This window comes from Zingiber officinale, chromosome 9B (genome assembly GCF_018446385.1).
Source record: "Zingiber officinale cultivar Zhangliang chromosome 9B, Zo_v1.1, whole genome shotgun sequence".
NCBI classification, from domain to species: domain Eukaryota; kingdom Viridiplantae; phylum Streptophyta; class Magnoliopsida; order Zingiberales; family Zingiberaceae; genus Zingiber; species Zingiber officinale.
Genome location: NC_056003.1, coordinates 14,239,168 through 14,310,715, shown reverse-complemented (window position 1 = coordinate 14,310,715; position 71,548 = coordinate 14,239,168). Strand labels below are relative to the sequence as shown.

The 71,548-nt window shown below is 38.7% G+C and overlaps 5 protein-coding genes and 1 non-coding gene across 9 annotated transcripts; 3 read left to right on the top strand and 3 right to left on the bottom strand.

Annotated features, from left to right (window-relative positions):
* The first annotated feature begins 15,238 nt into the window (after positions 1-15,238).
* On the top strand, positions 15,239-15,312 carry TRNAN-GUU. Its single transcript has one exon. It is a non-coding gene; the product is annotated as a tRNA-Asn (tRNA).
* A 904-nt stretch (positions 15,313-16,216) lies between these two features.
* Positions 16,217-19,041, bottom strand: LOC122024780 (protein PHLOEM PROTEIN 2-LIKE A10-like). Of its 3 annotated transcripts, XR_006123508.1 has the most exons (3): positions 17,729-19,041; positions 17,131-17,169; positions 16,217-16,715 (listed from the first exon to the last, which is right to left on the bottom strand). XR_006123508.1 is itself a non-coding variant. In XM_042583483.1 (2 exons), the coding sequence occupies exon 1, from the start codon at positions 18,981-18,983 to the stop codon at positions 17,772-17,774; it is 1,212 nt and encodes a 403-aa protein (XP_042439417.1). In that variant the 5' UTR covers positions 18,984-19,041; the 3' UTR covers positions 16,217-16,715; positions 17,729-17,771. The 3 variants fall into 3 exon arrangements, 2 of the variants coding, with proteins under 2 accessions (XP_042439417.1, XP_042439416.1); XM_042583483.1 differs by lacking the exon at positions 17,131-17,169; XM_042583482.1 differs by lacking the exon at positions 16,217-16,715 and having other exon boundaries at positions 16,735-17,169.
* Positions 19,042-19,239: 198 nt separating this feature from the next.
* On the top strand, positions 19,240-24,672 carry LOC122023773 (pentatricopeptide repeat-containing protein At2g29760, chloroplastic-like). Of its 2 annotated transcripts, none has more exons than XM_042582078.1 (2): positions 19,240-22,017; positions 24,539-24,672. In XM_042582078.1, the coding sequence occupies exon 1, from the start codon at positions 19,496-19,498 to the stop codon at positions 21,572-21,574; it is 2,079 nt and encodes a 692-aa protein (XP_042438012.1). In that variant the 5' UTR covers positions 19,240-19,495; the 3' UTR covers positions 21,575-22,017; positions 24,539-24,672. The 2 variants fall into 2 exon arrangements, with proteins under 2 accessions (XP_042438012.1, XP_042438010.1); XM_042582076.1 differs by lacking the exon at positions 24,539-24,672 and adding an exon at positions 22,615-22,747.
* On the bottom strand, positions 22,215-27,233 carry LOC122023772 (protein LONGIFOLIA 2-like). Its single transcript, XM_042582075.1, has 5 exons — positions 27,080-27,233; positions 26,649-26,710; positions 24,495-26,576; positions 23,845-23,995; positions 22,215-23,298 (listed from the first exon to the last, which is right to left on the bottom strand). The coding sequence occupies exons 1-5, from the start codon at positions 27,231-27,233 to the stop codon at positions 22,538-22,540; spliced, it is 3,210 nt and encodes a 1,069-aa protein (XP_042438009.1). The 3' UTR covers positions 22,215-22,537.
* A 9,340-nt stretch (positions 27,234-36,573) lies between these two features.
* On the bottom strand, positions 36,574-42,768 carry LOC122024268 (probable tRNA (guanine(26)-N(2))-dimethyltransferase 1). Its single transcript, XM_042582848.1, has 12 exons — positions 42,468-42,768; positions 40,579-40,923; positions 40,330-40,417; positions 40,098-40,219; positions 39,161-39,300; positions 38,990-39,062; positions 38,759-38,847; positions 38,540-38,645; positions 38,220-38,432; positions 37,576-37,770; positions 37,398-37,472; positions 36,574-36,978 (listed from the first exon to the last, which is right to left on the bottom strand). Exons 1-12 carry the CDS (start codon positions 42,570-42,572, stop codon positions 36,709-36,711), a joined length of 1,821 nt encoding a protein of 606 aa, XP_042438782.1. The 5' UTR covers positions 42,573-42,768; the 3' UTR covers positions 36,574-36,708.
* Positions 42,769-53,288: 10,520 nt separating this feature from the next.
* Positions 53,289-60,948, top strand: LOC122023395 (AP-4 complex subunit mu). Its single transcript, XM_042581484.1, has 13 exons — positions 53,289-53,459; positions 53,966-54,060; positions 54,447-54,650; positions 54,822-54,938; positions 55,064-55,192; positions 56,734-56,860; positions 58,655-58,755; positions 58,857-58,961; positions 59,079-59,173; positions 59,742-59,829; positions 60,119-60,179; positions 60,263-60,336; positions 60,690-60,948. The coding sequence occupies exons 1-13, from the start codon at positions 53,402-53,404 to the stop codon at positions 60,786-60,788; spliced, it is 1,353 nt and encodes a 450-aa protein (XP_042437418.1). The 5' UTR covers positions 53,289-53,401; the 3' UTR covers positions 60,789-60,948.
* The last annotated feature ends 10,600 nt before the right edge of the window (positions 60,949-71,548 follow it).

Below are 71,548 nucleotides of genomic sequence, written 5' to 3'. Positions count from 1 at the left end.
AATATCGGGTCACTCCTTGACATATATAAACTTCCCACAAGCTATTAGGTCCAACAAACCAAGCTAGATTTCAGCCTAGTGTGAAGTTTTCCAAACCAATTAAATCCTACAGACTTGGTACTAGGGTTAGATAATACAGCATCTAATTTAATCTATTGTCATTCATCAAAACATAAGTTCGATCATTGGTATTTACTGCACCAATGGATCCGAGTCTAGGTCTATTACTTTGCTTCCACAAGGAAACAAAAGCATAGACCAAGTCTCTGTGCTTCATCTTGTTTAAAAATCTGGGCATAGAAAATAGTGTAGAGTTTTTTGTTACTAAATTTGAAGGGGTTCCTTCTCGTTGTGGAGCCAACACAATGTTCTTTCCTTTGATGCTGAGGGTGTAGGTATTCTTTCATCCATCATGGATGATGCTATAATCATATTGTCAAGGTCGTCCCAACAGTACATGACATGCGTGATACATCCATTGACACAACATCACACCATGTTCAATCGTAATACTTGCTTCTAATAGAAAAATACAAAAGAAACCACTTATCTATGATTACCTCGCTCCCTTTGCTCAGCCATGACAATTTGTAAGGTTTTGGATGACGATCTGTCTTCAACCGTAGCTTTTGAATGACTTCTTCGGATATAATGTTTTCACAGCTTTCACTATCATGATCATCTTATAAACTTTATCTGCAACTGTGCAAGTTGTGTGAAGACGCTGGTTCTCAACCAATCATCTTGTGATTCTTCCTTAGGGACTAGTAGGCTCTTGCGTACAATGAGATTCTCATGACCATTGTCATAAATAACCTCGTCTTTGATATCATCGTCATAAATCAGCTTATCAATCTATTCGAGTTTATCCTCCATGTCTTCCTCAACCAGCAGGGTATTATTTTTTCATTTAGGGATCATTTACAATATGAAGCTCGATGTCACTGTTCACCACATAGAAAGCACTTGATACGGGTCTTAGGGTTATCTTATGGCAGCGGCTGGGAAGGGTACAACTCCTAAGGGCGAACAACTCGATTGTTTTGATCACTCCTAATTGTTGGTCTTCGATTTAACTATTTTTCAACTGTCAAGGCTCATTGATAAGCATCCAAAATGGTCTAGACTGAGTGAAGGCTTAGGAAATCTTGTAAGGGTTGACGTAATTCCCCTGAATAACTTTCTATTTCTCTGTCTCGGATAGATCATTCTGAGTAATAAGCTGATAGAATTTCTTTATATAGTCATCAACGGTTCTAGCTCCTTGCCTCAATTATGGAGAGTGAGTGAAGGCTTAGGAAATCTTGTAAGGGTTGACGTAATTCCCCTAAATAACTTTCTGTTTCTCAGTCTCAGATAGATCATTCTAAGTAATAAGCTGATAGAATTTCTTTATATAGTCATCAACGGTTCTAGCTCCTTGCCTCAATGTATGAAGTTGTTGAAACAATGTTTGCGTGTGGTTGAAGGAAAGAAAATGGGTTCTCATCAGTTTCTTAATTTTTTTTTCTCAATCGATGATTTTGGATTTACCTTATCTCTTTTGTGATCATTGAAGTTTCTCCCACCATACTAAGGCTCGGCCATTTAACTTGATAATGATCAATTTTACATTAATGTGATCAAGTAATTTCTTATATTTGAAAATCCTTTCTACTTTGTTGATCAAATCAACGAAGCCTTTCACTTGTAATGTGCCAAAAAAACCAAGAAGATCAACTTAGAAATCAAAGTCCTATATCGGTCCTCTTAATTATGGTGTTTTTGGTGCATATTATGATAGTGATATGAGTTCTCAAAAGTAGACTCAAAGTTATGATCAGAGATCTCACGATCTTTAAAATCCCGCACTGACAGGCATTGGGTTAATTTCGCAACTTCCTTCTATAAATTCTCAATTATCATTATATCTTGAACGTTACGATCTCGGTGTTGGGTTTCCTCAATCGGAAACTGCCTATTGCGACCATGACCATGTCCATGATAACCCTTCATTGGATCTTAATGGACTCTGATACTAATTGACGCTGAGCAAAATATCAAGAATTCTTGGACGTGAAGTTTCAGAGGGATTAATGAGAAAACAAGAGAAAATAATAAAATGAGTAGCCAAAACTAGGCTTAAATTCTTATCAAGAAAACAAGAGCGAAAATAGAAAAAAGAGATATAGTCATAACGGATTAAAGCAAAATAAATTGATTTTGTCACGCCTCGAATGAGTCTCTGCTTGATAAATGGACAACATCTCCCCTCTTATGATAATAGATGGAACCTAGATACATAGTCACTCAAGTGTACATAAACAATAACCTCAGTCTACATGGCTAGGTATAATCACAATGGAAGATATAAGGAAACCCACATAAACCAACATAAAATGTATAAATATGAAAATGTCAACATGCACACATGTCTAACAAATAGCATACTCTATTTTAAACCAACCAAGTGGAGCAACTATGAAAGTAAAACAAAACAGGTTTTCTAAGCAAATTTCAAAGTAAATCTCGAATACCAAAAAGTCAAAATGCTAGAACAACGAAAATGAACAAGAGACAACTCAAACGACATGGGACCGACAACCATGACCTCCGAGCGACATGACTTTATTTTCCTACCTTCTAACCTAAAACATAAAAGAAAGCAAAGGGATAGTGAGTAAAAGATACTCTGTGGATATATGATAGATAGTGCATGATACTGAAAAGTAAAGGAACAATCGTAGGTATACCACTTCCCAGCGAAGGTAAGAGTAGAAACACCGACCTAGAAATCCATAACTCTATACAGCCAAACATGGCATATGCATATAACAAGTATACAGGAACTATTTGTAAGTACCCTGTAGTAGTTTTGATATGATCAACTAAGTCAAGTTAGGTCTTATTATATTTTAATGCCCTGTGTCTAAGTGTGCAAGAACTTAGGAGCACAGGAGGTTGAGCAAAAGACGCAGCTAGTGAGAAGGATAGCACGGAAGAGAGTCGATAGACTTAGTGCATTCGAGGGACGAGACGCTGTAGAAGAGTACGCTGGTGGACCAGAAGGAAGCGCAGGGCAGTTCCAAGGGATGAGAAGCCGGAGCAGAAGGTTACTCAAGAAGGTCAGAAAATGAGTTCAGGTGAGCCCTATTCCGGATGGTCGAAATCACCTAAGCGAGCAGAACTGGAACGGAAGACCTAGACCAAAAGTCAACATACAGTTGACTCTAGTCAGGGATCCATGACTAAAAGTCAACACATAGTTGACTCTGGTTCGGGCGCCCAGAACAGAAATCTTATTGTATGTCATGTTGATGTATTAATTATGACATGATTAGATTTTGCTATACGTGTGATGTGATTAGATCTTACCATATGTATGATGTGTGTTATGTCATGCGTGTGATGTATCATGTCATCATTTATATCATGCATGCGACGTGTCATGTCATCATTTATGTCATGCATGTAATGTCATATAGATAGAATTTTGCATGATGTAGATGAGACCCAAATCCCTTACTCAATATTAAAACCTACACCTTTCATTAATATGGTAAAAATCATAGTTTAAGTTCTTGTTTGAATTGTTGGCCAAAGTCAAGCTCAACTTGAAATTAAACATGTTCAAAACATAGAAATGCAATCTCATGATTAATGGGTTGGTTTTAAACTTGAAGCGTTGATTTATTATGCCAAAGCAATGATCAATGTGGATAGAGGTGAAGTTGGGTGATGTGCATTTGATGTATACTTGTTAATGTGTTAACAACCCAATGTTTATGCGAAGATCAATTAGTTACTAGCATAATGTGATAGTTGCATATAAATGATATGCAATCGGTAAATATATTATCTACCGCTATAGCTAAGAATGGCTTGTTGGCCAAAGTCAACGTTATTCTTATCTATGGTAGATATCAACCCACTTGGAGAAAACCTACCATCTCTCGAATTCAAAATAAGGGTATTTGAATTTGATAAATAAGCGGACTTTTATCTAAATTGTTTATATAAATAAAATCATATTTCTTATACATTCTTGTTTTTTATTTCTAGGTTAATCATTTAATTATGACTTCTATTAATCTGTGTTCAATTTTGGACTCTAATAAACTGACTGGGCCGAACTTCTTGGACTGGTTTCAAAATTTGAGAATTGTTCTCAAAGCTTAGAAGCTAGTTTATGTCCTTGATCAGTCTCTTCTCACCAGTCTTGATGTTAATGCAACTGTGGACCAACTGTTGGCCCTTCAGAAACATAAGGATGATTTTGTACTTGCTAGTTACATCATGCTAGCCGCTATGACTCCTGAATTACAGAAATAGCATGAGCATTTGGATGCTTATGATATTGTCTATCATCTTCATGAGCTATTTGATGAGCAAGCTAGATCTGAAAGGTTCGAGGTCTCCAAACTTCTCTTTTGCTCAAAGATGCAGGAGGTTCGTCTGTAGTATAATACATATTAAAGATGAACGGCTACATAGAGCATTTAGCATCACTTGGTTTTACGATAGATCATAAGTTAAGTATTGACTTAATTCTACATAGTTTACTGAAAAGTCATTCACAATTTGTGATGAACTATCAAATGAACAATTTGGAATCGACCATCCCCGAGATGATAAATATGCTCAAGACTGTGGAGCCTTCTGTTAAGGGTGAACATAAAACTGTGATGTTAGTAAACTCCTCCAAGAAAGGTTCTAAGAGGAAGCCAAAATACCAGGCTAAAGGAAAGAGCAAAAAGGTCAAGATAGTAGAACTGGCACAAAAGGGTCCATGTCATCATTATGGCAAGATGGGACACTCACGAAGAAATTGTAAGATCTATCTTGAGTCCGTGAAGAAGAATAAGGCATCTGATGCCCATCCTCTTCACGTATTTTCATTATTGATTATCATGTTATTTCCTCAAACATTTGGATATTGGATACTAGGTGTTGCTCACATATATGTAATGACATACATGGGCTAAGGAATAGCAGAAGACTCATCAAGGGAGAAACAAGTCTGCGAGTTGGGAATGGAGTAAAGGTTGCTACAGTCGCCATCGGAATATACTTGTTAAAGCTTTCTAGTAGACTTGTCTTAGAACTAGATAATTGTTATTTTGTTCCAACATTAATAAAGAACATTGTTTCTATTTCTTGCTTAAATAGAAAAGGTTTCCATTTAACTTTTAGTAACAATTATTGTTATATAACCTTAAATGACATTTTGTATGGCATTGAAATTTTATGTAATGTTATTTATACGTTAGATATATCTAATGGTGTACTCAATATCGAAAAGAGTAATAAACGCGCCCGAATAGATAATCAATTAACCTCTTACTCGTGGCATTATCGCCTTGGCCATATAAGCAAGAAATGCATGTCCGAATTGTAAAAGATTACAGTTCTCAAATCATTTGAATTAGATACATGTGATTCATGTTTAAAAGGCAAGATGACAAAGTTACCTTTTTCTCGAAAGGGTGAATAAGTTGATGAGTTACTTGGGCTTGTACATACCGATGTATGTGGACCAATGACAACTCATGCATTAGGAGGTTATAGCTACTTCATTACTTTCATTAATGATCACTCTCATTATGGGTATGTGTACCTAATGAAACACAAGTCTGAAGCCTTTGAAAAGTTTAGAGAATTCTGAAGTGAAGTAGAGAAACAACTTGGTAAAAATATTAAGATACTTCGATCTGATCGAGGTGGTGAATATTTAAGCCAAGAGTTTCTAGATTATCTAAGGGACAGTGATATATTGTCTCAATGGACTCCTCCTTATACGCCACAACATAATGGTGTATCAGGAAGGCGTAATTGAACCTTGTTAGATATGGTTAGATCAATGATGGATCGTGTAAATCTTCCTAAGACCTTTTGGAGTTATGCACTCATGACAATTGTTTACTTGCTAAACAGAGACCCAACAAAGGCAATCTCAACTATTCCATATGAGGTATGGACAGTAAGAAACCCCTCATATCTTATTTGAAGATATGAGGATGTCCTGCTTATGTGAAGAGGACTATATCAGACAAGTTGGACGCCAAATCTAATAAGTGTTTATTTATTGGATACCCTAAGGGAACTAAAGGTTACCAATTCTATCACCTCTTAGAACAAAAAGTGTTTGTTTCAAGACATACTACCTTCCTAGAGAAAGAATTTCTCTTACAGGAAGCAAGTGGGAGTATGGTTGAACTTGATGAAGTTCAAGAGACTCTAATAAATACTAATGAGATGCCTAGTAAAGAACCACAACTGATTATGACACAACCTCCTCGTAGATCAGGTAGGACACGCAGTATTCCTGAAAGATATGGATCTCTTGTAAGAAAATCAAATGATGTGTTACTCATTGAGGATGAGGAACCTATTGATTACAAAGAGGCTTTGAATAGTTCAAAAAAGGACAAGTGACTTACAGCCATGAAGTCAAAAATGGATTCCATGTATGAAAACCAAGTTTAGAACTTGGTGGATCCACCTAAAGGCATTACGCCTATAGGGTGCAAATGGGTTTTCAAGAAGAAAATTGACATGGATGGTAATATTATTACCTACAAGGCAAGGTTGGTGGTGAAAGACTATCGTCAAAGGTAAAGCATTGACTATGACAAAACTTTTTTACCTGTGGCCATGCTTAAATCCATTCGGATACTCCTGGCCATATCAGCTCATCATGATTATGAGATATGGTAGATGTATGTGAAAATAGTTTTCCTTAATGAAAATCTGCTCGAGGATGTGTATATGACACAGCCCGAAGGCTTTACATCTGTCAACAAGAATAAAATATGCAAGCTTCAATGGTCCATTTATGGACAAAAGCAAGCATCCAAGAGTTGGAATATCTGTTTTGATGAGGCGATCAAATAGTTTGATTTTTCACAAAATTCAGACGAACCTTGTGTGTATCAAAAGGTTAATGGGAGTATAGTCGTATTCCTAATATTATATGTTGATGACATATTGCTTATAGAAACTATGTGTCAGTTCTACAATCAGTTAAAGTTTGGTTGTCTAATATGTTTCTATGAAAGACATAGGGGAAGCAACTTACATCCTCGGAATGAAAATCTATAGATATAGATCGAAAAGGTTGCTTGGTCTTTCACAGTTAACATATATAGACAGAGTGCTAAAACGATTTAGCATATCTGAATCTAATAAAGGTTTCATACCTATGAGGCACGGAATTCAACTTTCGAAGTCTATGTGCCCACACATAGAAGATGAGAGGATTTACATGGATAAGATACCTTATGCCTCCGCAATAAGATCTATCATGTATGCTATGTTATATACAAGACCCGATATATCATATGCTCTGAGTGTTACGAGCAGATACCAGTCTGATCCAGGAATGGATCATTGGGTGGCTGTTAAGATGATCCTTAAGTACTTAAGAAGAACTAAGGATATGTTCTTAGTTTATGGAGATGGTGATATGATCATACGTGGATATACAGATGCTAGTTTCTAGACAAACAAAGATGACTCTAAGTCCCAGTCTGGATTCATATATATATTAAATGGAGGCGCAGTTAGTTGGAAAAGTTCCAAGCAAGACACTATTGCAGATTCTACTTGTGAGGCGGAATACATTGCAGCTTCGAAAGCAGTAAAGGAAGCGGTTTAGATCAAGAAGTTCATTGCTAAACTTAGAGTGGTTTCATCCATTGTCAAAGCATTACTTGTTTACTGTGACAACACTGGAGCCATTGCGTAAGCAAAGGAACTGAGGTCTCATCGGCGATCAAAACATGTGCTTCGCTGTTATCATCTGATCAGGGAGATCGTTAATAGGAAAGAAATGCAACTCGAGAAAATTTTCACTGAAAGGAATCTAGCGAATCCTTTGACAAAGGCTCTATCACAAAGCAAGTTTGAGAGCCACGTCTGTGCTTATGGTTTAGGACACCATAGTGATTGGTTTTAAGCCAAGTGGGAGTGTTAGAATTTTAGAGATGTCCTAAGGCAATCCGCCTTATGATTTTTTTCTATTTATTTGATAGGTATAGATTCACTATTTGAGTGCATATTATATATTTAATTATCTTAAACTCATTTACTAAATGTCCGTAATATAATTCACAGTATGAGAGAATTTGTAATTAGATCTCAACCTGTGATTATCTCTACATGTGCAATTATGAATATATTAAAATTTCCCTAGTCGTCGAATTGATGTATTTGGACATCATCAATTCTGTAAGACTAGCACGGGTTATACTCCTTGATTTGGCCAAACAGTTATTTTGTCTCACTGGCTGGAGACATTAGGATGTCGAGAGTTAAACGTGGATGCTAGTTATGGTAACTAGTTCATTAGAGTGACTCATTGTAATACTTCATATGGTTCTCTACATATATATAGATATGTTTGTAAGTTCTTACTGCAACCCTAGTGCAAGTTTCCTTTGACTTGAGATATACAAGTCATCTTGTCATTAAAACATATACTTTGGTATCTTAAGCAAGCATCTCATTGAGATATGGACCCGGGATGATTAGGTATAAGTTGGAGTATCCGAAAGTGCTTAGATAGCCCACAGAGAATTCACCGCTCCTTGCGAGGAGATGTATACCCTATGACCACTCGTTAGGATTATTACTCAAAGTTTTTGGCCAAAACATCACATGTTAAGAGTGTGAGACTCTTGTACACATGTATGAGTAATTTGAATCTACAGAACGAGGAAGTATTACTCGGGCTAGGTATGACGTAGTCAACCTAGTGGGGACAAGGCACATAGACCATGTCCTAAACCAAGTGAATATAAGACGAGTGGAAGGAATGAGGCACGACTCACTGTAGATGTTAAAGGATTTAGAATTAATTCTAAGATCAACTATGATTTTTTGACTAATTGGGGATCATGATATACTACTAGGTGCCACTTATGATCATTCTATAATTAAGTAGTTAATTATGGACGGTCAAGATAAATTCGAAACCTATTGGGTCACACGCATTAACGAGTCTCTAAAAGACGTAAAATAAGTTAAAGAATAGGATTCTTAGATCAAGAGATAAATGTTTGGTTGGATCATACATAAGACAAATATGAAAATATTTGTCGCAATGAAAGCGCGGATAGGCCACATCTCTTATGGAATAGTTGGACCATATTTGGTTTAATCATGAATTAGTCATAAACCAACTTGGTTTAGTTGTGAACCAAATCAATTGATTAAGTGATAATGGGTTGGATTTGGACTTTCTAATCCAACTCATTAATGAGGGTTATATATTGATATAGTTGAGAGAAGATTATACACATGAGACCATTAATTGACTTGTAAGGTATTTTGGAAAACCCTTAACCCAATTTTCTCTTCTCCTCTCTCTCTCCCCTCTCTCTTTGTCGCCGCCAACAAGGGGAAGCCCTTCCCCTTGTTGTCGTAACTATCACATGGAAGAAATATCTTCCTTGTATGCTTCTCTTTCTCTTCCTCTTAATCCCTTTTCTTCGTTCGTGGCTAGTAACTTCTGAATGAGATGCTTGTGTTCAAGGAGTTGTCTTGAGGAGCTCGGTATGGATACAAATAGAGGCGAGGTTCGACAACGTCGCTACGGTTGATATCTTTCTCGTTACAGGTCATTTGTAAGGTGCACCTATCATAAATTTACTTTTCGTAAAAATTTAAATATGCAATCATGTTTGACATGTTGTATCCTTATATGCGTATGGTGTGTGTGATATAATAATTTAGGAATTATTATTGTTTTATTTTCCGTTACGCATGTTGACGAAACGTGTTTTAGCACACACTACATCGGACATGCATATCCTAACACTAGGGTACACGCCACTAGCTATACCACTATCTAAAGGTAGTGTACGTGTATAAACAATCAACTATAGCGACTGCATAGGTGTCCAATGGAATAAACATAAGAGCAAGAAGAACAAATAGCAATATCAGGAATGAATAACACAGAGTCAAAGTAAACTACGTATATTATCATAACAATGAAATAAAAATATACAAAGGATCAAAAAGAGAACAAGAGAGAACTATCCACCTCAATAGTAGATCGTCCCAGCCATCTTCAAGTCAAATGATTTATCTCAAATTGGAATCCTATAAGTATTGAATAAAAAACAGACTAAGTCCTCAAATAATCCTACTAACCATAATTAATATAATCATCCGTTTCCCCTTTTTAGCAACCATATGGATTCTAATTCATATTATAGAAATTTCCTAATTGATTGAATAAAGTATATCAATCAACTTATTGACCTATAATTCAATTAACCAGCCCCCAAGTCATGGTGTCGTGATAGGATATTCAAGTTGTCTCCCAGGTACTCACGGTTCGAACTCCAGCTACGACGTATTTGTAGGAATTTTTCCTCCAAATGGGGGTGTAATCAAAGGATGATGGGCTTCTAGGCGGTCGTCACGTGCGCTTCCCGATTTATCCTAGTGACCGCTGGGAAACTTTTATAGGATCGGGCCGGTCACCCCAGCCTCAACGTTACCCAGCCTGGTTAATTATTTTTTATAATTCAATTAACCAAAAAAAACAAGGATGTTGGGCGTATTTGCCGCACTAAGTGTTGCGGTAGGATATGCAAGTTGTTATCTAGGCATTTATAGTTTGATCTCTAGGTATAGCGTCTTTGTAGAAATTTTTTCTCCAAATGAGATGCGCAATCAAAGGATGCTGGACTTCTAGATTGATCGTCGTGTGTGCTTCCCGATTTACTTTAGTGGCTGATGAAAAAAATTTCTACGGAGTCAAGTCATTCATAGTCAATGAGACTAGCTGAGATTATCAATATAATTTAATTAACCAACTTAAAAGTTAGTTTGACTTCAACTTAATCGTTTAATCACTAATTAATTAATTAAATGAGACTAATTAATCAATTTGTTAACCAATAAATCACATTAATTACTCATCAAACTCTAATTAATGATGGTTAATCAAGGCTTACTTAATTTTTACCTTGCAAGCAACTCCTCCAGCAGCGATGGGTTCTCAACAACGGGCGGCAGTGGGTTCTCAATGGCAAGCGGCTGGTGGTGACACTAACGACCACAGCAGAGGGAAGGGAAGGCAGTAGTGACGATGATTAAGAGGTGACAACCGACGATTTGGTCCAGGTGGGGGAAGGCGCGAGACGATGCCTAGCGTGACGGTGGGGGTCGTAGGCAGCCGGTGCAACGTGCATCGCAATCGCAAGAGGGAGACGCGAGAGAAGGAGCGGCAACAAGCCTTGAGACGACCGTGGCCTCTGAGATGGCCGATCGTGGGAAGGTGACGGTGAGATGGTGCAGCAAAGGGGCGTCACGTTACGCATGGTGTGGGCGACGTCTGTCGCAACGAAGGGTTTAGGTTGTTGATTACCTAAATCGATCTCATCCTTTTATAATTCAACAATTTCATTTAAATATGAAATCTAAAACGGACTTTCTTTATTATCCGTTTGTCCCTATAAATATATAAAAAGATTTATTTAAAACTATAAAAAATTTTAATAATTTTTATTAATTCATATAAACTTATTTCTTGATTAAAAAATTTAAATCCAAGAGCCCTAAAAAAAATCTCAAGAGCAACTTAAAAAAATGAGACTTAAGGGGGTGTTTGGTTGATGGGTTTGAGAATGAGGGAATGGAATGATAGTAAAAAATAGTGTTTGGATTGTGGGTTTGGGAATCACATTTTGGAAATGATTACCAGATTTATGGGAATCACGAAACTCATATAACTTGATAGATTTCATTTCCATTCCTATTCTCATTTCACCCTACTATCAAACTCATACCTATAGTCATTCTCATTATTTAACCAAACACCCCCTTAGTTCCCTAATATCGAGGGAGGCTAGAATTAAGGACAAGGTTAAATAGAATCAAGGGAAATGCTAACTAAAATTAATAAACGAAAAATCAATTTAAAAAAAATCTAAAGCATGCGGATCCAAAGCTCCCTCAGTAATTGTAAATCCAAAGCTCCCTCAGCCATGCTTGTAAATCCATACGACCAAGCCATGTTGCGTTCAATTAGGCGTGTGACTCCTGCATAAAGTAAAGAGAGACTGACTTTAATAATAAAGAAATGAGAGAAGAGAAGAATAACAATTAATATCTTACTCAATCATGCACATGGAAAATGAATAAAAATTTGAACTGGCATATTAACCCTAAAGGCGAAAGGAAAAAGAATCAAAATTTAGTTTGCAAGTGATCGAGCCCCGTCCATTCAAAATTTGAACTGGCATATTTAATCATTTCTCTCATTGTTTCCAACTTCGTCAGTTCGTCTACATTCCCAAGTAAATATGTTTTCCTCGCCTATTCTCCAACTTCGTACAATTGATCTCATGTGGTCATAGGACCCGTACCAACAGGAACTTCCTGCATATTTATTAATTAATTAATTTAACATATAGTCAATTAGTTTTAACCATTGCACTTTGTAGTGGATCTAAAATGGCCTTAACAACATTTTCAAAGTGAATGGTGATTGGTGAAACTCAAGATGGTTTGTTAAAATTAACAGTAGCAACCGTCAAGCAGTATTCATGATATACCTAAGAGCAAATAACAATAAATTGACCAAGAGACGAATAACTGCCATATATAGCATTCATGATATACCTAAGAGAAATAATGGACATTAAAAATCATATTAATTTCAGGAAAACTTTTAGCATCTGTATCGCATCAAGATAGAAGAATGTCGCAGAATTAAACTCTCAACATTAATACCATGAATATATATATAGTAAAGATGTTGAACAAGGTAATTAGTATTCACACCTACTTAGAGATTACAATACACTGCTTTGGTGCCGAGCCAAGCAGACAGCCGGTGGTAGCCGTACTATTCCCAAACCCAATCAGAACGTCATCGCAGTGAACACTCAAGATAGACCAACTGGTACTCGATGACCCGTATCCAAATTTAACCCAGGACAAAACCCTAACATTGAAACCTACTGCACCATCACCTCGTCCACGATCTGACTCGATCCCCCTCGCCACATCGGAATTGACGTACTCCCCGAGCGCCGCCAATCGAACTCTGAGAACGGTGGTTTCGCCCTTCCCTTGATCGAAGGGTGCGAGAGTGTTTTCGGACAAGATGTCGGAGGCATATACCACGCTGGCGGTGACTCGCTCGTAGTAGATGCGCTTCAGACGGTTGGGGCTGTGGACGGTGAGGTTGAGGTCGAAGGAAGCGGACAACTGCTGCTGTTGAGCGGAGGAGAGGTTGAAGCCAGTGACGCAAGCGGAAGAGACGGCGAACTCGGGCATGCGGGGGACGAGGAAGAGGACGGGAATGATGATGACAACGGCGAGGAAGACGACGGCGATGAAGACCGCCATGGTGAGGATCCAATAGCGGCTAAGGGAGATGCACATGGTGGTGTAGCGGGAGCGGGGAGGAGGAGGAGCGTAGGAGCCGTTCGATCCGGAGGCGGGGACGGGGCAGCCGATGACGACGGCAGTGTCGGGATAGCCGGTGACGACGGCAGTCTTGGGATTGCCGGCGGAGGAACTCATGGCAAATTAAAGCAAGTGACTCAACAAATCCGAGAGAACGCAGTTGCGAAGAAGATGGAACGAAGGAAGCGAGAAAACAACCAAATTTATAACAGAAAACAATATATAGAAATCTATTCCAATTTTGAATTAATGTATAAAAGGAAAGTTCAATCTAAATTTTTAGATTGAGTTGCAATCTAAATTTTTAAAGATAAACTTCTTAGCAAGTGGTGGCTGGTTGCGGTTAACGCTGAAAAGGAAGTTGATAGTTTAATAAAGAGGGAAAAAATAATATATTTTAATTTATAAAATAGTTTAAGGAAATAATATCACAGATTTTATTGTATAAAAAAATCATAAGGTATAAAAAAAATCATAGATTTTAATGTATAGAAATCAGAGATTTTAAGGAAAAAAAATATGTGATTTTATCATAGATTTTAATGTATAAAAAAAAGGAAAAATCATAAATTTTGTTCGGTGAATACATTTCTTTTCATAGCTGTGACGGTAGATTCGCACGTCTATTAGTCATTACATCCCATATTTTGGTTTCATATTCTGAAAATCTCTATGGACCTATTCTGAAAATTAGGTATATAAAAATTAATTATATTTATTAATATTATTGTCTTGGAGAATTGGCTCCATAGTGAATACTGGGCTATTCACTATGAGCGCTTTCCGATTTATCCTGATGGCCGGTGGGAAACTTCCATGGAGTCGGACCGGTCACCCTATAAACTTGACGTTACCCAGCCTGATTAATTATTTTTAGTTAATTTACTATCTATTGCAATGCTTGATTGTAAATTAATGATGAAATTTATTTCAATCGCTATATTAGCAATTGGTAATTTAATCCCTAATTTTAGATAAAAAATTTTATTCAATCACTTTTAATGATAAAATTTTATTTCGATCGTTAAATCGGTCGTTAATTCAAGTTTTGTTGTAGTGTTATTTCTCAGTCGCAGAGAGCACGACCCGATCCCTAATAACACCCGCATCCAAAAGATCTAGAGATCACAATCCTAAATACCTCAGACATCAAGATCGAAGACTCCTAGGTGTTCTCGGAACAACCAGTGCTATTCCTCACAACACGACTACCTAAATGTTTTGTAACCTCACTAATAATTTTAGTTTTGCTATTTATTTTTATGACATATAGATACACTGGAAGAATGCAAGTCAATATTGTACACTGAATTCAATGATTTAAAGGAAACTCTTAATAGGTAATATATGTTTTATTAAATTTATTTTATAAATTAAATAATTAGTTGTTATTTACTTATGTTATTAACCAACACTATTATTTTTTAGTTAATACATCGATGAACTTTGTAAGAAGATAACTTTTATTACTATTTTTATAGTTGTATTTTGCATATAGCTTAGTATTGAGATTTACAATACTAGGTTTGATAGTTTTCAATTTGATGACCATCATTATTATTTTGTGGTTATAAGATATTATAATAGCACTTGATATAGAAGAGTAGGATATTATAGTAAAACAACTTCTAGTGACATTTTTGTTGTTGGATTTGCTAGAGCTTGGGCATAGCTCTTTTGTGGTAATATAATAGTATAGTATTTATAGATAGATATATCATGTACTCGTACAAATATATACTGTTATAATATAAATACATATATTTACTGTATACCTAAATTATATTTTTATTAGACAATTAATACAAAAAACTAAAATATAATATCTGCTGGAATAGCTCAGTTGGCTAGAGCGTGTGGCTGTTAACCACAAGGTCGGAGGATCAAGCCCTCCTTCTAGCGAGTTTTGTATTATTTTTTTCCTAATAAAAAGTTATTTCCAACCCATGAAAAGTTTAATGATACACAGAAGCTCTTCTAATGCAAACTTCTATTTTTTTATTATTTTTTTCCTAATAAAAGTTATCTCCAGCATACGAAAAGTTTAATTTTTTATTATTTTTTTCTTAATAAAAGTTATTTCCAACCCATGAAAAGTTTAACGATACACAGAAGCTCTTCTAATCATGCAAACTTCTAGCGATTTTTTTATTATTTTTTTCCTAATAAAAGTTATCTCCAGCATACGAAAAGTTTAATTTTTTATTATTTTTTTCCTAATAAAAGTTATTTCCATGAAAAGTTTAATGATACACAGAAGCTCTTCTAACAATGCAAACTTCTAGCGATTTTTTTATTATTTTTTTCCTAATAAAAGTTATCTCCAGCATAAGAAAAGTTCAATTTTTTATTATTTTTTCTTAATAAAAGTTATTTCCAACACATGAAAAGTTTAATGATACACCTAACAATGAAAACTTCTAGCGATTTTTTATTATTTTTTTCCTAATAAAAGTTATCTCCAGCATACGAAAAGTTTAATTTTTTATTATTTTTTTCCTAATAAAAATTATTTCCAGCACATGAAAAGTTTAATGATACTGAGAAGCTCTTCTAACAATGCAAACTTCTAACGATTTTTTTATTATTTTTTTCCTAATAAAAGTTATCTCCAGCATACGAAAAGTTTAATGATACTCAGAAGCTCTTCTAACACTGAAAAGTGAACAAATCATTTTTTATATATAAAAATTATTTTCAGCACATAAAATGTTTATTGATACTCAGAAACTCTTCTACCATTGCTGCAATTTTGCAAAGTGAACGAGATAATTTTCAGAAGAAACAAAACACCAAAAAAGGCATGTTCAAACTAATTTTCAAAAACCAACTGATATGAAGTCCAAAAACTGAAGATTACACAGTTCGATCACTGAAAGAATAAAAAACTAGTACAAAAAAGAAAAAAAAGGCTGTGGAAAGACATTGATAACGGGAGAGATGAGTACTCTGTTCATTGGATATGCCACTGCAAGTAACAACAGTTTGATCATTTGTGTGGACACAGCACTTATTTTGTCCAAACAAAACATTGAAAAACAAGAGTAAAATTCCAACGCTCATTTTGAACTGACACAGGATGAACATTTGATCCTTTGATTTGATCTATCTTGTGAAAATCTCCTCCTAAAACAATTCTTGAATCAGAAAAAAGGCTTATATTCAGCAACCACATCACCTGTAATAGTTCCTCAATGGCATCCTCCATTGTGACTCGCGATTGAACACACTGGAGTTCTCCAGTTCTGTCAGTGCAGTGGCAACTGCTCTTGCATGGCGTCCTCCGCCACGCCGGGTTGAACAATCTGAGAACATTCTCTATTGTAAGCGATGAACTCTTAGTGAAGTTTTCAGTCAGCTTCTGTTACAATATAATATCGACTAGAGTTGATCATAGATTGTATTGTCTATATTATAATAGCTACAATCCATAACTGCTGCAATATGATACTATTAGTATTGATTAGAATCGGAAGTATTCATTTGTAACCGCAATAAAACATAATTATTACATCCATGTCAAAAAAATATTTTCAAAACTAAAAATAGATTGAAACAGGATAAAGTGTTGTTTTGATAATAAATGAAAAAGGAACAGCTTGTTTGACTATTCCAATAAAATAAGAGCGCACTTTAGTTTTTTATCCAAATCCTTTCCAGCAGCAAATCATGTACTCCAAGAAGAAAGACATCTGAAATGAGATCCTCAAATTTTTTTACCTTGTGATATGCTATCCAGGAAGTGTCCATGGTATACATCTGAAATGGTATCCTGATAGTGTCATGCCTTCAGTGTTAGGAAAAAACAAAGGATACACTGATTATTTGAGCAACACCAAAACATCTATCGAGCTGTAATCTCTGATAAATTCACAGAAATCACACAGCAAGTAAACATACTCTCTGGGATTTCTCAAATAGAACTCTAATGCCAGTGACGGAATGTAATATATTAAGATTTATTTAACATCTTGACTTTTTTAGTTAAAAGAGTAATGTGAAATAGAACTATTAAAGTATGACTTAAAACTGTAAAAACAAAATAGGTGAGCACATATAAATGTCAGCAAAGACAAACAGTGAACGATATGTTTCAACAAGGATTATGCATACAAAATACATCCATTGAAGCCTTTTCAAATTATTGAATGTGTCTTCCATATATACATCTCGACATCAATCATCACTAGCCACTTCTACTACATACTTTGAGCATCTAATAGATTACAGATAAGAGCACTTTTTTTTTTTAATTCCTTCTGTATGTATATATAATGAGTGTTTAGAAGTATCACCCCTATCAGATTGGAATACTTACAGGTATGGAAAGCTGCCTTCTTTATATCAGTGCATAAGAATCCTTACTGAACTCCAAGATATCGGTTACCAACCAAATCTGAGGTAAGAATTGGCATCCTCATGTAAATATGCAGGCACAAGCAGAGGCATACAGCAATAATGATAATCGACCTGGCGCTTAAATGCCTCAAAACTTCCAAACCCCGTATCAACTCCTCTTTAACACCATTAGCTCCTCTTCTGGAAGCATCAGACATCTTCCATAGGACAAAGTCAAGGAATGACCTGACAGTCTCAAAGGTTATCCTCCCTGTGACATCAAGAACGAACCTCCTGTTGCCTGGCACAGACAATGTGGATGTTATTTGATCCACCCAGCCACCACCATCCTCAATCAATGTAAAACTCCTTGCGAGTTCCGCGCCAGATTTCTCCTCAAGTTTGGAACTTTCTGTTTTGTTTCCATGAGAGGAATTCGAACTCGTCAGAACCTTGTGGGAAGTCTTCACAAGGGTTTGGACTGCTCCATTGCACACTGAAACCAGCATGTCCTTCATCTTAGCCTCGTGGATGGGGTTGGTGAGCCCGGAGAAGAACTCATCAAAGGCGTTGATTTCCATCGTTTTTTCGAGGTACACAGTGACGGCTGTGCTCACGAAGAGTTGAACGCAATTTCCAATGAGCTCTCTAGATTCGTCACGGCACATCAATTGCACCCAGCGCGGCACCGCCTGCGAGTCCAATCCTTCTTCGCCGTCGCCCGATTCGCTTTGATAGAACCCCATCACGAGACCCCTCGCAAAGCTCCCGGCCATCACAGATACAAGCCCGGATCCAGAGGCGGAGAACAGCCTGTCCACGATCCGATCCGTGAATCTTGCTCCATCCCTGGGCTCTGAAACGGGAGGATAGGCCGAATGTTCGCCGAACTGGATACCTCTCGCGATTCCCGTCGTTAGGGCTTCCGAAACCCTAGAAACGGAATCCGAGAACTCGTCGGAGCGGACGATCTTAGTGATCTGCTTCAGGCTGGAGGGGAGATCGGTGGAATCGGAGCGAAGGAAGAGGGTGAGATCGGACGATACGAGAGAGACAGCCTCTGCGGTGGAGGCTGCTGCGTCTGCGGCGGCGGAGAGAGCGGCGAGCACGCGAGAGAGCTTCCTGCGGCCCCGCGCGACGGAGGGGAGATGGTAGATCCTGTAGGCGCCGTAGGCGGAGACGGCGGAGGCGAGGGCTAGGAGGATCCACCGCCGGCGGCGGAGTCGGATGCCCATATCGGATGAAGTTGGAAGGTTGGCGACGGAGACTACCACCAATTCTATTGGGCTTCGATTTGACGGAGTATTGCGACCACGAGATTTTATTTATTGCAGTCAAAACTAAACTATATTTTGCAAATAGAAATATTTCAGAGGGGCTTAAATGAAATATTTTGCAAATAGAACTATATTTTGCAAATAGAAATATTTCAGAGGGGCTTAAATGAAATTATACATATAATCTTAAAAGCCACTGCTCTCTTCCGCCGCCTTTGAACTTCTTGCTCCACCTCCGCCGGTGCCCCTGTCATACATCCACCTCGCAGTCCGCCTGCTACTCCCCTTCGCCCCCCCAGTTCGCCGGACTCATCCTCCTTCTCCGTCCTCCGCCGCATTTCTCCGATCTCCCTTCAAACACCACTGCCCAAGTCTTCGTCCAACGTGTGCCAACGGGACTACCTCCTCCTGCCTACCGGTCACTGTCGCCGGCCGGATACGACCATAGTCCTTATCTTCTATAAGGTCACATGACCAGCAGACTTCCAGTTTGGAATCTCCCACACAATGTTTGCCTCAGGTTCCTCGATTCTTATATCCGCTTGGGACAGTTGGACCGCGCCAGAGATCTGTTGGATAAAATTCCCCACCCTCCTTTGCCCTCATTGACCATCTTGATCTCAGCCTTCACAAGGCGCAACCTTCCCAAAGAATCCATTAGGCTTTACCAGCGGCTCCGAGAAACCAAAGACCTCAAGCCCGATCGGCTTGTTCTTCTTTCAGTCGCGAAGGCATGCGCCTGTTCGTTGGACCCTGTAGAAGCCAAAGGATTGCATGAGGAGGCTATCAAGTTTGGTCTCGCCTCGGACCTTCTCTTAGGTAATGCCATGATTAATATGTATGGGAAATGTGGATCCCATCAGGGTTCGAGGAAGGTGTTTGATGATATGCCGATTAAGGATGTGATCTCTTGGACTTCGCTCATTTCAGCTTATTTGACTTGTAGGATGCCAACGGTAGCTTTAAGAGTCTTCCGTGATATGCTTCATGGTGGAGTTGATCCGAATTCATTCACTCTGTCTACAGCCCTTCGTGTTTGTTCAGAGTTGAAGGCCCTGGGTTTTGGAAGAGAAATTCACAGTTTTGCACTGCGGAAGGGTTTTGAAGATGATGTATTTGTAGGAAGTGGACTGGTGGATTTGTATGCTAATTGCTCGAGTATTAGACAAGCTAGGAGTATTTTCAATAGAGTCCCTAACAAAGATTCAGTTTCATGGATCGTGATGTTGACAGCTTATTTTGCTGATGGGGACTGTGAAGAGGCTATGAAGCTCTTTGAACTGATGAGATATCAAGGAGTTGCTACCAGCTCTGCTTCATGGAATTGCATGATCAGTGGGTTTGCACAGAATGGAATTCCTGAACAAACGATTAGATTGCTACATGAGATGCAACATTCAGGGTTCAAGCCAAACCATATTACACTGATTAGCATGCTTCCAGTTTGTGCATTCATCGAGAATCTAAGGAAAGGTAGAGAAATCCATGGATACATTTACCGCCACTGGTTTGTGGAGGATTTAACGGTGTCAACAGCTTTGATACTAATGTATGCCAAGTGTGGAGACTTGGATAAGGCCAGGCATGTCTTCAACCATATGCATAGGAAGGACACAGTTGCATGGAACACAATGATCTTGACGAATTCAATGCATGGTCGCGGTGAGGATGCATTGTCAGTTTTCCATCAAATGCTCAAATGTGGTGTCAAGCCTAATTCAGTCACATTTACAGTTGTTTTGACTGGCTGCAGTCATTCACAGTTGGTTGTTGAAGGAAAGTCAATTTTTCATTCTATGAGTAAGGATCATGGGCTTCAGCCTGATGCCGATCACTATGCCTGCATGGTAGATGTCCTCGGCCGCTCTGGTCATCTTGAAGAGGCATATGAACTGATTCAAAACATGCCCATGCAACCTACGGTGGGTGCATGGGGAGCATTACTTGCTTCATGCAGAGTGTATAAGAATGTGGAGTTAGCAAAAATTGCTGCGGCACATTTGTTTGAAATCGAACCTGAGAATCCTGGGAATTATGTGTTGTTGTCAAACATACTAGTGTCCGCCAAGATGTGGGATGAGGCTTCCAGCGTTAGGGTTATAATGAGGGATAGAATGCGGGATAGAGGTGTCACCAAAGTACCAGGGTGCACTTGGGTTCAAGTAAGGGACAAGGTTTACACTTTCGTCAAAGGTGATGACAAGAACCCTCACCGAGAGGCAATATATGGTTTTCTGAAAGATATCAGGGAGAAGATGAGGTTTGATGGCTATCTTCCTGATACTGAATATGTTCTGCAAGATGTAGCTGAAGAGGAAAAAGAGGAGTTGCTGTGCAGTCACAGTGAGAAACTTGCGGTTGCATTCGGCATCCTAAATGTGAACAGCGAATCGGTCATTCGGGTGTTCAAGAACTTGAGAATATGTGGAGACTGCCACAATACTATCAAATTCATGGCTAAGGTTACAGGATTACAGATAATTGTGAGAGACAATGTGAGGTTTCATCATTTTAGAGATGGAAACTGTTCGTGCAAGGATTTGTGGTGATTTTGTAAGTTTTTTTGGCCTAAATTATTTTCATAAATGCATTTTTTTTGGCGGATTCACATGTTTTTGTTACAAGAAACTATATGTACATCTAGAACAACTGGTCATATTAATATGGTTCATGTCCCCTGATCAACTGGTTATAAGTCATATGGTTCATGTCCTCCCTAACAGCAGAGCAACAATTAGTTTCAAGATTGGAGTTGACAAAAGATTTACACTGATTAGATGCCAAAAAGGATTCATTGTTTGATGGATGATGAAAAATGGCAAGAAGAAGAGATTAGAGATTATACTAAAGGAAGTTATTGATAAGCCTCGTTATCTCACGCAGCTGTAAACTACATTTCCACGGATGGTACACAGGACATGCTCGGTTTCTCAAATTTGGTTGTGCATGCACCTTTTGCTCCCTTTGGACTGAACTATTTGAGAAATCCTAGGTATGTGAAAATTTTCATTGGAAATCCATAATTTTTTTTATTTATATGTTAACAGAGTAAATATTAAGGTTTTAATAGGTTTGAATTTTCTTCTTGAATCTATAAATCATCATGTAAGTATCTACATCTTCAAATCTATCATTATAAGTCCGAGAATTGTTTCAAACTATAAAGGAACAGAGTGACTACATTATTTGTTAATGGAAGTTTTCTTTCTTGCAAATCCTTTTACCAACCTCTATGTAACTTTGTTCACAGTTCCACATATATGCAAATACTTTAAGGGATAGAAACAAAAAAAGAAGATTAGGATAAAAAAGAAATAGAAAATATTAAGCTAGAACTTATACATCCCATCAATCTAAAGCATACCCAATGCATCAGATGTTTGGGATATTCACCATGCCATGAGATGTTTTTTGCTTTCATTAAAATTTGATAACAAGCACTATCTTAGGCTTATCTAGCAAATGTGCCTGCATCTTCAGCTAGCCTTGACTTGCAAGCTAAATGCATCCATTCAATGAAGAACTTCATCAAGCAGATTCTCAATCAGGTCTCTAAATATCAACCTCTCAATGCTTATCCCTATTTCAGGAAACCCTTCACAGAAGCCCATCCACCCCTCCAATTGCTGTAGCATATCTTCACTTGAGATTGAAGTAGTAGCATCTACACAGCTTCTGGCAGAGGAACTCCTGGCTTTGAGATGCTCAATATCATCACACAGTTCCTTTGCCAAGCACTGTCCACTGGGGAACTTGGGAATCAGGTTCCAATGCAATAGTGATAATTGAGCTTTTGGACCACTCAGCTTGAGCTTCTGTTTTAGTAGTTCATTCACTAGATCAAATAACAACTTGCGATTTAACTTTTCAAGATCAGATCTCAGCTGACAAGTGCTTTCCTTGATGACTTCAGGCGTGGTCTGCCAGTGCGATTTTGTTCTCTCTAACACAAAGAATAATTCAGGATTTATTAGGTGTGAAGAAGGGCAGAGTTGGATTGGATTTTTGGTCACCAACTCGGAAGTTAAATCTTTCATCAAAATGCCAGATGCCAGTAGTGTCTCATACACAAAGCGATGGTCTGGGCACTTTGTCTCACACAATGAAGAAATATGATCAGTTTTGGAAGCTCCATCATCATCCTCTGGCCTTAGCTGTCTGAGCTTCTGAATCAACTTGTCAACTTTCTCGAGCCTCTTGTGACTGTATCTGGCTTTCAGGTTTTGTGATGGAATGTCATGCATGTCACTAGCAGAAGTCTGGATATCATCATCTGTCATCAATTAGGAGGTTTTATTCATGTCCAAATAATACATCGATGGTCAATAAAAGGAATCTGGTTGAAGCTCAGAGAAATATTTCTTAGTTTATTTAGTAGAATGTTGACAGGTTGATCCTGACATTATAGTTGCTAGTAGAAACAGTTCTTAAACATATGTAGATGCCATAGTATGCAAGTTGGAGGGATTTATGAAGGGTAATCAATTGCTAGTAAGAATAGTGCTTATGCATATATAGGTGTTGTATGGTACAAGTTAGAAAGATTTTATGAAGGCTAATCAATGTTATTTTTGTGCTACCTACTACAGTAAATAAATTCCCAATAGTGCCTTAAGACCTCCTTGATCTCAACTTAGTTGGCCAGTTAGTTGTCTAGTAATCCTTAAGTGGCTGCAACAAATGAGGAACATGATTGAAGAAAGATATTTGCAATTAAGGATCGTTCAGAGGCAGTATGTGACCCATTTCTAGGATCGATTCATAGTAAATGTAACAAATGATGAAGAAAACAAGAGAGCGCCTGCTGAAAGATCCTTACCTCCAACTTCATTAGGAAGTCCTTCCATTGGCAAAACAGGTACATCATCTCGATACACTGAAATATCTAAAACAGAGATTGGACTTGACTGCTTGGTAGAAATTTCTACAGGTTTACTTGAAACTTGTTGATTTGAACCACATGAGAACTTCTGAAATCATATAAATGAACAATTATCAGTTTCAGAGGAACTATGCTAAATAGGAGCTGCATCAAACATTTTGCATTGTAAGTCTAAATATTTGTAGGAACATTTAAAAAAAAAACAAAATGATCACCTATGATGTTATGGTCAACCCAATAAAGTAACTCATAATATCAATGTTACTCAACCACAAATAAAGTCATTTCAAGCTCATTCTTCAGCAAACTATTGCTGCTGGGATGGCAATTTAGATTCCTGGCTTATAAATGAATCATGTCTCATTGAGTCGTGACAAGTTCAGTATAAACTTGAACTCAATTTGGTTAATACACATGTTAAAATCTATAATCCTTGCATGTCACTCTTGTATCTTGTCCCACAAGGTTATGGGTTGGGTTATACGGGCTGTGACAACTTTTGTCAAACCCTGATTGCTGGTGTTTCTTGTTACTTTTGTGACATGAACTGATGATTAAACTGGAGTATCAAAATGAAATTCTCATACCGTATAATTGGAGGATGATAACGAATAACTTTCTGTGCTTCTAGATGGACTGGAAATATCTTGCTGAGAAGATGGCAATTTTAGCTCTACAGACCAGTCCATCTGTGAGGCACGGCTACCATTACTATCTGATATCACAGAGATTTCATCTGCCTGGTGACTCAAATTTATTGCTTCACGACAAGTATCATTGAACTGATGAGCATTTACTTGCGAATGAGCTGGTTTTTGTCTGAGCCTGTTTCTAGGCAATACTGATCCTGAATATCTATTGGCAGAATGTTTCTGGAGATTCTCCAATTTTGGAACTGGAAGGTTTTGTCCATCTTGGTTTTCAATCTTTTTCTTCTGTAATCTTGTATGAATAGAATTCAAGCTTTTTACTGAACTTCTTGAAACTTGTGCCATGCTCACACCAGTATTTTGCGAACATTTGTGCTCCATCCTGCCCTTTGCGATTGAGGAAGGAGATTCAGAATTAGGTTGTTCCCTGAAACTGCGCTTAGGACTTCTGTCTTTTACCATTTCAACACTAGTCGAAGATGTCTTCTTATTAGCAGGATCACGCATACGTAACCTCCTAAGAGATCTTATGTGCTCTAAAGGGATAGCTGAATTGGAAGAGAGCTCTGATCTAGTGACAGATGTTGAGGGCTTCATAATCACTATGGGAGACTCAAAAGCTCTTGGAGAGTTGCTTCCTTTTGGCACTGAGGTCACTGTACTAGTGGTGATTTGCTTGTATCCAGCATCTACTGTTCTTGCATTCCTATAATTCCCACTTCGAGTGCTACAAACTGGAGCTGTTGAAGTCTGTCCATCTTCCATCTTTGGTGAATGGCCCTTTGTGTGAATGGAATCTATTACTTGTTTAAGAGCCCTTAGGTCCTTATTGGACTTCTTGAACTCAAGCTCTGTCAACCTTGCCTCTATCTCTCTATAGACATATCCAGGCTGCTGCTTCATGTGATCCACCCTTTTTCCGACCATCATTTCAAGATGCCTCCTAGGAGTTGTTTCTTCAAGTAGCCTTGGTGTTGCATCAGGAATTCTGAATTGTGGAGTGGTTGGTTCCCTGATGAAACTTTTACAAGCATTATCCTGACTGATGGTGGATGTGTCGGAGATGCAAAAACCATTCTTCTGCCTATTTAAGCCACTATAGTCTTTGCCTCCATCTGTTTTTGTCAGGTTCAGCTGCTCCTTGTCGAAGTTTGGCATTGTTTCTACTCCCATGAGCTTCGCAACTAAGCTTGACGAGCACTTATGATGTGTCATTTCTTGCTGACGATCTAAACCCTTGGAAGCTCTTCCATGGATGATAGTTCGGTCTAGATTGTCCATAATTGAATTTTGTTTTGTGTCAAAAGTATTGAACCTTCTGAGCAAGCTTACCCTGCTATCTAATGATAATCTTGGGCATTCTCTCAGCTTGGATGTGGACATATTGCCATCTTTTGAGTTCAGAAAGGAATTTGACTCTCTTCCATCAAAGGAGAATCTTGGAGATCCCTTTGATACTGGATTGGAAGTGCTGTTCATCGGACATTGCTTTCTTGGTGATGCATTGGCTTCTAAAAAGTACTCAGGTGCACTTTTGAACTTGTCCAGCATCTGAAAAGATCGATTCAGATCAACCGAAATTTGTGATTTTCCTTCAGTTCTGGTTCTATATGATGCATCCTTTAACTTTGAAATTCTATTTGATATTGGAGAATCTTTTTGATCAGACACATAGTGCCTCATTTCCTCTGTGATTAAGGTTTTAACCGGTAGGCCCTGAGAATTCTTGTTGATGGATTCTTTTACTGCTTCTCTGAGATCAAAAGACTGGCTGCCAAATTGAATCGGTGAGTTTGTCAGCTCATTTTTAGGCTTATAATGTGTTTGTTTCACATCAGACTCATTCTTTGACTTTGATGAACTCTTTGCGAATCTCTCTGCATATATACTTCGTTTAACAGGTGAAAAATCTTTCGGGGTTGACTTGTCACAATCAATAGAAGAAAATGATGAATAGGATGATGAAGAAAATGAAGTCTTTGATGATTCCATTGAGAAGTTTTTGCTGAGTTTCTTCTCCTGAAAATAGAATAAGGATCATAAATACATAAAAGTAGCATATAAATTTGGATAAGGTTTAATGAAACATACCTGAAAATTATGAGAACTTGTGCCATGATCTGACCGAATCTTCCTGCTATCATGAATCTGTCCTGAAGGTATTCAATAGCTTCAGAGTTTATACCATGGAAATCAAAAACGCAACAAAATTTTGATCTAAATGTTCATAACTTCATATAAGTTATATGCTTGATATAGTTTTCATAGATTGTGATTCATAGCATGTCTGAAAAAGTGAATATGAATGCAATACTGGTTGCAGTAATTCAGGAACTCTGATACCGAAAATGAAGTGATATATTGCATTCTGAATCACTGAAAAAGAGAATATGAATGCAATGCTTGAGTTTATTTATATATTTTTCTGTTGTTGGATTTCAGTGATTCAGAAACTCTCATACCAGAAACAATATTTCTAAAGCTACAACTAGAAATGCTGCAGCAGATAACAAAAGTGGTACCTGGAGACACAGTTCTACTGCTGTTACCACTGTTGCTCCTCCCAACGAGAAGATGTTGCCGATCAAAAATTTGGAAGATACCAGACATACATCCTATTTGCTTCTGCAACTCCGGGTTCTCATCAGCCAACCTGTGCAGAAACTTTTGGGGCATCTTTCAATGCTGAAGCCTAGTTTTCACGAAAAATGTTGGCTTTTTAACAGAGGTGGAAGCTCACGGTATCAAAGATCGGATTGATGCAGAAACAAGTTGCGAGAAGAAATTGACAGATGGAGAACCTTACTGTGAAAGTCTTATTTCCAGGAACTGTTTCCAATTGTTTCATGGGGATGGATCACAAGATCAGCAGTAGAACCATCACTTCCACTGTAGCTAAAAGTGACCTCTAACTTCATATCAAGATAAAGGAAACACCGAGCTCTCAAGCTTCACTATCAAGGAGTATCAAGAAGGTGAAAGAATGGAGTTGAGGAATTCGTCAGATGATGGAATGGTAACCTAGAAGCCACCTCTCAGTGTACCAAGATCAGCAAGTCAAAAAAGGCTGCCAATGGGATTTAACGTGTGGAAGGTGATGCTGTTAAGCCTAGGGGCTTTCTTTTCCTCTACTCCGTCCTTGTCCACGGTTATGGAGGGAAAATGAGGACATGAAGAAGGAAAATAAACAACTGTTTGGGGACACGAGATGGACCCAATGAAAGATCCGAGAAGTGACACGACAGAAAAAGGAGGGTTGGTTGTTGGGTTTGTGATCCCAAAAGATGCTCAAAGACCAACAAAGTAGCTTGGGATGAGGAAAAACTCAGATGCATTAATGGTGATACTTTTATTTTTAGTGGATCAGAAGTCTTCTGGGATTTCCTTCCTCTTACCCATGTGCCAGCCATGTTTCTTAAAGTAGCCTCAGAAATTTAGTTATCAATGTTCATTGTCAACTAATCATTAATTTTTACATCTGATGAGCAAGAAGAGCAATGTCAAAGTTCATTACTGGAGTAGAGCAAATTGATCACGGTTGATGTGGCTGAGCATGACTACACTCCTTTATCGGCCATATAAATTGGTAAAATTGCCTCTTAAACTATATTATCTCTGAATGTCAGCACATGCAAAGTGAAATACAAGAGGAAAATATATATGTATGGGTCAAGATCCATTGGAACAATATCTTACAGGTAGGACGTTGACTTTATCCTAGTGTTCAGAGAGATCAATTTCAATTCATGGGTGGCAAAAGATGAATACGTTCGCCCCTAGTGCCTCCACCAATTCGTTCCAGGGTCAACACGGAGGAGATAAATCATGGACGGCTACTAATTTTTGGAATAGTAACTAGCATATAAGGGAGGCATGACCAATTCCAATTCATATTCATACGAGATGTTTTCAAAAATAATGACTGCGAGATGATATTTAGATTCCTAAGATCAAGTTATAATATCTCTGGTAGAAAAAAAGACAACTCTCAGAAACTCATGCAAGAAGGAAAGTAATTATCAGTCATTGATAAGAAGGTAAAAAAAGAACATTCAAAAGAAAATTTTTATTAAAAATATAAGATAATCTCTCTCAATATTTAAATAGGACTGTTATATAGATCATGATATAAAATTTAAATAAAAAAAAGAAATAATAATTAACAAATGTTAATTTAAATTCTATAAAGAAAAGGAATAGATTTTAAAAGAAAGTATAAATAATTAACAGATATTAGTTGAATCTTAGAAAAAAGAAAATATATCTTTTATCCCATAAGTAAAGTACATAACTAACGATCATAATTTAAAATAAAATGGGGATCCAGACAAATCCTCTCCTATAAATATTAGTTCAGATCTCCTAGACCGCCTATCCTGGTCCCCTCCTAGTCTTGTCCAAAATAGCACACCTCGGATGTTGTTTTATTTACATTCAAACTTCTCTAAACAAAAAAAGTCATGTGGCCCATTTCAAAACACAAAACACAACTCCACGACCCGCGACGACCCACCGCCGACCGAACGAGTTCGGACCGACCCGCAACCTCTCACAATGACCCAAGTTCCAATGATGTCTAAACACAATCCAACCATCTTGGTTTCTATCCTCCAAAGCTTAAAGAAATTTGAGTGTAAATGAAACGACATCCGAAGTGTGTCGTTTTGGACAGGACCGGGAGGGAACCAAGGTAGGTGGTCCAAGAGATCCGAACTATATAAATACCAAGAATATCAAAATTACCCTAAATATCCTAAAAATAAAAATTAACAAAAATAACAAAAAGCCCTTAAAGGGATTTAAACGGTAGAATTTGGGGCTGAAATTTGACCGTTACAGTTTCACCCATAATAAATGTAAGCTTTTGAATTCTATACACGTGGCGAGAGCTTAATCCCAAGTCAAAAGTTACGACCATTTAAAGTTTGAAAGATAATATTGGATTTCAATATGAATTGGACCCCGATCAGAAACTAAATCTGCATCAACCTATTTCTACTTTGACTTAGATTTATCCTTACTCTAGACTCCTTGTATTGTCCATAAGGAGCAAATTATTATGTTGTTATCGTTACTCTAAGCATACAACATTCTTATTCCATCATAGTTGATGCGGCGGTAAAGGAAGTCCACTAAATATGAGTTAAAGACAGAAATAGTAGCGGACATAAGGTGAAAGTTAAGGCGGTCAAAGGCAGAAAATCGCCTGCTCACCAAAGTTGGCCGAGTATGTGGCAACGGGTCGAACAGGCCTAAAGGGTCCGATCAGCCCGGAGGATCATCTGAGCAGATCGCTCATCCAGGCGGGATAACTATAAAGAGGACATCAGATGCTCACAACTGTGACCAAATGAATGCTAGTTCGACCGGACCACCTGTCCAGCCGGGCAAGGAACAAACTACTGAGCTGAACGCCTATGAAGAAGAACGATCTTGAGTGACTGGGCGGGTATCCTGGCCGAGCGGCTCCCCCGTTCGGCCAGACAGTGGGACCCCTTGCGTAACTCATCATATCCTTCTGGGAGTTGGAGCCACTGATAGGAGACGTGGTCAATAGGCAGATTATACGACGAAAGTTTTTACTGTCATGTCAGGGATTTACACGCCCTGTTAAAGAATGGTGTCAGAGACACTTTCCTGACATGTTTTTCATAGGACAGTTAGGAAAATATGCGCACGCCTTGGGAAGTGTGCACGTCTGCTGTTAGAGCACTATATAAAGGGACAGAGGTATGCGCTATTTGTGATTACACTCCTGTTGTTGCTACAGTTCTCTCTGCTCTCTTTTTACTATTTTGGTAACTGACTTGAGCGTTAGAGAGCCAACGCCAAGGACCTTTTCCCTAGCCCGACACTGACGCTTTTAGTTTTGCAGAGTAGAGTGGAGTCCTCACACGATCAACCGCAGAGTCACATCCCCAGCCAGCCATCTTCACCATTTTCAGACAAGATTATATTAGCACCGTCTATGGGAAATTAACCTGTATTTGAGACATGAAAATGGAGGACGCTGGATGACTTACAACCGTGACACTGACGAAGGAAGAATTATATATGTTAATACAAACATGGGCAACCAAGATGTTGCAGCAGTAACAACAGGTGATGGTCGAGCGTCAAGCAAATGAACCCGTGGCATCAATAACTGGACTGACCATAGAGACTGAGCGGAAAATATATCCGCTAGGAGGGCAAACAAGAAGTTGACCGGCACATATGAAGATGCATCAAATGCGCCGATCCCCTTTCATTGAGTGTTGTTCCACACTCCTTCAAAAGAACAAGGCCGAGCGAATAAAGAGCAAGGGTCCTCCTTGGACGATGTGCTTATCTGGGATGGATGGAAGGGAAAGGCATTGAGGATCGATGCTTCTCCTAAATGGATTAATAGACAATTCTCTCAGGAGATCATAGATGACCCACTACCACGACATTACATGCCATTGACGATCGGAGAGTACAATAGGGCAATTGACCCAGAGGACCATCTAATCAAGTTTGATAACATGACCACACTCCACGAGTACATCGATGGAGTGAAGTGTTGAGTCTTCCTCACCACTCTTTCTGGATCAGCACAGAGGTAGTTTAGACGCCTACCAATCAGATCAATGCATAGTTTCAAGGACTTCCGGACAGTATTTCTACATCATTTTTCCAGCAGTCATTATTATCAGAAGACGAACGTTAACTTGTTCGTTGTGAAGCAAGGGCCCAAGGAGTCACTAAGAGCCTACATCAAGAGGTTCAACGAAGTGACCATGAACATCTCATCGGTCACCCCAGAGTTATTCGTAAGTGCCTTCTCACAGGGACTTACAAAGAATGAATTATTTCGCTTACTCATCCGGAGGGTGCCAAAAAACTTCGACCACCTGCTCAGGCGTGCCAGCGAATACATCAACGTGGAGGAGGCCCAAACGACACGAAGGAAGGAAGTGTCCATTGAACATACTGTCACCCCTAAACGACGACCGACCAATAGCCATCAACCACCAAAGGACCCTCGAACGGGTGTAACTTAGCCGCACCAGGAGCCCCAAGCCCATGCAATGTAGCATGTGGAAGTAGAGCGGTCGCAGACAACAAAAGGCAGGCCTAGGACACCGATGTTCTGCTCTTACCATCATTCGAAGACACACAATACCCAGGATTGCTACGACGTAAGGCCAGTCTCACCCTAACCGACTCCTTTAGGATATCGATGTCGTTCACCATCTCCTTATCATCGACGCCGATCAGACGAATGATGGGAAGAAGAAAGACTAACGGCCGAGCAGCGTCAATACCAGCCTTAGCATAGAGGTAATATGAGTCCCGCCCGGGTTTCCGCTGAGTGGGCTTGACCTTCAACTCGGGAGGATGAAAACCGAAACAATGCGGCTCGAGGAAAAATTAGAATGATCGTCGGAGGGGCGACTGATAGTGATTCCAACAGAGCGAGGAAGATGCACGCCCGACGACTGGAGATAAATGTTGTGGGATGCAGCAAGAAGAAGGCCGAGGGACTAGAGATTAGTTTTGGCCCTCGGGACCTATAGGGAGTGGAGATCCCTTATGATGACGTATTGATCATCCGAGCGGTAATAACTAATTACACTATTCATCAAACTTTTGAGGATACAGGTAGCTCGGTGAATATCATCTTCAAGAAGGCGTTTGACCAGTTGCAAATTGACCAGAGTGACTTACAGTTCATGACGACTCCATTATACGAGTTCACGGACAATGAAGTCTTCTCGATCGGCCAGACTTGGCTGGCCATATCACTCAGAGAGAAGCCTCTCAAGAGGGCAAGAATCACAAATTTCATTGTGGTAGATGCGTCGTCCGCCTACAACGTGATATTGGGCGGACCGGCCTTGAACAAGTTCCGAGTAGTAGTGTTCATCTTCTGCCAAAAGGTTAAGTTCCCGGTGGACAACACAGTGGGTGAGGTCAAGGGCGACCAACTGGCCACTTAGTGTTGTTATATGGAGATGGTCAAGACTGAGGCCCGCGCTACTGGGAAGACACAGCGAGTGGAGGTAAATATGTAAAATTACTATTATATGAATGTAGGGGAATAATGAATGGAAAAATCCAGGTGTCCCAAATTCTTGCATCGATCAACCAAGTAAAAAGTTGGGCGGCGACTATAAATTATTGTGAATAATTATCAAAAAATTGAGCGACGGCTATAAACTCTTGTGCCAAATTATCAAAAAGTCAAGCGGCGACTATAAACTCAAGAGTCGACGACAACTAAAGCCAAGCGGCGACCATAAACCCAAGATTGACAAAAACAATAACCAAGTGGTGGTTATAAACCCGGGAGTCGACGACTGCAATAGTCGAGCGAAGACTATAAACCTGAGAGTCAATGAAAACAACAGCCGAGCGGCGGCTTGAAATCCGAGAGTCGACGAAAACAACAGTCGAGCGGCGACTATAAAACCAGGAGTCGACAAAAACAACAATCAAGCAGTAGTTATAAACTTGAGAATCTATGCAAACTAAAGTCGAGCACCGACTATAAATCCTTGAAATATCACAGCCGAGAGGCGGCTATAAACCCAGGAGTCGACTACCACAAAAGCCAAGCGACGACTATAAATTCTAATAGAGTTAATATCAACAGTCGAGCGACGACTATAAACCTGGGAGTCTACGAAAACTAAAGTCGAGCTGCGACTATAAAGCTTTGAAATATCACAGCCGTGCGGCGGCTATAAACCCTGGAGTCGACGACTACAACAGCCGAGCGACGACTATAAACTTGAGAGTTGACGATCACAAAAGTCGAACGGTGGCTATAAACTCAGAACCAACGTGAAGACATCAGCCGAGCGGCGGCTATAAAATCGGGAGTCGACGAAAACATCAACCGAGCGGTGGCTATAAACTTGAGAGTCGACGACCACAAAAGTCGAGCGACGGCTATAAACCTGGGAGTCGATGAAAACATTAGCCAAGCGGCGGTTATAAAATCGAGAGTCTACAAAAACAATAGCTAAGCAACACTATAAACCATGTCTGCAAGTGATAGTCGAGCGGCGGTTCTAAAACCGCTAATGTCCGATCGACCATGGAGATTACCGAAGACACTGCTCATCCAATCAGTTAGACTTACAGCCTCCTTCGACTAGATTTGAGGGGAAGGCTATATGGTGGTAAAGGGAGCCCACCAAGTATGAGTCAAATGCAGAAACAACAACCGACGTGGAGGTCAAAGTTAAGGCGGTCAAAGGCAAGAAATCGTCGGCTCACCAAAGCTTGCCAAGCAGGTGGCAACGGGTCGAGTAGACCTAAAGGATCCAATCAGCCCGAAGGTTCATTTGAGCAGATCACTCATCCGGTCGGGACGACTATAAAGAGGACATCAGATGCTCACAACTGTGACCAAATGAATGCTAGTCCGATCGGACTGCCTGTCTGGCTAAGCAAGGAATGAACTACTGAGCTGAGCGTCCATGGAGAATAACGACCTTGAGCGACTAGACGGGGTATGTTGGCGTAGTGGGACCTCTTGCGTATCTCATCATATCCTTCTGGAAGTCGGTGTCGCTGATAGGGGGCGTGGTCAATAGGTAGATCGTATGACGAAAGCTTTTACTGTCATGTCAGAGATTTGCACGTCCTATTAAGGAATGGTGTCAGAGACACTTTCCTGATATATTTTTTCATAGGACAGTTGGGAAAACGTGCACGCACCTTGAGAAATGTGCACGTCTGCTACTAGAGGACTATATAAAATGGGGTCTATGCATTGGCGGAGGTATACGTTATTTGTGATTACGCTCCTGTTATTGCTACTGTTCTCTCTGCCGTCTTTCTAATATTTCAGTAACTGATTTGAACGTCGGAGAGTCAATGTCGGGACTCTTTTTATATCTCGACATTGATATTCTTGATTTTGTAGAGTGGAGTGGAGTTTTCACATAATCAATCTTAGAGTCACATCCTCAACCGACCGTCTTCACTGTTTCCGGAGAGAAACAATGGCATATACGTGTTTGATTTATCATTACGGTAAGAATTCCTTCTTTTATGCCAAGTCCATACTCGTTGCAGGAAGCAATGCAGGACATGGCATTGCTAGAATTGACAGCAAAGGGAGATCTTCTTCTGCTGCTGCTGCTGCAGCAGCAGCAGCAGCACAAGAAGAATTAACAACTCCCCGTCAACAGCTGTAGTTGCACAAACTTCAATTGTGTCACCTTTTCGCATTTCTGATTATGCAGAGAGTTTGGATCCATGCAAAGATCACGGTAGGTTCATCCATGATTTCAAAGAAGTAATTATTTAACTGGAATGGTTCTGCTACTGTGCTACATATAGATGGATTGAGAATAGTGATACTGAACTTTGAGTTTCTTATAATTTACAGGTTATTTTGGCTCAAGATTAAATAACTGGTAGGAAAAGAGGATTCCTAGCGCAACGGTAAAGTTGTTGTCATGTGATAAAAAATCATGAATTTATATCCTATAAACAATCTCTTGCAAAAAGTAAAATAAAATTACATAATCCTTTTCTGAGACATCGTATAATAGAAACTTTATGTATTGAACTACCTTTGCTTTGTCTAAAGAACTGGCAGGCTGGAGGTTCCTTTCACCAGATATCTGCTGACAGAATTCACATGCCAATTCAGGCGAGCAATGATTTAATCCAGCAGAAGCCTTTATTTCTGTGCCGAATAATTACCAGATCATCCAAGATTGCACTGTTGCTTGATCTCATCTATGAAGGCAATTCACTCACAATAGCTTCTGCAGTGTTCCAGCTCATATTCATAGCAGGTTTCTTAGTTGCTTGCTTTGCTGCACAATGAAATTGTCAAAGGTTGCTACTTTCTGAGCAAGGTACCTGCTGAGGAAAGGAAGGTGTAGAGGGATCACATGGTATAAAGGAGAGATCACATGGAGGGGGGTGCCCTTGTCAGGGCCAACTAGTGTCACCCTAATCATAAAAAGGTGGTGTTCTACGAGTCCAACAAGCAACCATTTACAACTAGATAGGCCACATGACATGCCCTAAAAATTCCTTGGATGTGACACCTACTCCAAGGGGCTTGAATTTGGTAGATCTTGAATTTGATAGATCTTCAAGCTTGCAAATCAATCATTTGGATCTGGAGATGAGAGATTGATTCTTCTTTCACAGTGATTTAGTATCATCAGCTTTTTGATAAAATACAGGCTTATAAATTATAAGGATATTTTATCCTAGTCCGATTATCTTTTATATGAGAAACATCAAATACTCAATGAGATATTTGGTACCCTCTAAACATTAAATCTAAGACCTATTGAAACAAATGCTCATATTAACTGTACCAACCCATAAGGAAAATTGATTCTTCTTGCATAAACTACATCAAAATTAGTCTAAGAGCTATGATGCAATGGTAAAAAGTGGAGTAAGACTTTCTAAATAATGAGAGTTTAAATTTCATCCCACATATTACAATAAAAGAGTTTAAAAATTTTATAATGTTAATCTATCTATTAAAATCTATTTGTGCTTTCTAATTTATTAGAAACTTCTCACAAATGAGTTAGAATTAAACAGATGGTAAAAATTAAATATCTATATTACCAAAATAATAGATAATAAATTGCTTCGAGTATTTATTTTAACAATTTTATTTTAGAGTTTACAGTATAAAATGACAATTATTAGTTATTCTAAAAAAATTACCTGATCACTCATTTATATATAGTGATCATTTATATATAAAGAGCGGGTATTTGACAATAACATATAAATCTCGTTTAAAAATAATATTTTTATAACTAAAAGTGATTACCCTGACTCTAAATGCTTCTCAAGTTCATCTTCAAGATATATAAATAAAGTCAATTTATAACCAACCATTAAACGATTAGAGATGGTCCATCAAAAATTGACTCCTAATCTTATTATAACAAAATTATCATCCTCTAACCAAATGAACATTTCCGAGAACTTTAAAATATATATATATATATTAGCATTAATCATACCTTGAGATGCATTTTGGAACATTTAATAAAAAAATTACCTGATATATTTACATTAACTGAAATACACCATGTACCTTATATATTTACATTAACTGAAATACACCATGTTGAATATCTAAAAGTAGGTTCGAACAAAATGTAGACGAAGAAGACAATAATAATCAGCAGTCAGTCTTTTGTCGCTTTGTCGCTGTCTCTTGTGTTGAATGCACAATTAGTTCATCTTGTTCTACCTTGTGTGCTTCAGTTTCAGCTTCCTTGCCAAGAGACTTGCTCGCTATGTCAGGACCCAATAAAGAGGAGTGCTTGCTTGTAATTTGCCTCCCTGCCTTAACTTTAGGTCCCCAATGCCTCTCTGGGTTAGGAAGGTACCTTGCCTCCTTTTTAACTTTGGCTTTGCTGAGCGAAGCAGCTGCTCGGGCAAAATTTGCCTGCGATACGAAGAGGAGCATTTATCTAACAATAACAACAATTTTAGTCAAGCCTCAATATCCAACTTATAGTCTAGAATCATGACTAAGAAGTAAACATGTGATGGCCCAATGATTTTTTTTTTTCTCCTCAAACTAACCATACTTAGGATTAGGTTCACTAATACCAATTATCACAAATTTTATATATCCAGATGAGAATGAGAATGGACCTATTAACTTTGCTAGACTAAATGGTTGGCTCAAAGAGTAGTAGTTGATGCCTATAACTAAATAAACACATTTCGTTGGCCTAAACTTATTGTGCGGAACTAGACTAGCATGTTGCTCGAGGAATCTCAATCTTTAAGGCTAATACATCAAGTACATTAATATTTGTTCAGAAGTGATCCACAGCAGAGAGAGAGAGAGAGGCATACTTGCAGTTTTGGTTCTTTGGCGAGTATCGCTGTTCCTGAATTGTCTTGTTGTGCCTTCACAGGATGATTCTTTACCTGGGAAAATGTCATGCAAGAAGACAGTATGAGCCAATATGTATTAGGTGTGTTAAAACATAACGTAGCTAGAAGCAATTCAAAAGAAGGATTAAAAAACTACCCAACACCGCATGATGTCCCAGATGACATCCATTGGAGCATCGGTTTTGAGCCCCAAAGGATCCACATGACTCCCCGATATCCGAAACCCAGCATTGATGACTGCGGAGCGGAACACAACTGCAGATGGGGAGGTGCACTTGAGTGTCGAACATAAACTGTGGAGACTTACAAAGAGAGGGACGTCATCTAGTTCCTGCATGTGTTATAAATAAACATAAGCTTCAATTTATAAGAAAGGTTTACAATCTAATTAGAATTTCAATAGCAGTTCAAAGAGATATGCATAAAGAGTATCCATGAACTGGCGCAAACAATCTTTGGCAGATGGAAAAGAAATCAACTTAAATAAAAACCAATATCAAGATGGAAAGACATCTAGTTTAGAATTATATGTTCATTTAATTACTAGTACACTTTGAAATAGTGCACATAAAAAACTAAAAGGATAACAAAAAGGTAGTATATACTACCAAGATTCAAATGATCATTCCATTCAAATGGAATCAACGTCAAGGAAAAAGAGAAACTATAAAGAGGTGTTATTTCACTAAAACATTATGGATTAGGCAGGTAATAAGACTAAGATAGCAGATAATTGAGATGCAAATATAGTAAACAAAAGTAGCTAGAAAAGGGATTAACCTCTGAGATAGTAGTCAGCACGGCAGAAATTTTCTCAAAAGCGGGGTACCTTTCTTTCATAGCTTTAACATTAGCTAAAATAGAATTTATCCATTGCTTGTCATGAATTGGAGCAGACCATATAGGACCACCCATGTTAAACCTCTTTCCACAATCACTGCACTTCTGAGGAACCACGGGACCATATCCAGGAGCAGACTTGACGCTATTATCCTTCCAAAAGAACAAAACAAAAATTCAACACGAGGCATAGGATGCTTGACTAGCAGAAAACTACAAAAGATCCAATGAGAAGGAAAATGATCAGAGTAAGAGCTTACCTTACAAACAGTCCTCCCAAGACTTTGGAGATGGAAAGAATCACAACCAACACACTGATAAACATAGGAGAGTTTGAGAGGTGTTTCTTTAATTGCACTTGCTGACCTGCATAGAAGATCGAAGAAAGAAAACTATGTAAAGGGTTCCAGTTGTAACCTACCACCTGAATTTACATTTACCTCCAATGCTCAAATACCAACAAGGCAGAATGCACTTACGTGTATATCCGAACAAAAACTCGGACATAGAAATCCATATAGACAGAGAGGATAGGGACAATGTAGCGCTTGTAGCGATTTGCATGATTCTGCATTGGGAGATGGTAATGTGATAATTAAAAGAAGCTATCAAAATGTCTTCTATTAATCAATATTGTGGAGCTACAGCTGTCTTTATATATTTTAAAACAGAAGGTATATTGGTCCAAAGATCATTATAGTATAAATTACCTCAATGCATGCAAGGAGGATCCTCAATGCCATTTCATGGCAATATTTCCCTTTCACAGGATAGGAGCCATACCTATTTTTGATAGAAAATTCTGATATTAATACCAAAATGCCTTTTTCCTTTTCTTTTTGTGTGATTTGTGTGTACAAAAGCAATGTTGCAAACCTTACTTTGAATGGCAAACCTCCCCATTGTTTCCACAAAGAACTGCCATATCAGTAGCTGTACACATCAGAATTCCTCCATCCGCAACTGATTGTACAGCTGAGTCCAGAAACACAGATGGTGATCCATAAGGATCAAGATCTACCTGCAGCAAAATTAATGTCATAGATATTCAACTTTCCATTCATCAACAGATATATACACATAATAAGATACAGAAAATAGCAGTACTTTGCAACATATTTGATAAAAAGTCTATTATATAATATTGGTCCAGTCCAGGTGTATTCATAAGTGATATTGGCCATATTAGACTAAATGTAAAGAAATTTTAGAGAACTTTCTGCAACTGCAATCCTATATGCAAGTACTTGTCCTCAAAACTTCGATGAAATATAAAGAATTGTTGAAGGAGAAAGGATACACAACTAGTTTGCCTGTTAACATGGAAGAGTACCACAATACAATTGGAGATTAGATGTAACCATGAAATAATTTAAATAAGCGGCATATTTTGTATCTTTCATTCCAGATCCTACAACCTTTATGATTTCACCTCCCTTTAAGCTATTGGAAAACAGACAGATTGAAGACAGACCAAATTGAGAAAAATTTAGGAGATAACAGAAATTTAATCAAGCACTGTAGAGCATCTACTAGCACCCAGAAAAGATAAATAAAAAATAAAAAGTCCTTGAATCACAAGTGTCTATTTTAAAGTAGTATGTGATCAAAACGACATGAGCACGCTACCTTCATTATACTATCAGCTAAATAAAATATATATTTACTTTTATTACAACTAACTATTTCTCGCCCCATCACTAGGTTTTACTTCACCTAAGTGACAAATTGAGCAAATAGCCAAATACTAACAAAAACATGGAAAAAAAAAAGAAAATAAAATGGAGTGAAACTGAATTTGAATAAAAAGTCATTTACCGCATCAAATTCATTCTGATGAGTGAGCATATAAACTCGAGCATCAGCAAGATAGGCGTCTACTTTTGAACAAGCAACAAAACCATTAAATTTTATATTTCTATTGCAAGCCTCAATAGATGCTGCACCAAAAAGAAATTAAAAGAAGAAAAATTACACCTACAATTGAATATACAAACAAGATAAAAACTATAGCATATATAGCATCCAATCCAAATTTTAATTAAGAAACCTTTGTCATTGTCTAAAGCAATAACTTTTCCAATCCCTTCTATTTCACGGGAATATCGCAGAGCTCTTAATCCAGAAGCTGCCAAAGCCTATAAATTCATGTACACAAAAACATAAGTTATTAATAGAACAACCACAGATGCATGTGTTTATCACATAATGCCAAATTACAGTCCAGACTCATTGGTATGAAAATTTAAACACACAAATCCAGCGAAGTAATCATGCTAAAGAAGTAGATGTGACTCACCTCAAGTACTATAGGTGGCTTAGGTTCTTGTTTTCCTCTCAAAGAAGGAATTTTTATACATTCTTCTGAAGTAGTTTTTTCTTCCCCCTCTTGAGTAACTTTTGCTATGCCATCATACTGATTCTGTTGTACCTCAATCCCTCCATTAACTTTTTCTTCAGTAGCTCCATTAATTTTTTCATCTTCTATGGCACCTGAACTCCCATCCAAGGTAATAGATTCAGAAAGTTCTCCATTAAGATTCTTGTTTAGAGGTTTTCCTTTTTTGCTTAAATATGCATCATGCTCCTTCCGTTTATCTATAAATGTCCTCAAAACAGCAATGGACATATCCCGGTTGTATACCTAATTGAAGTATTAAAGCAACAAGTTTGAGTAACATTAATTGCAGCAGCAAGATCACTTGGCATTAGAGAAAACAAAAAAATAGGAAGCTTGAAATATATTAGCCAACAACTTATACAAAAAATTTAAGCTAACAAATGATCAAAATAGCTTGAGATAAAGCTCAATACAAGTCAATCTCTTTCTGGATATAAGCCTTCTAAAAAGCAATACACGAACCAAACACTAGTACCATAACAAGCTAAACCAACCACACCAGGTTCATAGCACTTGGCGCAAGAGCCATAATATAGCCTCTAGCGATGGAGACGAGGTCTCATTAACTATAATTGTTAATTATAATAATATTTGTAAGCATATGAGATACTAACCAACCAATTTATGCTTATGAAGGAAGCTTGAAATAAATAAAAAAGTTATACATCAGATGTCTCAGAAGAAGTGACCAAGTAGGCTCACACATAAAATCATCTCAATTCAGTATACAAGAACGACTGATGAAGAATGTGAAAAGATACTGAAGATCATAGAGTACCGTGATACTGAAGTAGTGCCAAGTATGGGAAAAGAAAAAATAAAATAATAAAAATAAAAAAAAATAAGAAAGGAGAAAAGGACAACCACATGCCACTACCATACCACCCCATACCTCCTCTTTTCTCCTCTTCTCCACCGCAACTTGCTGCCCTTCTTCCTCCTTTCTTCTCTTCTTCTTCGCCTCGCTCACAGAGATCGCTAATTACTGATTTGCTTTAATTTAATTTTATTTCATTATATTTATATTTTGTTTCATGTACTGTGTTACTTGTATAATTTTGTTGTCTAGGAAAAAGATGATATATATATATATATAAGTTTCCTGATTATTTTATTTAGAGGGTTTTTAGGATTTTTTGTATTATACTATCACCAAGTGGGGTACTGGTACTGAGAACTGTACCCCAGGGCGTGACAAGTAGGGCATAATCTACTCACAAGAAGCTGAGAAATGGAACGTCCTTATGACTAATCAAATCTACTTGTGAGATGCTTAAAGCCAACCCTTTTTTTGCTTATACTACAAATATCAAAATTTAAAAAAAAAAAAAAATCTCTCTTTTTGGAACATCTTTGGCAGCAAGACAGCATTTTGACGAAAGCAGATTTCAAACCCAGGAGAAATAGCAACACTTTTCAAGGTCTTTACCATCTATGTAATTGGCGCCATGAAGCATCAGATAACTAAGAGAATCTATCATGATTAAGTTTCGTTGTCAAAGTTCATCAAGTTGATGCATAGTATAGAGTGAGAGGTCTCTCTCAACTAACGAACACAGCAAGTCTGTTTTAGCAAAGCGTAATAATGAAGAAGAGGAAAGCAAAAAAATAGTTGTTCTTTTCTTGCAAAAATAAAAAAAAAATGGTTCCAGACAATAAAAAAGGGAAGAAACGCAACCAAATCTTACAAAAAGGATTTTTTTTTTTCCATTTGACTGTCACAAAATTCCAAAAATAATAAATTCACACTGCGCATGGACGCATCCAAGTCAATCACACGATGCCACCTGAGCCTTGTTGAAGAAGACGGTGTTGCTGGAATGCATAAGGATCTCGGCCTCCCCTTCCTTGATGATCGTGTAGTTCCCGAGTTCGTCCTCGACGGCGCCCATCTCCGAAGTTCAAAACCTTCCGGATTCGAACCGAAAAACTAACAGCGACCACAGAAACAAAATCGGTGACGCAGATTCGAAGGAGAGGCAGCGAACCGTCCTAAAACCCTAGTGCATCTCCTTCCTCACCACGCCCTCCATGTCCCACAAGTTCGTTGTAAAATTGTCCGACGTTACTTTTACTGGGTCAATCCGTCGTACCTGGCTGGCCATTGGACATCAGGTGTTCCAACGTGGTAACGTGGCCCAACTGATAATCGGTACTCTAGTGGGCCGACGTAAGCCCGTCAGAACCGCCCCAAAAAAACAGCTACTTAGTTTTTATCCTATGAAATATACTAAATTATATATTATTTTTTTAGTGTTTCTTTTAAGAAAAATAATATGTTCAAGAAAAAAAATTTAAGGAAAAATTCAAGGATAGATTTATAAAATGATGGGTCCATAAAAAATGAAATAATAGTCCATGACTTTATGTATCTATTTTGAACTTTTTCTTAAATTTTTTTCCTTAAAAATATCATTGCACTTCTTTTAAATACATTTAGCATTGACCATTCTACTAAACTCCTCAGACAAACAAAAATGACGAAGACTCAGCAGGAATTGTGTGCAGACACGCCACATATAGACATTTGGAGGAGAGAGCCGTTCGAGGAGAGAGCTGTTTTGGATGGAGCATCTTCTAGAATTGTGTGCAGGTATTTTGCCTAAGAGCATTCATAATAATTAGATATTTCTTTCTTTCAAGTATTTGCAGCCCCTATTTCTACCTCATTCTTTAAATATTTTATTATTTAAATATTTTAAATTTTATAATAAAATATTTCACCAATCAACTATTTATGATTCTACTAATCAAATATTTACTCTCAAATATTCCTAATTTCATAATCAAATATCTCACCTACAAAATATTGATGGGACCCATGATCATTTTATTAACTTACATTTAATTTTTTAAAAAAAATACAATAGAAAACATATAAATTTAAAAAAAAATACTACATCATACTAATACAAATATTTTATGAATTTGAAATTGAAATACAGAGGTACAAACCATATTAAATTAATAAAACACATAACGATAAACTATAATTAATAAAATAAACATGGAGCGGATAAAATAAACCATATAAATTAACTACATGTTTAATTTTTTCTTCAGTTATTCACATATCACTAGATGATTTTGAAGTTGTTCATCTGTCATACCTCGTGTGTTCATTACGAGGAGTTGATGTGTTTAGATGAGTTGATTCACTTTCTTATTGTTATTATACTTTTTCAAATGTGTCATTGATTATTGCATAGCCTGATTCAATTCATCAATTAAGTCTACTCTTTCTTTACCTTTCCTCTTTACTGCCTTTTGTCCCATTGGATGAGATCGTATTTCTCTATCATCTATATCAACAGTTGTGATAGAATTAGAAGAGTCAGTATGTGCACCTGATGATTCTGATGTTGTTACTTTCTTTGTAGCTTGTCGCTATAAGGATTGAGGAGCATACATCGGACTATCTTTCACGATTCTACACACATGTTTATATTGGAAAGTAGTTTTAAAAGTACTCTTGTATTCTTCATGAGCTCGCGCAATTAAATCATCGTCACTTAATCTGCTTGGTCGATCATTATACCATCTATTGTAGATTTCATTGTATCTATTTATGATCTTTTTTTAGCAAAGCCCAATGTGATTTTACTTTCTCTGCAGTTCTCTTTTTAGCTCTCTTATTTTGATTGGTATAGTAGTATGTCACCACTCGTTTTTAAAAAGACTCACTCTTCTGGCCATTGTCAACTATTGAATTTTCGCTAATAATTATGTAGGCCGTTACAAGGAGTTTATCATCTGCTACTGTCCATACTGTTCGCTTACTATGGTCTTCATCTGATGTGTTGCTTATCTCTAGTGCTTGATTAAGAATAATATCGTCGGACCCTATTTTAGATGAGAATGGAGGAAATTGTGAATCAGGGATTGTAGGAAAATAATTCGGACATGGCATGGCCACGTTTTATTTCTCTTTCCGCAAGTTTCTCGTTCATGATTTATTTATTTTTTCTGTGATATTAATCTTTCCTATTTTAGTGGTATGAGTCATCCTATTCTTATGGTTAAATCTTATCACTTAAGTTGTATTTAAAGGGGTCGAAGCTGTGAAACAAAATCAGATCTCAGAACTAAAGTTTCTCCAGTTTCTATTTTCGGTTATTTGTGCATTGCTTTCCACCTGTGCAGTTTTTCTCCCCTTGCTACTATTTTTTTTTAGTGCTACGTGTGTTTTTTTTCCTTTTTCCTGCATCCTTTGCTATTCATCGATTCTGTGCCAACACTTGGTATCAGAGCGTTGGTAGTATAAGACATCCAAGAATCTACGATTCCATAAAATGTCGAGCATCCCAGTAAAGGAGAACGGCGGAGTGTCATTTCCCTATCCGATGCTAAGTCCTCACAATTATACTGTGTGGGCAATAAAGACAGAGGCGATCCTTGATGCCCAGGGAGTCTGGGAGGCGGTGGAGCCAGCGGAAGGAGCCCAGGTGGATGCAAAGAAAGACAAAAAGGCACGGGCATACATCCTGCAGTGTGTCCCCGAAGACATCTTTCTCCAGATCGTAACAAAGAAGACGGCGAAGGAAGTCTGGGACAGCCTCAAGATGAGGTACCTTGGTAGTGATCGGGTGAAGAAGGCACGTGTACAAACATTGAAGAGCGAGTTTGACGCTCTCCGGATGAAAGAGACCGAAATGATTGATGAGTTTGCTGGCAAACTCAGCGCTCTAAGCAGCAAGTTCTCCACCCTTGGTGCCACGCTTGAAGATTCCTCGTTGGTAAAAAAATTGCTCGATTCTGTCCCTGATAAATTCTTTCCTATTGTTGCTGGTATTGAGCAATTCTACGACCTTGAGTCTATACCATTTGAGGAGGCTATAGGGCGACTGAAGGCGTACGAAGAACGAACGCTACGACTACGCAGCAACACCAACGACACTGAAGGTGAGCTCCTATTAACTCATGCCGAATGGCAAATGCGACAGAAGGGGAGCAACGTGAACACTTCGTCAGGAGGAAAGGGGAGTGGGTCCAGCAGCCCTAGTCGTGGCAAATGGCGTGGACGTGGGCGAGGGCGCGGTCGTGGCCGTGGTACGCAACGCCAAGACAGTGTAGGAGGGACTAGCGACAACAACAGTGGCACCCGAGACAAGAGACATATAAAATGTTTCAATTGCGAGAAAATGGGGTATTATGCGTCCGAATGCTACAACAAGCGGCGTGATGATGAGGCTCACCCCACTTGTGCCACCGATGAAGAGCGGGCACTGATGATGGCCATGTCCCACGAGGAGTCTGACACTAGGCGTGAGCGGCAGGATACCATTCTGCTCAGTGAAAATAGGTTGCTACCGGAGATGTACCGCGGCGTTAAGAAAGAAGATAAAAGACGTCTGGTACCTTGACAACGGTGCCAGCAACCACATGACTGGCCATCACGAGAAGTTTCAAGAACTAGATGAAACCATCACCGGGAGGGTGAGATTTGGCGATGGATCAACCATTGAGATCATGGGCAAGGGGACGGTTGTGTTCGAATGCAAGAATGACGATCGGAAGGCTCTCCACAAGGTATACTACATTCCGAAACTTTGTAGTAATATCATAAGTCTCGGTCAATTGACAAAAACTGGGAACGAAGTGCACATGGAGAAAGATATCATGAAGGTGATTGATAGGAGCGGGAGGCTCTTGATGCGGGTAAAGCGAACATAAAATCGCTTGTACAAGGTAACCTTGAAGACATGTAAGCAAGTCTGTCTCCTAGCAAGCCTAGAAGACCCAACCTGGTTATGGCACACAAGGCTCGGACATGTCAATTTTCACGATTTAAAGCTGTTAGGGGAGAAGAAATTGGCAGTTGATGTGCCTCCATTGCCCCAAAGCCATTGGAACTTCTCCATGCTGATATTTGCAGGCCAATTTCACCAAGTACACTGGCTGGTAACAAATATTCTTTTTGATTGTTGATGATTGTACAAGATGGATGTGGGTATTTGTATTGGCAGCAAAGAAAGATGTATTCCAAGCATTCAAGAAATTCAAGTCCGTGACGGAGAACACTACTGAGTACAAAATCAAAACACTTCGGACAGACTGTGGCGGTGAGTTTCTATCCACAGAGTTCACTCGATTCTGTGAAAATGAAGGGATCGAGCGGTACCTTACGGCTCCCTACACACCCCAACAGAATGGCGTTGTAGAGCGTCGTAATCGCACTGTGATGGCCATGGCAAGATCTCTCCTCAAGGGTACACATATGCCGGCAAGGTTCTAGGGAGAGGCAGTTAGGCATGTTGTCTATCTGCTAAATCGTCTCCCAACTAAGGCGCTAGGAGATCATACCCCATTTGAAGCCTGGATGGGGAGAAAGCCACATCTCGCCCACTTGAGAGTGTTCGGTTGTGTTGCATACGTGAAAAATACAACCCCTCACCTGAAGAAACTTGACGACAGAAGTTCACCCATGATATACTTGGGTGTCAAGGAAGCCTGCAAAGCTCATCGTCTATTTGATTCAAGGCATGGCAAGCTACAAGTAAGTAAAGATGTAGTATTTCAAGAAAATAGTGAAGGGACATGGACTGCAGGTGCTAACCATGAAGAAAACTTACCGGAGTTTATGGTGGAGGATGCACTCGACACCGACGAGGTGATTGTTGTAGCAGACATTGAGGCAGGAACAGAAGATGTCGCACCACCAGCAACAGCCGTGGTACCCATGACAAGAGCATCAAGTCCATCTACATCATCATCGAGCACCCATACAACTACCTCACCTGACTCTCATGAAGGACCAGTTCGGTTTAGATCCATTGCCGATATCTATGCCAACACTGAGGAAGTGGTTGGTGTTGGTGCAACCTTAGGTCAAGGTTGACCTGGTTGACCAGACTCGAGTTGACTTGACTCGAGTTGTGTTTTAATGTTTGACGAGTTATGTTTGATAATGTTTGATGTGAACAGAAAAGTTGTATCTTGATGTTTTACAAGGATACAAGCTTGGGAGATTGTGGGTGCAACCCGTGGTCAAGGTTGACCTGGTTGACCCGAGGTGAGTTGACCTGACTCAGAAAAGTCCAAGCAGGGAGCTTGGCACGGGAAAAGTCCAAGCAGGGAGCTTGGCATGGGAAAAGTCCAAGCAGGGAGTTTGGCATGGTGAAAAGTCCAAGCAGGGAGCTTGGCATGGGAAAAGTCCAAGCAGGGAGTTTGGCATGGTGAAAAGTCCAAGCAGGGAGCTTGGCACGGGAAAAGTCTAAGTATGGAGACTTGGTACGGAGAAGTCCAAGTATGGAAGCTTGGCACATGGGAAGTCAGAGAGGGCTTGGTAGCTCATTCTCCGGACTGTGGTCAGAGAGGGCTCGGGAGCTCGTTCTCTGGACCGGATGGAAGTCGGAGAGGGCTCGGTAGCTCGTTCTCCGAATTGTGGTCAGAGAGGGCTCGGTAGCTCGTTCTCTGGACCGGATGTGGAAAGTCCTGGTGAGTGAAGCCAGGCAGTGTTAAAGTCCTGGTGAGTGAAGTCAGGCAGTTGTGAAAACCCTAGTGAGTAAAGCTAGGTGAAAGTCCTGGTGAGTGAAGCCAGGTAGTGGGAAAGTCCTGGTGAGTGAAGCCGGGCAGATTGGAAATCCTGGTGAGTGAAGCCAGGTGAAAACCCTAGTGAGTGAAGCGAGGTGAAAGTCCTGGTGAGTGAAGCCGGGCAAGGGAAAAATCCAGATGGATCAAGGGTGATCAGACATCTGGTGTTGAGAAGGTCAAGTAGGTCAAGGGAGTGACCGGATACTTGACACGAAGAGAAAAGTCCAAGTGGGTCAAAGGGATTGACCGGACACTTGGTGGGGAGTCTTAGTAGGTCAAGGGAGTGACCGGATGCTAAGCATGATGTACCAAGAGGTCAAGGTTGACCGGATATTGGTTTGGACTTGGTTTGGGCAAAAACCAAGACCTGGATCGGTCTGCAGACCGATCAGAAAGCGATCAGTGTGCCTCTGTGAGCTTACTGATCGGTCTGGGGACCGATCAGCAGGAAGCCTGATCGGTCCAGGGGACCGATCAGGATATGCACAGAGAGTTGGGCAACTCTCTGTGAGGACCGATCAGGACATAGCCTGATCGGTCCACGGCTTAGCCTGATCGGTCCCAGGACCGATCAGAGGTGCCCTGGACCGATCAGGCTTCAGCCTGATCGGTCCAGAACTATCCGTTGGCTCACAACGGTCTTCTGTCTTCTGCTGTCTTCTGACTTCTTCTTCGCAGGTGGATGCAGGTATAAAAGAGGCTGAGGGCTTCTACAGAGGGGTTACTTCTTCCTTCTTCTTCCTCCTCTGAACCGAGCTGCTGTTCTTCTGAAAGCTGTGCTCTTGAGCTTTGCTGAGCTCCGAAGCTTCGTGTGAGCTTCTTTGACTGAGTTGCTTGTTGGCATTCGTCCGTGAAGTTGGTGCTTCATCCGGGACTTCAGTCGACGAGAAGGCAAGCGAGTATTCGTACATTCATTGTGTATTTTGTTTTTGCTCTTCTTTGTATTTCCATATTGCTGTTGCAAGCTATTGTGGCGAGGTTTCTCCACCCACAAGGAGTATTTATTAGCCGGTTCTCCGGGGACTCATCCACCGACGGATTGATAGACTTCGTCCACCTTACGGACACGCCGAGGAGTAGGAGTTTCATCTCCGAACCTCGTTACATCGACGAGTTTGAGGTTTGCTATTCTCCGTTGTTGTTTCTATTGTTTATTTTCGCTGCGCTAACCCTAATCGTAGGAAGAAACGCGAAGATTTTGGGACGGCTATTCACACCCCCCCTCTCTAGCCGCGACCATCGATCTTAACAGTTGGTATTGATGAAGAAGAGAATGAGGAAATGCTGATGATGTCTGAAGAGCCGACCTGTTACCAAGAGGCTGCAACCGAGGCTTGCTTGTACGAAGCAATGGAGGAAGAACTGGAAACTATTAAGATGAACAAGACCTGGACCCTAACTGAGCTCCCATTAGGCCACAAACCTATTGGCCTAAAGTGGGTGTACAAACTGAAGAAAGATTCAGCTGGGAAAGTTGTTAAGTATAAAGCAAGATTAGTTGCTAAAAGCTATGTACAAAGACAAGGCATCGACTTTGAAGAGGTATTTGCACCGATCGCTAGACTTGATACTATTCGAGTCATTCTTGCACTTGCAGGGAATCGAAGCTGGGAGGTACACCATCTAGATGTGAAGTCAGCATTCCTTAACGGAGAGTTAGAAGAAGAAATATACGTCTCTCAACCGGAAGGGTTTGAGGTACAAAATCAGAAACATAAGGTGTACAGGTTATTCAAGGCCCTCTATGGACTGCGGCAGGCTCCACGAGCTTGGAACATGCGGCTGAACAGGAGTCTGGTAGAGCTCGGCTTCAAAAAATGTATTCAAGAACATGCAGTATATACAAGAGGTGAAGGAGAAGCAAGTGTACTTGTTGGAGTGTATGTCGACGACCTCATCGTGACAGGAAGTAGCACAGGAAGAATCAACAAGTTCAAGCAACAAATGATGATAGAATTTGAGATGAGTGATTTGGGTCTTCTCTCCTACTACTTAGGGATTGAGGTGGAACAACAGAAGAGCCGAATTTTACTTAGACAATCAACTTATGCTAAGAAAATTCTGTCTCAATTCAAGATGGCAGATTGTAATGCCACAAAACATCCGATGGAACCCAAGACACAACTACATAAAGACTTGGAAGGGACTCCAGTTGATGCCACAGAGTACAGACGCGTCATTGGTTGCCTGAGATATTTGCTACACACACGACCAGACTTGTCATATCCTGTCGGGATGGCGAGCAGATACATGGAAAGGCCTACAACCATGCATCACAAAGTGGTCAAACAGATTCTCAAGTATTTGAAAGGTACAATCCATTTTGGACTTACTTACATAAAGGGACCCCAGGAAATTAGTATATTCGGCTACTCGGACAGTGATTTAACCGACGATCTCGATGGGAGGAAAATCACAAGTGGAATGACTTTATATTTTAATGAAAGTTTGGTGTCCTGGAATTCACAGAAACAGAAGACAGTGGCGCTTTCATCTTGTGAGGCAGAATTCATGGCAGCCACAACTGCGACCTGCCATGCTTTGTGGTTGAGGAGTCTTACTAGCGAATTAACCGGTGAAAAGTCAAAGCCGGTAACGTTGTTTGTTGACAACAAATCTGCTATAGCACTCATGAAGAATCCAGTATTCTATGGTCAAAGCAAGCATATAGATACAAGATTTCATTTTATCAGAGAATGTGTTGAGAATGGACAGATTGTGGTTGAGTTCATTAATACTGAAGAACAGCGAGCTGATGTATTGACTAAAGCACTGCCAGGAGTGAAGTTAGCTGTCATGCGACAACTACTCGGCGTTCGTGATTTAGAGCCATGTCAGAATTAGGGGGAGTAAATGTAGGAAAATAATTCGGACATGGCCACGTTTTATTTCTCTTTTCGCAAGTTTCTCGTTCATGATTTATTTATTTTTTCTGTGATATTAATCTTTCCTATTTTAGTGGTATGAGTCATCCTATTCTTATGGTTAAATCTTATCACTTGAGTTGTATTTAAAGGGGTCGAAGCTGTGAAACAAAATCAGATCTCAGAACTAAAGTTTCTCCAGTTTCTATTTTCGGTTATTTGTGCATTGCTTTCCACCTGTGCAGTTTTTCTCCCCTTGCTACTGTTTTTTTTAGTGCTACGTGTGTTTTTTTTCCTTTTTCCTGCATCCTTTGCTATTCATCGATTCTGTGCCAACAGGGACTGCATAAGGTATTTTTGTACCTTTATCACTATCAGTTGCATCAACACTAGCTCTTCTCGATTTATTTGATTGAATCTCTGGTGATTGAAGCGGATTAATTCCATTAGATGGGGCTTGCATAAAATATTAACTACTCTACCAATATTCTGGAGGATATGTATAAAACGGAGCTCGAGAGTCGTCACTCAAAGAATTTGGATAACTTTGGAAATATGGTGGTGGGTATAGAAAAGGTTGAAAATTTGGTGGGTCTTGAGTGGGAAGTGGAAATTAAGGATTGAGGAAATTGGGATGAACTCAAGAACTTTCTTCATTGTATTTTCATCGATATTTGGAATGTTGAATAAATCCCTAAAATAATGATCAGAATTTTTATTCGTTTCTCTCTAAATTTTTGGTAGGCAATGAGTATGGAAGTGATGAAATCGATGAAAGAAACGATATATATATAGAGGAAAAGGAACGTTGCTCAACGGTCGGAAACGAACGTTGCTCAACGGTCGGAAACGAACGTTGCTCAACGGTCAGAAACGAACGTTGATTAACATTCGAATTTAATTTTAATGCTCAACAATCGAAAAAAAAACGAACGTTTGATTTCAACGTTCAATGTTCGATTTCAACATTATCTAACGTTCAATTTCAACATTACCCAACATGCAAAACATTAATTAAATAATAAAATAAAATAAAATATGACAGCCCACCTATTGGTGGACCCCACACAAAGGGAAATCACCGGGCACAAACTAATCACCCCTCAAATATCCCTCACAATGAGGGACATTTGAGGAGGGGATATTTGGAGAAATATCTCCTCCAAATATCCCCCATTGGAGATGCCCTGAGTATATCTTCTGAGCAGACGTGGAGCGAAAGCAACCCTCTTATTAGAGAGGAAGTACATTGTGGGATGTGTGAGGAGTGAAAGGCTAAAAGCATATGCACTTTTAGTGAGGATGTATACTTTTGATGAATAGATTCATGAAGAAATATCTATGTGGTCAACAATAAATCACTAGTGGCAAAGACGTCCTAAATTCGTTTGTGGTTGAGATTTTACCAAAAACCCTAAAGAAGGTGGATAAATCCTTGAGAAAGATTTCTTTAGTCTACAACAAACAACTTGTGATAAATATATGTCAAATCTATTGATAGTTGATCACTTACTAAAAGTGAATAAGAGATGTTAACACACGTGTAGTTTGGATATGGAGGCTCTAGGAGACATCATATGTTGATGATGGTCCTTAGGCCGCCGATTCACGTATCTTTCAGCTTGCTCTATATTAGAGGCAAAAGAAAATTGACCCTAGAGGATGGAGGATAGCCAGAAAGCATGTTTGACTACATGTGACATTGAGGTGTCTAAAGGAGTTGAGGGTTTGACATTGACGATAGAGTTCTATCGATGCTTAATCTCTTGTAGTTCATATGAAAGATGGATAATCGACCGTAACATATCTTATAATTGATACACAAAGAGAATGATGGAACTCATGTGAGCACATCTAGATCATACTTCAAATATCTTTTCAGATCTTAATTTTATCAGAAATGACATGAGCAGAAATCCTTAGTTATTGTATCATTGTGCATTCTTTTCATCATATATATATTTATTTTTTATTAAAAGAATAACAAACTGAAATAGGCTGATGTTTAAAAAATGAATTTAGGCTGATGTTGGATTGTTCTAAGGAGTCATATGCACTTTCTGATTCAGGCTGATGTAAAATTTCTATGGGCCGAACCAAGTCTAATTCCATAGGGTTTGCGGGTATAATGTAAACTTTGGATAGTAAAATGGAAAATGCTGAATTTCGAGAATCAAAATGAAATTTTGTGGAAGATGCATGCTATTGCTTGATTCGAGTCGGTGAATTCCTTCGTGTTTCATTTCATTGCAGCCGAGTTTGTTGAGCCCGATGGATTTTGGATCAGATCTAGGGCTTAGGTGAATCCCACCCTGCTGTTGAAGATGATCTCGCAGTTCTTCGTGCTGTCGCAGCGAGGCGACAACATCGTCTTCCGCGATTGTAAGTTCTCGTTTTTCTGCTCCTTCATCTTTGATTCTCGATTCACCTATGATATTTTGGCTAAACAAAAGCAAGGCCTAGATCTGTATATCGCTCTGCCCTTCGGTATACACTTAGATCTACTTTGGGCTGTTGTTTTCCGTGAATTGGCATATTCATAGTTTCTGTTTTTTTTTATATATATATACTTTTGTGGTGATTTTCGTATCCAAATCCCAAGTGATAATTTCGAATATCATTTTTTTGGGGGGGGTGCGGGGGATACGGAGTGGATTGTGGTGCAGAGTTTGCATTTCAGTCATATTCCATCTTAAGCACTGTAGTAGTGCTTTACATTTCCACTGAACTGATAGGTTTCTTTGTTATGGTGTTAATGCTTCAGAACAAGGATGAACACTCTCTTTATGTAACTTGAGATTGACCCCTTCAATTTCATAGTTGTACGTTAGATTTCTTTTCAATTGATAAAAAAATGATTTTGATTATACTTTTATTAATCAACACAGATCGAGGTGAAGTGCCAAAAGGCAGTGCTGAGATATTCTTCCGCAAAGTAAAGTTCTGGAAAGAGGATGAAGAAGAGGAGGCTCCTCCTGTCTTTGTAGGTCTTTCTGTATGCAACACTATTGCAATATCATGTCTTTTCCAAGTTACTGGTAATCCTAAAAGGAAAAAAAAACTTGAAATTAGTGCTGTGTTTTAGTAGATTTTGTTGATAAACTTTTGACTACGCCAACATTTTAAGATTTATATACATCTAGAAGTTTATGTGGCCACTGCTCGAGGCTCCCATCTGATTATTGTGTTGCACTTTACCTAGTCATCTGTGATCGGAGACTTTGATCGTCTAAACTCACTTGCCAAATTATTGATGGATTGAATCATTTTATCCTTTCTCATATAGTACTTTTGTTTGCTGATACAAGTATATATTTTCTGTTGCAGTCCTAATCGTTACTACTTGATTTTTGCCTTTTCTGATTGCAGAATGTGGATGGGGTTAACTATATTCATGTGAAAGTTGCTGGGTTGTTTTTTGTGGCAACAACAAGGGTTAATGTTTCACCATCCCTTGTTTTGGAGCTCTTGCAAAGAATTGCACGTGTTATAAAGGACTATCTTGGCATTCTTAATGAGGATTCTTTACGGAAAAATTTTGTGCTCGTGTACGAATTACTTGATGAAGTTATAGTAAGTCTTTGTTTAGCATAAGATACTTTTAAAATGTTTTTTGCACTACTTGATGAATTTGATAGTTTAGTACTATTGTTCATTTACTTCTATAAGTTTGAATATTGATGAAAATAACTAGCTCGGCTCTCTTTGTGGTTATATTGGTTGCATCTGACTTCTTGTTTTCAGGATTTTGGTTATCCACAAACTACTTCTACAGAAATTCTTAAGTCATATGTATTTAATGAACCAATTGTGGTTGATGCTGCGCGATTGCCTACTCTTGGTCCTGCATCCATGTTTATGGTATTCCAATTTCTTTTATTAGGATCTTGATTTTTCTTAACTTTGGTTGATTTTTTCTATGATATCGTCTGCATAGTTTTGTTTGGTTAAATTTTAGCTGACAATTGTGATTTGTGTATTTGCAGCAAGGAGCTAAAAGGATGCCTGGCACTGCTGTTACGAAATCTGTGGTAGCTACAGAACCTGGTGGTAGGAAGAGGGAGGAAATATTCGTTGATATTATTGAAAAAATAAGTGTCACATTCAGTTCTAGTGTGAGTATATTGATGTTTTTGTTGGTTCAGCGACGTCAAGCATTTGCATTGAAATTTTAGACGTTGTTAGTAGAGTAGAGTTCCATACTCCTGCAGACATGCTTGTTCAATGTAGTCTACCAACACTTTAGCAATTGCCAGTGTCATATATCCATATTGTCCTGTGCTCCACCTACCTAGGATAAAGCATTTTGGTGGGAATTAGCAAATCTTATATGTAACATTCATGTTTCTCTGTAGTACTATAAAGGAATTGCATATAAAACATGTGCTCCAGTATGGATGTACTGCCAGCCAATGTAGCTGTACTTAATATTTCATAGCCAGATTAAAAGCATGGAATAGATAAGATTTTACAAACTTTAAGAAATAGGCATATTATTTTCTTACACATATACATGCTCTTGCAAATTATTGTCAGTATGGATGTACATTGTACTGTCAACCAGTGAAGTCAGCTAATCGACATGTTAATAATCAGATTTTGTGAACTTTAAGGTTTGTGTAAACTAAAGAAAAAGTTTACATCTGATTATTAATCAGATTTTGTCACCAGATTTTATTGGTATTATGGTTTGTGTGAACTAAAAAAATGGAATCTGGTTGTTATCATTAGTATATCCATCAATTACTTCGTATTATGATTTGTGTAAATCTAGGAAAAAACATTCTGGTTATTATCTTTACTATATCCTTCAATCACACAACCATTTGATTTGCATGAATACTAAACCATGCATATATAAGCAGGAATGTAATGCTTAGTTGATCTTGTATTTTTTTCTCATGAGTACTACGCTAGGCATAGTTAAACAGGAATATAATGTTTTTATAATGAATGCATCTTGGAAGAAATATCCTTGTGTTTTTGTTTATAAAGAGATAAGAAATGTTTGAGAATGCTGGACTCTGGATTGTGCTGATATCTAACTACTAATAGAGTGCTAGGATTGATTGAAAAAGCATTCCTTTAATGCAGCTGGCCGTATTGTAGGATCCTTAAGAATTTCTACATATGTGGGTAGCTTTCTTTTGTTGTTTGTCTATTGTTCCAAATTCATGCTTAGTTTCCTTCTCGTGGCCTACTGGATTCAAATTCAAAATCTTAATGCATGAAGAATCTGTAGCTGAACAAAATATTGCTGGTTTCTTGAAACAAACTTCCACTATTGGAAATAAAATGAAATCTTTTTCCTTTTGTTGTAGAAATACCATTTATACAACATCAATCTGCTTCGTTTACATCTTTTTCTACTCATAGCTCATTTGCTGAAAATTAGTATATAACTTGAAATTTTTGTCAACTCATGATGTTCTGTGGCAATTATTAATGAATGATATGTTCCCTCGAGAAATTGTGATGTTGAAAACTTCATGTTTCCCTCTTTGAGGGTTGTTTTTCAATTTCATGAATTTATTTTAGCGGGTTAGTATGAGGCAATTTGTTGGTTCAAAAATTTTGTGAATCTCATGTGGAGCTCGAATATCCTCATTGGCTATACATGTATATTCTATCAATCTGACATGAGATAATGGAATAGGGTTATATCCTCACATCAGAAATTGATGGCACCATTCAAATGAAAAGCTACCTTACTGGAAACCCAGAAATTCGTCTTGCTCTTAACGAGGACTTGGGCATTGGTAAAGGCAGTGCTTCTCTTTATGGTAAGAATGATCCTAGTGCATCTCTTTGTTGCTATTATTCTCTTGTAGATTCAATTTGAACTAATTTCTTTCTTATCATATTCATGAACCCTAATGTTTACTGAAACTGGTTGCCTCTAAATTCTGTTAATGTTCTTGTTGAACTGCATTGTTAATTGTTTGGATCTTCTTCTTCTTGTTGTGGTATCTACTCTTTACAAAAAATCACGAGGAAATGAACAGTGTGGCTGATCCCCAGCCCAACTTCTTGTTGGAGTTGTTTAAGGGACCAGAGGTAATCGAGGAATATGAATCTTAGTTTGCTACTTTATTAGTGCACTCGAGGCTTTTGTCCTTTTTAATTGAAGTAGTTGTAATATATAAGCTTTTAATATATATATATATATTTTGCATTTGCCTTAAAATATGAAGAAGCTGAGTGAAATTGTATATTAAGGTACTAGTCACATTAAGGTCATAAGTTGATTATGTTGATTTTAGGGTACAATTTACCCATCAAATTCAGTTCGAGTTTCCAGAGGGTCCTTGATGTTTGTTTATGACATAATGCCCACTTGGACAAAACATAATTACTTCTATTAACTTGGGACTACCCATTTTGTTTACCTAAATACTATTGCACTATTCTGATTTGTTATATTAAGGCATTGGCAAATCATAATTAAATTTTTTATCTTCTTTCCTCTCTCCATCACTTGTTCCCACCTCCCTTGTTTCATTTTTCCTTCCTCCCCACCAGCTGCTCCCACCTTTCTTTCTTGCTCCACTCCTCCCCACCACATGCTTCCTTCTCTTTTCCATTCTCCTCACCCATTTCCTCATTACTGCTTGATCACTCCTCTTTTCTGTTCTCACAACTTGATTTCTTCTCACTGTCAATGTGCTAGCTTGTTTTGCTCCCACTCCTTAGTTATGATGTTCATGGCAAACTACTAGCAACTGGTGAAATCCATTGTGTGGGCACTTGACCAAAGCAACCAACTCCTGCATGTCAAATCTGATAGCAACCACAAGAGGTTGCCTTCTAGTTCTACAGGATGCACGTTTGTCCTTGCAGCTGAGTGCCATGACAAAAAAGACCCCTGAACATGGGCAGCATGTTGCAAGTGGTGATGTGAGGATTGCAGAAAAATTGGTAAATCTGATGCATAGAGTTAAAACTCTTTTACATACACTTGATGTTATTATTTTGCCATTTTATTGTAGAATTAATGGAACCACCTCATGTGGTAACAGTCAGATGGTATTCTTCTTGCAAAATTTGGACCAAATGGACACACAATGCTATATAAAAAAATGTCAGACGGCAACTTGAAACTTGGCCAGTTGGCCTCAGTTCAGATGGGTAAAATGTAACTAGCCCATGATTTTACCCAAATTCTGCACAAGTAACCTTAAGTACTAGGAGATTTGGTTTTTGATTTCTTGTAATCTTTCTTGGTAATTGTTGACTTCATTCTAGATTAGTCCATAATAATAAATCTTTAATTTCACTGGCATTTCCAATTGGTGGATATTGATTTTCATTGCTTGTAATCCTTCTTGTTGATTGTTGACCTCATTCTAGATTAGTCCATAGTCATAATCTTTAATTTCATTGGTATTTCGAATAGGAATTTATTGGTTAATCTTGTTCCAAGAATTAATAAAGAACCTTTGGCTTAGTCAAAAGACTCAAAACTCATGAATGTCTCCCAAAAGTTTAAGAATTTGGAGAATTTAGTTACTGCTGCAAAAATTCACATATAGAGAACTTTTTATCCATTTGTTTTATACCTAATCAACAATGTACAGACTATAGAAGTTCAGCAGGAGGGGCTGTAATACTTGATGACTGTAATTTCCACGAATCAGTCCGTCTTGATAGTTTTGATGTGGATCGAACTTTGGCATTAGTGAGTATATTGTCTTAAATGAAGACATTTTTAAGAACAGAGAAGTTTGCCTCTGTAACATGTATGAAAAACAATATTCATTATGTGTATTATGGAAATAGATACCTCCAGATGGAGAATTTGCTGTAATGAACTATCGGATGACTCAGGAGTTCACCCCGCCTTTTCGGGTTAATGCATTGATTGAAGAAGCAGGACAATTAAAGGTATGCCATGCTGACATGGATTGTCTTGTCGTACAACTATTTAATTCCAACAAGTTATTGGATGAATTCCATTTTTGATGGCCATTGTTAGTATCACTAATATTCTATGCGGAACAGGCTGAAGTGATTATAAAAGTACGTGCAGATTTTGCAACAAGTGTCACTGCAAACACTATTACAGTACAGATGCCAGTGCCCACTTACACATCAAGGTAGTTTTGTTTCTCCACTTATCATCTCTTTTTCTGTTGTCACCATCATCTTTCTCACATTGTACCTGTAACCATTTCTCTTATACATTGTCCTCCTGTTTATGCTACGTACCATTGATTTAGGCCCTATGTTTTTGTGTTCTTTTGGTCTATCTCTTGTTAAAGAATTGAGTCATACAAAAATGATTTCCACAGAAGGGTGAAGGGTGCTGTTTCTGTTGGGGACATAGTCAAATTTTCCAGTCTTGACACCACTGAGGACTTGTCTTGTACTGTGGGGTACATAGTCAAATGGTGTAATAAAATGGTGCTTAATGTTTGTATCATACAAGGCATTTTGTTTATCAATGAAATTTTCTTTTTAAATTCTGAAAGATGTTATTGTTTCATAAAATGGTGACTGAAGTTTCATACTAGCAAATGATCCAACTTCTGTTTGTGAAACACTCTTGGCAGGGTCTTCTGGTCATATGATTCTGTACTAAAAGCACAAATATAAAGAGTGGATAATAGTTCATCTTTTATTCCTAGTTGCTGATTAAAATGTTCTCATAAACTTGTTTTACAGGGTTAGTTTTGAGCTAGAAGCTGGTGCAGTTGGGCAGACGACTGATTTTAAAGAGGGAGCTAAAAGACTTGAATGGTGTCTAAAGAAGGCATGGTTTTATTAAAATGTTTCCTTGAACTTGTATTCTATTTATTTGTTACTATATTAAATATCAATTGTTAGATCATTTGGAAATAAATTAGATATCTATAGTCCAACTTTCATGATTCTAGTCTTAGTCACATCTTCCATCAAAGTCAGAGGATATTATCCGGTGCAAAGTCAGTGACAAATTCTTTCATACAACTATATATTTTGTTTCAATGTTCTTTTAAGGTATGATTGTTTCTTTTAAGTTGTTAATTAACACCTTGCACTTGAACTTAAAAACACTTCAGATTGTGGGTGGTGCTGAACACACTCTACGAACAAAGCTCACATTCTCACAGGAATCACATGGTAAGAGATGTGTATTATTCCTACTTGTTAAATTTCTTGCTCGGTGAATCTAGTTCTCACTTATGTCTCATTCTTGGAAACAGGTAACATTGCTAGAGAAGCTGGTCCTGTGAATCTGAACTTCACAATACCAATGTATAATGCATCAAAGTTGCAGGTGAGATGCTGTCCCACTGGGCTTTCTCCGTGTTTTCTTTATTCATACGAGTTAGCTGAGATAACTATAGTGTCAGCTACTCTTAGTGCCATCAGTAATTTCCTTTTTGACTTGTCGATAACCTTTGTTGCTCCAGAAATCTGTAGATAGGAAAAGTAAGTAGCAGTTTTTGACAAAATCTAGAATGAATCCTTCAACTTGCTTCTTTTTCCATTTTTATGAGAACACATGAAATGGTTAGCTATTGCATAATCCAACATATATTACTTTGTTCGATATCACTTTTAAGTTGCTAGTGCCAGAATTCAATCCTTTAAGATCTGTGTTCATGACAGTAACTTTTTCCTTGGCAGGTAAGATATCTACAAATAGCAAAGAAGTCACCTTCCTACAATCCATATCGATGGGTAAGATATGTCACACAGTCGAACTCATATGTTGCTCGTCTGTGACAAGCGTAATGTTTTTCCTTTTGTATTGCGGTCAGTTGGAGTCAGGACCGGTCCTTTTTATACTTGTCTTTGTATTTACACTAATAAGAGATTAATTTTGTGGAGTTGAGTAATCATAGTCAAATTTCTGCAATATGAATTTTGTTCGTTTTCTATGTCAGTTCTTGGTATGCATAAGCTTTAGTTTAGTAACCTTGATGCTGTCATTCTTTACTCTTTGCAATATGAGCCCTGTTCCTTCTCTTTTTAATTGTCATACGTTAAGATCCATACATCAAGTGGCATCTATTGTTTGATGAGTGACAAGAACATACACTCAGAAGTATAGTATTGTATCACTGTAATCCACAATCATCTGCATATACATCAAATTGAAATACTTAATTAACTGCATATTATTTGAAATTAGTATTGTCTAATAAGAACTAATTTGAACAAGGAGAAGGCACAACACGTCCAAGCCTGCTCCATTCTGCATTCTCACTTAAGCTTCGAGTGGAACCTTCATCAACTAAGTTAATGTCTTGCAACACTACCCTGGCAAGCAACAGCCTCACTGCAACTAGAGGCACAATAATTCTGATCAATGATTATAGGGTTGAGAACATTTTGCATGGTTATATTCTTAACTTTTAGGGTGCGTTTTGTTCGGGGTTATTCTTGATAATCTTGGTTATCCATCCAAGGTTATCAACAAAAATCTTGTTTGGTTTAGGTATTCGATGATTCCCGAGTAATGTTCCATGCCTGACACGTCAGCAAAAGGGTCATGCAGCCCGGAATCGGAAAATCTCAGAAAACTAAGGTTTTTCTTGATTTGGGGGTTAACGAATTTTTTATACAAAAAATACCCTCCGATAAGAAAAAACATGGAAAAAAGAGAAAAAATATAAAAAAATATTTAAAAATATAAAAATGTTTAAAAAATTTTAAAATTTTTAAAAAATTTTAAAAATATATATTTTTAAAAAAATATAATTTTAAAAATAAAAAATTTAAATTTTAAAAAATTTTAAATTTTTTTTTAAAAAATAAAAATTTAAAACCATTTTTAAAAAATTAAATTTTTTTTAAAAAAATTTAAATTTTTTTTAAAAAAATTTAAATTTTTTTTAAAAACTTTTAAAAATAAAAAATTTTAAAAATAAAAAAATTAAAAATTAAAATAAATAAATAAAAATTTAAATTTAAAAAATGTAAAAAAATAAAAAAATATAAATATGAATAATATAAAAAATATAAAAACATTAAAAAATAAAAAAACACATAAAAAAGTAAAAAAAAATATACAAGAAAAAGAAAAGTAAAAAAAACATAAAAAAATAAATAATAATAATAATATTATGTATAGTTGATTTTGTAACTGAGGGTAATACGGTAAAATATTAAACTAAGGTATTCATTAAAACCTTCAAACAAACAAGTTTTTGTTGCATTACCTAGGTTGAACCAAACAATATTTGGTTATGTTTTATTCCCCATAACCTTGGTTATGTGGTTACCTAGTAATTGTTGGTGCAACCTTATGTCAAGGTTGACCTGGTTGACCCGACTCGAGTTGACCTGACTCGAGGTGTATTTTGATGTTTGACGAGAATAGAAAAGTTGTATCTTGATGTTTGACAAGAATACAAACTTGGGAGATTGTGGGTGCAACCTTTGGTCAAGGTTGACCTGGTTGACCCAACTTGAGTTGACCTGATTCGGGAAAAGTCAAAGTATGGATACTTGGCACGGAAAAGTCCAAGCAGGGAGCTTGACACGGGAAAAGTCCAAGCAGGGAGCTTGGCACGGGAGAAGTCCAAGTATGGAAGCTTGGCATGTGAAGTCGGAGAGGGCTCGGCAGCTCGTTCTCCGGACTAGGTCAGAGAGGGCTCGGGAGCTCATTCTCTGAACCGGACGTGGAAGTCAGAGAGGGCTCGGTAGCTCGTTCTCTGGACTGGATGGAGTCAGAGAGGGCTCGGTAGCTCGTTCTCTGGACTGGATGGAGTCAGAGAGGGCTCGGGAGCTCGTTCTCTGAACCGGACGTGGAAGTCAGAGAGGGCTCGGTAGCTCGTTCTCTGGACTGGATGAAGTCAGAGAGGGCTCGGTAGCTCGTTCTCTGGACTGGATGAAGTCAGAGAGGGCTCGGTAGCTCGTTCTCTGGACTGGATGGAGTCAGAGAGGGCTCGGGAGCTCGTTCTCTGGACTGGATGAAGTCAGAGAGGGCTCGGTAGCTCGTTCTCTGGACTGGATGAAGTCAGAGAGGGCTCGGTAGCTCGTTCTCTGGACTGGATGGAGTCAGAGAGGGCTCGGGAGCTCGTTCTCTAGACCGGACGAAGTCGGAGAGGGCTCGGTAGCTCGTTCTCCGGACTAGGTCAGAGAGGGCTCGGGAGCTCGTTCTCTGGACCGGACGAAGTCGGAGAGGGCTCGGTAGCTCGTTCTCCGGACTAGGTTAGAGAGGGCTCGGGAGCTCGTTCTCTGGACCGGACGAAGTCGGAGAGGGCTCGGTAGCTCGTTCTCCGGATTAGGTCAGAGAGGGCTCGGGAGCTCGTTCTCTGGACCAGACAGAGTTGGAGAGGGCTCGGTAGCTCGTTCTCCGGACTAGGTCAGAGAGGGCTCGGTAGCTCGTTCTCTAGACCGGATGAGGAAGTCGGAGAGGGCTCGGTAGCTCGTTCTCCGGACTAGGTCAGAGAGGGCTCGGTAGCTCGTTCTCAAGACCAGGAAGGCCTTAGGATTTAGGGATGAGAAGCTCTAAATCCACATGGGCATTGGATCGGTCAGCAGACCGATCTAGTGATACTCAAGTTTATCTGATCGGTCTGGTGACCGATCAGTAACCAAACAGAAGCTTACTGTGGGTTATTTGATCGGTCTGTAGACCGATCAGGAAGCGATGTTATCTGAGGAAGCGAGGGGATTCAGAGAAGGGGGGATCGATCTGTGGACCGATCCGTCTGTGGACCGATCCACCTGTATCCTGATCGGTCCACAGACTGATCAGGCTTCGAAGCCAACTCTCACAGAGAGTTGGTTGATCGGTCTGGGGACCGATCAGCCTAGGGCCTGATCGGTCCACAGACCGATCAGGGTCCTCCTGGACCGATCAGGATGGAGCCTGATCGGTCCAGGCTTAGCCGTTGTGACTCAACGGCTATATTTCTGGATTCTTCTTTGTCTTCTTCGCAGGTGCAGGATATAAGGCCGCTACAGTAGAAGAAGGAAAGATAACGCTTGCTGACTACGGTTCTTGCTCCTGCGATCTGAGCTTTGTTGAGCTCTCCACTGCTGAAGCTTCGTGTGAGCTTCCATCGGCTGGTTTTCTAGCTGCTGTTGTTGGATCCGTGAAGTTGTTGCTTCATAACGGACTCCAGTAAACAACGAGAAGACAAGCAAACTTGGTAGGGTGTTTTTATATTCATATTGTCTATTGTTTCTTGCTCTATTCTTTGTACTCCATTATTGCTGTTGCAAAAGGAATTGTGGTGAGGTTTCTCCACCCAGAAGGAGTTCTTATTAACCGATTTTCCGGGGTCTCATCCACCGACGGATTGATAGGATTCGTCCACCTTACGGACAAGCCGAGGAGTAGGAGTATCATCTCCGAACCTCGTTATATCGTCGCGTTTGAGGTTTGATCTTCTCTATTTTCGTTTCTACTCTTTATTTCCGCTGCGCTAACTCAAATTGTAGGAAGAAACGAGAATTTGGGGTCGGCTATTCACACCCCCCCTCTCTAGTCGCATCCGAAGGTCCTAACAAGTGGTATCAGAGCAAGGTTGTTCTTCGACGGATTAACACCCGGGGGAGCACAAGCTAGAGAATGGATCTACTTGGAGAAGACATCACGATTCCACCCTTCTACGATCGCGACGACTTCGCGTATTGGAAGGTAAGAATGAAGTATTTTCTTATGACTAACCTAGTAAATTGGAATTGTGTACGAGTAGGTTTTACTCCTCCGGTGGATAAAAAGGGAGAACCTCTCGAGAAGAAGAAGTGGACGAAGGAACAAATCCACCAATCCACAATCAACGACGAGGTAACGAAAATCCTTGAATTTTCATTACCTAATGATATCATGTGTAAGATAGGTGGATACAACGATGCCAAGGAGTTGTGGAACAACTTGGCTAAGTTCCATGAGGAGAGCTCCAATTCAAGTCATGAAAAGGAGTCAAGTGAGCCAAGTAGCTCACATCATGGAGGTATGGAATTAGAAGTTGAGGGCTACTCAACATCTAAGGAAGAAGAGGAGGAGAGTTCTTCATCAAGATTGGTGCAAGAAGAAGAAGTCTCTATCTCCGGAAGGGATGAAGAAGAGAGCTTATATCCATCCTCAACCTTAGGTAACTCAAGCAACTTAATTTCAAGTAAATTATATATAATGTGCTTTGAGTGTAGGGAATATGGGCATTATAAGAGTAAATGTCCAAAGAGGATTAGGAAGACTCCACCAGCACCAAAAGTCAAGGAAGCCGGAGTCCCGATATTCAAGGGCAAGGAGCACGTGGTGTGCTTCCAATGCAAGCAAAGGGGACATTATAAGAGCCAATGTCCGAGGGGGAGGCAACCTCACAAGGACAAGAGACCAAGCACATCTATAGGGGGAGCTAAGGCAAACCTTAAGGTACCCTTTAAGGCACATTATTGTAATTCTAATAAGACACATGCTAGTAGTTTTATTGCATTTGTCAATAATGATAAGCATGATAACTATAGAAACCGATACATGTGCTTAGGTGCCAAACATGTTAGTCTAGGTAGGGATAATACTAGAAATGTCAACCCTAGAATTAACTCATCTAAGGTTAAGGAAAACCTAGATAGGAATCCTAAAACAACTAGACATATGCCTAGGAATACCTCAAAGAAAAATGACAAATTAAAACTTGACGTATTAGAGAAGGAAAATCAAGTCTTAAGGTCAAGACTTGACACTTTAGAAAAGACTCTTAAGAATTTGGAAAAGCCAACTCTAGGGTCTAAGGGTCAAAAATCAAAGCCCAAGGACATGAGAGGTTTGGGTCACAAACCTAAGTCCCAAGTGGTCAAGCCCACTTACCATGATGTTCCATTCGATTATAGAACAAGACCTAGGGCTAGAAAGACCATCACCAAGGTCACAAGGGGAGTCACCCCTAGAATTGATCTTGATGAGTCCCAAATGACCAAGGCTTTAAAGCTTAGGAGGGTCATTAGGAGGGTTGCTAGGGAAGTCATCCCTAGTGAATATTTAGTGAACCCAATAAGCTCAAATAGGTTTTGGGTTCCTAAGAGCGTGATTCCTTCACGCTAGATGGTTTAGGGTGTGCCAGCCTTAATTGGATAGGTAGTTAACCTACTCATGGCAAAAAGTGGCATTTTAGGAATTTTCAAGGTGTAATCAAGCCTTGAAAATGAAATTTAAAATTTTACTCATTCCTAAGGTGATTAGGATGTGCCAACCACATTTGAGGAGTTTTCTAGGGTCAATCTAATTGGCACATAGTGATCTAAAAATCTTTAGTATATGATTTTAGATCTATTACACTTAGGAATATAGAATTTATGGCAAAATGATCAAAATTATCGAAAATGGCAACTAAAGCTAGAATTAGGTATTTTCTATACCTTTATATGTTATTTGTCATATATTGTTTGCCATATGCCATGTCATGACGTCATATCTAATTTACTATCATTTGAAATGTCATGATAATGCTTAGGTTAGTTATATGTCATGCCTTATTTAAGTTTCATACTTTATGCCATGACATCATGACATTGGCACATGTTTCCACTTATGATATTATTTTATGCCATGTCATCATCTCTTGCATTTATGATCAATTAATTTGATTTAAGGATAAAAACACAATTTGATATGGAGATCAAATTGTTGTTTAGAAAATGCATGAGAACTTAGCTTAAGATGACCTAAACTCATATCTCACATCAAAATTGACTTGGATGTGTTTGATACACCTTAGATGTGCGTGAGATATTAGGATTATGAGTTAGGATCAAGGTGCATAGTTCTTGTACCTAGATGAGCCTAATTCGTAATTGAGGATCATAGGGAAAGCTTGTGTACAAGTCAGGTACATTTAGTCCTAAGATTGTGGTCCTAAATTGAATGGTTTAAGATCATTTCAAAATTGATTTGAAAAACCTTGATGAAACTTTTCTAGTGATAACATTCATCATTGAGCAAGTTGATACAAAGATGGATTAACCTTGAGCTATTTCAAAGTTTTTCAAACTTTGTATTAAGATTTAAAAATGGAAGTTATTTTCATAGAAAACTATTTTTCCATGATAATATATGTTATGAGGAATGTATCCTCAAAATTTTACAATTTTTGGAATTTTCTGTAATTTTTTAGGGGTTTCTGAATTTCGGGAGGAAAAAAAATTCAGAACTCTTATCAGAGAGTTGTGGACCGATCAGAGAAGAACCTGATCGGTCCAGAGTAGTGTGGATCGGTCACTGGACCGATCCAGGGAAGTCTGATCGGTCTGGTGACCGATTAGAGCGTGCCAAAATGTTGATTTTCGACTGATTGTCTGAAATTTCAGCTGTGGAAGTTGTGTTTTAGATTTCTAAAGGATTGAAACTCTCCAAGACATTGTTGGTGCAATGGTCAAGGGGGAGTTGACCTTTAGGGGGAGTTTTACCTATTGGTCAAGCGGGAGTTGACTTTTAGGAGGAATTTTTACTTGTCAAGATTAGTGATATGGGGATTGTCACTATGTTGATTGTTGTATTTAGTATCAAGGGGGAAATTAAGGGTTTCAATGAAAGGTATGAGACTTTCATTAGGAAGAAACTCTTGACCTTGATTCACTCTTTTTGATGTGTGTCAAAAAGGGGGAGAATGTCTAGAGAATGTTCAAGGAAGAACATTGGAATTTGGGGAAAATGCTCAAGGAAGAGCATTGGAGAGAACTATTGGAAAATCTAAGTTAGGTTATCGACTTAACCTAACTTGATTATGGTTTTTGTCAAACATCAAAAAGGGGGAGATTGTTGGTGCAACCTTAGGTCAAGGTTGACCTGGTTGACCCGACTCGAGTTGACCTGACTCGAGGTGTATTTTGATGTTTGATGAGAATAGAAAAGTTGTATCTTGATGTTTGACAAGAATACAAACTTGGGAGATTGTGGGTGCAACCTTTGGTCAAGGTTGACCTGGTTGACCCAACTTGAGTTGATCTGATTCGGGAAAAGTCCAAGTATGGAGACTTGGCACGGAAAAGTCCAAGCAGGGAGCTTGGCACGGGAAAAGTCCAAGTATGGAGACTTGGCACGAAAAAGTCCAAGCAGGGAGCTTGGCACGGAAAAGTCCAAGTATGGAGACTTGGCACGGGAGAAGTCCAAGTATGGAAGCTTGGCATGCGAAGTCGGAGAGGGCTCAGCAGCTCGTTCTCCGGACTAGGTCAGAGAGGGCTCGGGAGCTCATTCTCTGAACCGGACGTGGAAGTCAGAGAGGGCTCGGTAGCTCGTTCTCTGGACTGGATGAAGTCAGAGAGGGCTCGGTAGCTCGTTCTCTGGATTGGATGGAGTCAGAGAGGGCTCAGGAGCTCGTTCTCTAGACCGGACGGAGTCGGAGAGGGCTCGGTAGCTCGTTCTCCGGACTAGGTCAGAGAGGGCTCGGGAGCTCGTTCTCTGGACCGGACGAAGTCGGAGAGGGCTCGGTAGCTCGTTCTCCGGACTAGGTCAGAGAGGGCTCGGGAGCTCGTTCTCTGGACCAGACAGAGTTGGAGAGGGCTCGGTAGCTCGTTCTCCGGACTAGGTCAGAGAGGGCTCGGTAGCTCGTTCTCTGGACCGGATGAGGAAGTCGGAGAGGGCTCGGTAGCTCGTTCTCCGGACTAGGTCAGAGAGGGCTCGGTAGCTCGTTCTCAAGACCAGGAAGGCCTTAGGATTTAGGGATGAGAAGCTCTAAATCCACATGGGCATTGGATCGGTCAGCAGACCGATCCAGTGATACTCAGGTTTATCTGATCGGTCTGGTGACCGATCAGTAACCAAACAGAAGCTTACTGTGGGTTATCTGATCGGTCTGTAGACCGATCAGGAAGCGATGTTATCTGAGGAAGCGAGGGGATTCAGAGAAGGGGGGATCGGTCTGTGGACCGATCCACCTGTATCCTGATCGGTCCACAGACCGATCAGGCTTCGAAGCCAACTCTCACAGAGAGTTGGTTGACCGATCAGCCTAGGGCCTGATCGGTCCACAGACCGATCAGGGTCCTCATGGACCGATCAGGATGGAGCCTGATCAGTCCAGGCTTAGCCGTTGTGACTCAACGGCTATATTTCTGGATTCTTCTTTGTCTTCTTCGCAGGTGCAGGATATAAGGCCACTACAGTAGAAGAAGGAAAGATAACGCTTGCTGACTATGGTTCTTGCTCCTGCGATCTGAGCTTTGTTGAGCTCTCCACTGCTGAAGCTTCGTGTGAGCTTCCATCGGCTGGTTTTCTAGCTGCTGTTGTTGGATCCGTGAAGTTGCTGCTTCATCAACGGACTCCAATAAACAACGAGAAGACAAGCAAACTTGGTAGAGTGTTTTTACATTCATATTGTCCATTGTTTCTTGCTCTATTCTTTGTACTCCATTATTGCTGTTGCAAAAGGAATTGTGGTGAGGTTTCTCCACCCAGAAGGAGTTCTTATTAGCTGATTTTCCGGGGTCTCATCCACCGACGGATTGATATGATTCGTCCACCTTACGGACAAGCCGAGGAGTAGGAGTATCATCTCCGAACCTTGTTATATCGTCGCGTTTGAGGTTTGATCTTCTCCATTTTCGTTTCTACTCTTTATTTTCACTGCGCTAACTCAAATTGTAGGAAGAAACGAGAATTTGGGGTCGGCTATTCACACCCCCCCTCTATAGTCACATCCGAAGGTCTTAACAGTAATCACATAACCAAGATTATATATAATAACTTGAACCAAATGCATCCTTATGTTCTTTGCATGCCCTTTTCCTCCCTGAATATAATTACAATAATATATCACAAGGGGCAAAACAAAAAGGAAAGAAGATGGCACTTCGTATTATTTTGCACACTCAGTTGACATGAATTGATCGGCACTCTCTTCGTGGTGCCGACTAATCGTGCTGTGTCGACGGTCACGTTGTAGACACGTGTCTCGGAATGGTCGGCTCCCAGGCTCCCAGTGCTTCTAAAAATGCAACGTTAACTAAATTATCAGTAATGACTAGTTTAGTTAGTTAATTACCTGATTCCATGACCCGGTCCACAAACTATGTTTGTAGCCATCACGTTAGAGGGTCAGGGTTAGAAAAAATTATTTTAGTTTTTTTTATTCGATGAGAAACAAAATTATTTGTAATTACCAGATTTAATATTAGAGTTCGAGATGGTTATGCGTCGCTGCGACGCCTAATTCCGTCGGTGTTTGGACTCGTCCCCGGGGAATTGATGGACAGATGAGATACGTCCACGTTGCTGCCTTCGAAGAAGTTCCTCAGTCCGACCTTCAAGTTATCGCATGCAGGAGTCAAAAGTCAACGTCTTGAATCCATAAGAAAAACACAGTTTTAGTTATAATCTTTCTGCTAAGAATCTACATTAATTAATTAATTAATTAATTAATTAAATTATTAATCTGTGTAAGTGCGTACCATGAGAGCCTCCTTGCAACGCTGAAGTAGGGCCGGCCCTGATTTTTAGGGGTCCTTAGGTGAAAAGAGAAAAGGAACTTCTATAGAAAAAAAATTTGAATATAGTTTAATAGAAAATTTTGAAAATCAATATATTTCATTTAAAATATGATAAATTTCATACAAAATATATTTCTCAATATTCTTCAAAAAGTGTAACATCATATAAAATATGATTTCTAAGTTTCTCCAAAAAATATAATACCTACAAATACAGAAAAAAAAGTATGAAATAATCATTGAAAAAATATATATCTTCTAGCATTGTAAGAAGCAAAATCATCAATAATATTTTCAAAATTAAGTTTTTCTAACAAAACATAAAATTGTCAAGCCATTTACATTTAAATCATTATCATCATTTTCTCTCAATTCTTCCTGTTCATTTGTTACATGATTATAATTATTATTTTATCTCAATTCTTTCCGCTCATTGATTGCATAATCATTTAATTCTTCTTGATTACTTGATTGCTGCTCATTTGTTGCATGATCATTTAGTTCTTCTTAACTTTTTTTCTTGTAATTCATCAACTGAATCTTTAATTAAAGAGCTAACTTTAAAAAACTTACAAAGAACATCTTTGTCAATTTTAATAATATGTTCCACTTTTTTTTCTTTTATTTTTTTCTGACACCAAGATTGATATTTTTTTGGAAATATATTTGTACTATAAATTTTAAGTGTAAAAATAAACACACAAAACCAACAACAAAACTAACAATGAAACAAGTACAAGTAGTGAAAATAATAATAAAAGAATAATAAAGTCTGGTTTGTGTTTAAAGCAATCGATATAATCTATTCTATGATAATTAAATTGGGATAATTTACTTAAAATCTTTCAAATCTATAAAAAAAATTATAAAATATTGACTCTAATATAATATTAAAAATTAATATTGAATATTAACAATAAAAAAATATAGATAAGTAGGTAACTTAAGTTTTAAGTTTATATATTGATGAATGATTATATTGATGAAACTAAAATTTTAATTGGGAAATAAAATTTTCTAATTTAATTAGAAGAGATTTAAAGGAGAAGAAGGGAGGAAATTAGCGTTCAAGATTCATATATATATATATATATATATATATA

Excerpts from the sequence above, each read along its gene's own strand:
- LOC122024780 (XM_042583483.1), bottom strand. The coding sequence starts at position 18,983 with ATGGGCATCCGACTCCGCCGCCGGCGGTGGATCCTCCTAGCCCTCGCC.
- LOC122023773 (XM_042582078.1), top strand. The coding sequence starts at position 19,496 with ATGACCAGCAGACTTCCAGTTTGGAATCTCCCACACAATGTTTGCCTC.
- LOC122023772 (XM_042582075.1), bottom strand. The coding sequence starts at position 27,233 with ATGCCCCAAAAGTTTCTGCACAGGTTGGCTGATGAGAACCCGGAGTTG. Across the intron at positions 26,577-26,648 it reads CAAGTTCTCATAATTTTCAG|GAGAAGAAACTCAGCAAAAA; the intron begins GTATGTTTCATT and ends TTCTATTTTCAG. Across the intron at positions 23,996-24,494 it reads TATCATCCTCCAATTATACG|AAGTTCTCATGTGGTTCAAA; the intron begins GTATGAGAATTT and ends ATATGATTTCAG.
- LOC122024268 (XM_042582848.1), bottom strand. The coding sequence starts at position 42,572 with ATGGGCGCCGTCGAGGACGAACTCGGGAACTACACGATCATCAAGGAA. Across the intron at positions 39,301-40,097 it reads ATCAGAATGAATTTGATGCG|GTAGATCTTGATCCTTATGG; the intron begins GTAAATGACTTT and ends ATTTTGCTGCAG. Across the intron at positions 37,473-37,575 it reads GGGACATCATGCGGTGTTGG|GTAAAGAATCATCCTGTGAA; the intron begins GTAGTTTTTTAA and ends ACATTTTCCCAG.
- LOC122023395 (XM_042581484.1), top strand. The coding sequence starts at position 53,402 with ATGATCTCGCAGTTCTTCGTGCTGTCGCAGCGAGGCGACAACATCGTC. Across the intron at positions 53,460-53,965 it reads CAACATCGTCTTCCGCGATT|ATCGAGGTGAAGTGCCAAAA; the intron begins GTAAGTTCTCGT and ends TAATCAACACAG. Across the intron at positions 54,651-54,821 it reads AATTACTTGATGAAGTTATA|GATTTTGGTTATCCACAAAC; the intron begins GTAAGTCTTTGT and ends TCTTGTTTTCAG.